The 64,909-nt window shown below is 39.4% G+C and overlaps 3 protein-coding genes and 1 non-coding gene across 4 annotated transcripts in view; all 4 read left to right on the top strand.

Moving 5' to 3' along the window:
• Nucleotides 1-14,649: 14,649 nt before the first annotated feature.
• Nucleotides 14,650-33,653, top strand: LOC145495830 (protein argonaute-2-like). Its single transcript, XM_081475415.1, has 19 exons — nt 14,650-14,690; nt 14,796-15,082; nt 15,465-15,518; nt 16,972-17,239; nt 17,545-17,682; nt 18,984-19,158; nt 22,029-22,212; nt 23,024-23,146; nt 23,562-23,589; nt 24,081-24,283; nt 25,289-25,376; nt 26,640-26,799; nt 27,163-27,253; nt 28,020-28,088; nt 28,863-28,988; nt 30,740-30,874; nt 31,029-31,130; nt 31,886-32,085; nt 33,539-33,653. The coding sequence occupies exons 1-19, from the start codon at nt 14,672-14,674 to the stop codon at nt 33,651-33,653; spliced, it is 2,565 nt and encodes an 854-aa protein (XP_081331541.1). The 5' UTR covers nt 14,650-14,671.
• A 3,078-nt stretch (nt 33,654-36,731) lies between these two features.
• LOC145494281 (protein argonaute-2-like) lies at nt 36,732-42,100 on the top strand. Its single transcript, XM_081473724.1, has 6 exons — nt 36,732-36,736; nt 37,622-37,688; nt 38,041-38,175; nt 38,330-38,431; nt 39,192-39,391; nt 41,986-42,100. Exons 1-6 carry the CDS (start codon nt 36,732-36,734, stop codon nt 42,098-42,100), a joined length of 624 nt encoding a protein of 207 aa, XP_081329850.1.
• An 8,275-nt stretch (nt 42,101-50,375) lies between these two features.
• Nucleotides 50,376-50,448, top strand: Trnat-ggu (transfer RNA threonine (anticodon GGU)). Its single transcript has one exon. It is a non-coding gene; the product is annotated as a tRNA-Thr (tRNA).
• Nucleotides 50,449-57,407: 6,959 nt separating this feature from the next.
• LOC145495823 (protein argonaute-2-like) overlaps nt 57,408-64,909 on the top strand; it is a 27,465-nt gene continuing 19,963 nt past the window's right edge. The window contains exons 1-3 of the mRNA XM_081475409.1: nt 57,408-57,897; nt 61,446-61,625; nt 63,712-64,001. Of these exons, the coding sequence (XP_081331535.1) occupies nt 57,486-57,897; nt 61,446-61,625; nt 63,712-64,001 (882 nt within the window). The 5' untranslated portion in view covers nt 57,408-57,485. The remainder of the gene's footprint in view (nt 57,898-61,445; nt 61,626-63,711; nt 64,002-64,909) is intronic.

The following is a 64,909-nucleotide window of genomic DNA, read 5'->3' as shown; positions in this document are numbered from 1 at the left end:
TTGTGTCTGACAGGAAACTCAAAAGGGTCCAACGACGTAAGTACCGTGACCTCCAGACCAAACTGTTCGACTTGTGGGACGAATACCAGGCCAGCGAACGGTGACGTCAGCCAAGCGGTTGCTGAAAGCCTGCTCCTACCTTAATGCACCGAGGGACTAGGCGGATAAACCAAACAAACAGAAAAACAAACGGCTCCTTTAGGAGCCACCAAATAAAATAAAAGCAATGATCAACAATGCAATACATAGAATCCAGAAAAAATAAAAATAAAAACGTGACAATTCTTTTGATTTTATTATTATTATTATTATTATTATTATTATTATTATTATTTAAAGTAACACGTCTTAACAAATTACACGTATCACAAATTACAAAAATTACAATAACAAAGTACTCTGGTATGGCTACTCCGATACTACAATGTACATTACTTATTTACATCAGGTGTTACTTACTTACATTAGGAAAACGAATAACATAAAATAATTAATTAATTCTGACAGCACACATTAGCTACAATTAAATTAAACAGGATAAAGCAAGAAATAGAAATAAAAAGAGAAAGAAAAAACAATGAAAGGAAAAGAAAACTTAAAATTACAAAATAAGCAAAAAAGCAAACAAACAACTAGTAGCGCGGGGAAGGGGGAGGAGGAACGATTTCTAATCTTGATTTAATACAATTAAAAGTAACTTAGTCTATAAAGTTTGTGAGGAGCATTGTTACGTTACGAGTACTTTTTCGGTGTTAATTTACAAATTTTCAACTTTGTATTTATAATTGATTCTAGCAATGAATTCGGGTAGTACAAGTGAACTGTTGTTTAGTTTACTTACATATACATAGAAATTCATAAAAAGGAGGGTGTAATTGAATTTTCTCACTAGCTCCATGTATGTTGGGTGTTTAAAGGTGGCGAAATGCGTTTCTTTTGTATCTGGTTTAAAGTTTGAACCATTCTGAGTGTTAAACCAGTTGATGACTTTGCATGTGAAGGTTTTTGTAAATTCGCAGTCGATAAAGGTGTGATTTATGGAGTCTGGCTCACCACAGTAGATGCAGTCACTGTCTGTATTTATCCCATATCTGAAGAGTTCTTTCTTTGTAATGACAATACTATGGATAAGTTTGAATTGAAATTCTTTCAACTTATTTTCTTTGCATGTTCTTGAAGCCATTTTAAAAACATCTGTCCAATTCTCTGTGTCTATTGAAATATCTCTTTTCCATCTTTCCGGGCCAGTATGAGGTGATTGGTATTTCTTAACAAGAAGTAGGCGGTAATAGTCTCTTGCCTTATACGTTTCAAAATTGATTTGATTAGTTTCGTTCAGCAAAAAAGATTTACAGCTTTCTCTATAATTAAAGATCGAGTTTTGCCCTAGGACTCGCACTCTGTTCTTCAAGCTCACAGGAATTGCACTCAAGATTTGATAGAACTGGAGAAAATTTGTGTTACAATGATATTTAGCATGAAATTCTTGAAAAGTTAGGTACTGACCGTTTTCATTAAAAAGCTGTTGGATCGTGTGGATACCCTTGATAAACCATTCCCTTATAAATAGCGGTTTTCCATCAACTAAGATTTCTTTGTTATTAAAGAGAATGGTTTCGGTTCCTTGATCATAATTGTACAGAGTCTTGATTTCATCAAATGCAATAGTATGTCTCTGTAGAATGTTGGAATGTGCCTTAAATATTTGACATCGTAGTTACATCGAAGCAGGAAATTGAGACCTCCGTGTTTGTTAAAAAAATAGTCCGGTACTACTTTCCAATTGCAGTTATCTCTAAAGAGAAGTCTTTTGATCCATGCAAGTCTGAGCGATTTTATCGTAAGTTCGATGTCAACCATCCGTAAGCCTCCCGAGGAAAGGTCTTGGTACATACTAGTCCGTTTTATTTTGTCCTTCTTATTTTTCCAAAGGAAACGAAACATTTTATCTTTACCATTGGCACTATTTCTTTAGGGACGTTAACATTTGAAATTGAGTATATTAAGTTAGATAACCCCAAAGATTTAATTATCAGTACTTTTCCATAGAGTGTTAATCCTCTCGATTTCCAAATGTCTAAATTTGTCTGCAGTTTTTGTACTTTCAAATTAAAGTTCATCTGGTTATTACCTTTTTCGTCACAGGACATATAGATTCCTAGTAATTTTAATTTGTGGGCGTATTCATCCATTTCATCCCTAGTGGTTTGGTTCTATTATTCAACCATTTCCCTAACCAGAATGCTTTTGTTTTCTCTAAGTTGAGCACTAATCCAGAGAAATTCCCAAAAGCACTCATAGTTTTCAGGGCTTGTTCAGCAGAAGCCACATCAGCACAAAATAAGTTGGTATCATCTGCAAATTGGCTTAGTTTGATCTCTGAGCCAAAAATTCTGATTCCTTTTATGGTTGAGTTTTGTCTTATTTTGTTTGATAGTATTTCTGCTGTCAGGATAAACAGATATGGCGAGAGTGGGCATCCTTGTCTAACTCCTCTAGAGGGTTTAAACCAGTCCGTTGCAAAACCGTTGTTCAAAGCTGCGCTTTCTATGTCCATGTAGAAGATCTCGATCCATTTTCTTAAGCTATCACCAAAATTGAATTTTTTGAGAGCACTTTGAATACAAGACCATTCCAGTGAGTCAAAAGCTTTTTTAAAATCAACTGATATTAATATACCTGGAGTGTTGTTCACCTGAGTTTGCTCCATAATATCACTTATTAATCTTACATTTTCTCCAATATATCTTCCTTTTATGAAGCCCGTTTGGTCAGGATGTACGAGTTTTGAGAGCATTGGCTCAATTCGCCTTGCGATGGCTTTTGATGCAATTTTATAATCCACATTAAGCAAAGTGATTGGTCGCCAATTCTGTAAAAGCAATAATTCAGCGTCGTCTTTCGGTAAAAGCGTAATTATGCCTCTACGCTGAGAGACCGATAACCTCCCATGTTCGTATGCTCCATTCAGGCTTGCTAATAGATCTGCTCCTACAAGATCAAAGAAATGCTTATAAAATTCTACGGTAAAACCATCCTCGCCTGGTGATTTTCCGTTTTCAAAAGTCTCCAATGATTTTTTACATTCTACGTAAGTCAAAGGACCGTCTAAAGCATCTCTTTCTGCATCGTCTAGTTTAGGAATTTCCATGCTTTCGGTAAACATTTCAAAGCTATCCTGTGCATCTGTTGTTTGAGAATTATACAAATTACTATAATATATTCGGATCATTGATAGAATTTGTGTTTCATCAGTAGTTGTTTCAGCATTTTCCAATTTAATTTCGTTGATAGTTTTTCTATTATAGTTCCTTTTTTCTAAATTAAAAAAGTATTTTGTGGCTTTTTCGCCCTCTTCTACCCAGCGGCATTTAGATCTGAAGATTGCAGCTTTACCTTTATTATTATATTGATGTTGGAGTTCTTTTTTGAGGTCATCATATTGTTTAAGAATTCCGTCAATGTTATTAAGGTTCTGGCTATTGCAGATTATTTTATCCAGCTCATCAAGTTGTTGTTTGATCTCCACTTCATGCTTACGAATCGCCTGTGCTTTTCCTTTAGAGAACGAAATGGTTGTGCTTCCTATTTCCATTTTAATCAGTTCCCAAAACAGCTGTTGGTCATTTACATAATTATATTTTTCGCGAAGCTGAGGATATAATTCTAGAATTTTGGTTGTGTATTCCTTGTCCTCTAATAGAGAATTATTGAATTTCCAAAAACCCGGTCCTAATCATAGAAAAGGCCGAATAATTTATGCAAACATATCTTTATTCAAAGTCGTTATCTTTTCCAAAAGCTCCCTTTTCTAAAACTATTGTTTAAAGTAAAAGAACAAGAACAAAGCAAAAGATTAGCAGTGCTTCACACAGGCGGCCTAAGCTCTCAATGCGAGGATTTATTATTATTTTTAAATCTTTATGCGAACGTTTAGCGCGGGAAACGTGACACAGTTACTGCCGACATCTGCCATTACATAACGACCGAGTTTGGTTACGCGAAACGTGACCTTCGCCTTGCAGCATACGGTGGTGTTATGTTACAACGGTTTGAATTTATAAAGGTTTGTCAGCCATCTTGGAAGTTTCAGGTAAGCTAAATTTATTGATGAACTTGAATCGGTCCCATTGATAGTTCTGGGCTTTTTTAATTCTAATTTTCCCATTGAATTTACAGGGAGTCAGTAGGGGGGTCAGTAGGGGGGTCAGTAGGGGGGTCAGTAGGGGGGTCAGTAGGGGGTCAGTGTTTTGTCGAAACCCAGAGAGAGTCTTTCTTAGTAGAGGAAAACCAAAAAGCGATAACTCGCTTAAAATGCTTCGGATCGAGCTGAGAAGTGAGATAACAATAGAAAAGACAACAAGGCATTGAGGTAAGTCATTTTTATTGCAAAAATATCAAAATTTCAGCTATAATGTCGATTACAGTTTTTCCCCATACAAACCTTTACAAATTCAAACCGTTGTAACGTAACACCACCATATGCTGCAAGGCGAAGGTCACGTTTCGCGTAACCAAACTTGGTCGTTATGTAATAGTAGATGTCGGCGGTAACTGTGTCACGTTTCGCGCGCTGAACGTTCGCATAAAGATTTAAAAAAATAATAATAAATCCTCGCATTGAGAGCTTGGGCCGCCTGTGTGCTTCATCGCTGTAAAGCCCTGAAATTTGAAGCGTGCGTGATTGCTGCGTTGTCATGGCAAGTTTTCAACCAATTACGCGCGGTAAAAATGAGACGACATTTAGAGAATGTCGTTTCTCTCGAGTAAGCAAAACTACGAGGCCGATAACGATAAGAATTAACAAGAACAGTTCAAGTTCCCGTGCATTAACGGGGTTTTGAGGGATTACAACGGATAAGAATTCGTGTTGAGGAAAGTAATCGAACGAAGTGATAGTTTATTTATTTATTTATTTATTTATTTATTTATTTATTTATGGATTCGTACAAGTACAGGTGCTTAACAATAGGACATAAGTCCCCTACTTGGTTAATACACCCACACCCATTCCCCTAAAAAATATCCCGAAAAAACCCTTCCCTGACCCGACTAAACTACAAATCAAATAATCTAAATAACACAAATACAATCTAAAATATACTAATCAACTTAACAAGTACAGACAAAGAAAATATTAACACGGCGACACTTAGGACAAATTAATTTAAAAGAACGAAAATTGTCACCATCAAAAACATTTAAAAGTCTAGTAAAATAAAATGACTTAAGTTTAAGTTAGTTAGTTAGTGTATTTTGAGGGATTACAACGTATAAGAATTCGTGATGAGGAAAGTGATCGAACGAAATGATATTTGTGTTACCAAGCATATTTAAGCGGACGCGACTGGAAGCTGCAATAGTTAATAATCTCAACTGACATAGTCTTAAGTTCAAAATCAGTCCAACTCCAACATCAAAACGAAAAGTTCACGACGAATTTCACTAATTTCTTACATGGAGCGAAGTAACTTCTGTATGGGGCGAAGTGACTTTTGTATGGGGCGAAGTGACTTTTGTATGGGGCGAAGTGACTTCGATAATGAGGCGAAATGACTTTTGGTTGGGGCGAAGTGACTGGGGCCGAAATGAACATGGGGCGAAATGGCCGTAACTTCGATGGTTTGAAGACGACGAGCGCCGGTCCAAATTTCGCTTCCGCAAACTCAACTTCCCCCTTCTCGCTGAGTTGTACAATGAAGTAAATGAACTTATTATCAGCAGATGTTTAATCAGACTGGCGCGACAAATCAGTGTGCCGGCTGATAAAGATCTAAGTAAACCACTGATCTTACGACTGAAAACGGAAACAGCCACGCAAGTTTTAATGGTGTCTACCCTTTTAAATTTGTTAGAATTTCACCATAATCAGCCATTTGACATTTGAGTACTTCTTGAAAGGAAAAATTTGGATTGAAATTCGTGTAACTTGTCTTTATTCAGATAAGATTTCAAAAAGATATTTCACGGTACTCACATGTTCGCCGACCGGCAGGTCTTTTTCGCAGGGTGCAGGGTGCAGGGTGCAAGTTGCAGGTTGAAATTTAATTATAACTGGAAAACCGCTGGCACTTCAGGTTACAGTATACCTTCAGGGGTGTCTCGCGCGCAAGCGATGTAGCGCGTGCAGTTTAAGCTGTAGATACCTAAACCCCTATATCAAATTAAAGCTTATGGGGCTGGCTATCAAACTATACCAAGAATTTTGAAAGAAAATGAATTGTCGAATTTTTCACGATCACTAAATGCGAGCACCCGAATCACCTTTCGAAAGCTACAAGTCAAAGCGAATTTCGTTTTTCGCCAATTTAATTTTTTCCTCGGTTTCAGGGCCCAAAGCGCTTAAAAAACGTGTCTGCGTTTTGGCATATTCAATTGCAGTAAAAAGTTACAGAACATTTTCGAAATAGGATTAAAAAAATGTGGAGTGATCGTACAAAAATCGCTCTCGAAGAAAAAGTATTTCGAAATTAACAATTCCCACACGCTTTTGTAGTTTATATGTTAAACTAGCCACTGTCCAAATTTAAGAGCAATTGAACAAATTCCCTTTGAGTTATAACTCTTTAAAGTGTCTGCTTCAGGTGAAAAAATTTATTCGAGAAAACAGCGCTAAGAAAAATTTTCTGCTTCCCAAACAAACTCCGCCCACAAACGCCTTCAACTGGGTTCTCAGGTAACTAAGCCAATCAGTGCAGGGAAAGTTTACTACCGTTAACCTCCTGGTGAAATTTACGCGCGAATCTCTAAAAAACTCTTGTGTTTCGCAATGCGCTCAAGGAACCGAAGGCAGAGAGATAATTTTTCTGTAGCTCGGTTTTTCTTGAAGCTGGTCTGGCAAAATGGAGAAGACTAAAAAGGATACGAACGCTAGAGTGGCTGAGCGAAGGAAACAAACAAAAGAAAGCGCGGAGAGCAACTGTGTGTGTGGGCAACTGTGCATGGATGATATTTCAAATGGTCGCAATGAGTCCGACGATTCGTCGATATCGGACTCATCAGAAGAGTTTCTGTCAGCATCCCTGTTATTGCTGTCAAGTTCCGAAATTTTTACAGAACCTTTCTTTTCTCTTACCACGAATGTTTGCCCGCCTTATACGATAACTATAGCTTTATCCGCGTGGCGAACTTTCGCTTCTTCACTCATTGATGTATTTTCATTCGTTCTTCGCTGTTTTCGCTTTTTCGAACTGGTCCATGGTTTAAACGTGGTCTATGTTTACTTATAACTTAATAGAGACACGCCTAATACCAAAGATGCTGGGTAGTCAGAACAACAATGCTGATCAACTGAGTAGTCAATTCGTGACATCCAGACGACGATCGAATAGTATCCCATGATGCAATTTTCTACGTACGTGACGCAACATCGAAGTTATCACGGATTTCAGCGTGAAATAACGTGGTTTTCTCCGCGGTCTATTTCTTATATTTATTGGAGTAAAAGGTTAGAAAAGTACATTATTTAAATCTTTGACGCGATTATAATGATTTGTAAGTGATTTAGAGCGCGGCCTTATTATAGTATTCTTGTCTTTGATTGTGTTATATGACTATTCGCATCACAAAGTGTTCGTTGACCCGTAACAAGGTCATGAATATTCGCTTTTCTTTGCACAGTATGTTGATGTCTTCGATTTTTGGGCATCACGCCACAAAATATAGACATAATAATGATTTTAGCAAAGAAGTACTGAGAAGTACCCACATTTTTATGACCTTTTAAGCGATCGAAGTGGACTGAAATTTCGTAACATACCAGTGTTGCGTGTGTGAATGTCTGCTTCAAGTCTCAGTTCGTTTGGCGCTTTATTCCCGAGCTTGGTCATCTTTTAGAGTCAAAATGATTATTTTCGAAGGTGTTTTGGTTACTATTCTTTCCGAAACTGCAAAATGCTCAGCAGTGGTAACTAGCCTTAGTAATGGAGTGTTTAACTTCGTAAATTTCAATAGTTCAATGGAGCCGTAATCAAGAGATGTCATGCGGCAAACGGCACAACACGGAACAAGCCTGCTAAGAAGCGGACAAGAGATGTCAAAAGAAAAATCAGAAAACCCCTTTACTTCTCTTCGGAGAATATACCTGTTGTAACTTATTCGTATCAGCACAGGGCTTCTTACCCCAGCGAATAATTCGTCCGTAGGCGAATTCACAACAACCACAGGGACGAAAGCTCTTCTTAGTTCGTCCATGCTTTCCACATAGGTTATATGTATTTCTCGACAGACCAACGAAACACAAGTAAAACCCTTCACTGTAACGGCAAAATTCTCCTTTGAAACGCAGTGAATATAAACTAACTCGGTACTCTTAAAAGCAGAAGCCACGGAATCCAGACAAGTGTGAAAGCACGCCATGGCTTCATCGCGAGAGCGTGGAATAAACGATGACGTCACGCACGCAGTGATAATATAAGCCTAAACCAGGTGCATCATGGGATACTATTCGATCGTCGTCTGAGGTTGAACAATAGAATTATTTCGGTGTATTTTTCCTTGAAAAAAAAACCATTCAAACAGAGGAAAACATAGTGCGATTCGTGAATAAATCGCACCATTGAGAGCCAGATTGCAAGGATAACCAGTGATTTCAAAATGGATTTAATAAATAATGCTAATTGAACTGAGTGGAGTGCAATTTGGTCTGAAATCACAAGTATGATTTAAGACCAAAATTGCACGACACGAAGTTCAATTGCCACTTTATTAGATCCATTTTGAAATCGCACAATTTTATCGTCTTAAATTTGAGATTTTTGGTGTATTGTTCCAGTAGCCGGTTTGTTAAAAAAGCGGAACCGGAAACGCCTTTACGTCTAATTTAGTATGCAAAACGATGTCATGTGACGAAAACTCATTCGAGCATGACAAAGAAACAAGCAATTCTGATCTGAGGTCGAAAATTAAATAGTCTACTTCAGGTATAAAAGTGCAATTTTCGTCGCCTGAATCAATTATGGAAGGCCTACCTTTCTTCTGTGGTTGAGGCTGCGACTCTTCATTGTCTTTGGAGAAGAAATTTGAAGGTGCATATCGTGTGTAATTCTGTGATCGATTTCTTTGGAGTGTTGAAACTCCCTCGAGTGTACGATGCCAAGTGTATAGTACGTTTTTTTTCTTTTAAATGCCGTTCAATGGTATGATTTTAAGGGGTCCAGTTCGTTATCATCTCCGTTTCTTTTTGTAACCTCGGCGTAGGACTCAATACTCAGGACCTTGTCATGTTCTGGCAGCGCCATTTGTTTTAAGATATTTCCAAGATGGCGGGACTGGCACCGGCTTCGTAAGACGTTCGTTCATTCACTATTTTGTGCAGTGTGAATATGAATTATTTCATATAAACTTCACAGTGTGGCGTATGTTGACTATGTTCATTCACAGCAACAGAGTTGAGCAGTTTTGCTGCTTCGTTTGAAACTACCGGAAACCTGGAAACATCTACCTTCTTGAGATGACTCTGAATTTGTTGTTGTGTGGTTTTCGTTTGTTTATGTTTTACTGGACTCAGTATCATACGGATCTTGAACAGATGTTGAAGAAAAATCGCCAAAATATTCGTCAAAATGGACACTGAAAGCTGGGAACTTCCATTAAAGTAGGTCTTCAGCCTAAAGGAGCTCATAATCGTCATTCAGAAACTAATTAATTAAATTTGTCAATTTTTTTGGAAAAAATAGCTACAACAACAACAAAGTTTTGGCAATAGTATTTGCAAAATTCTCCACACAGTGGCTTTTTGCCTTTCATTTTCCTGAAAATTTATTGAGTACTTTAAACTAATCTTGAAATCTGATGGGTTGTTATGTTTTACTGGCCCATTCTCATTGGCTGAGAAAAAGATGCGATTTAGAGCAAAAAATAGTGCGATTCGTGAATAAATCGCATCATTGAGAGCCAAACAGATTGCAAGGATAACCAGTGATTTCAAAATGGATTTAATAAAAAATAGTAATTTGTTATATCAAATCATAAATACATGATTTCATATCACAAAACTTTATTTAGTAAATAACGAAAACAAATGATAAAATTAAGCTAAATAATTTTTTACAAACGGCGTCCCATATCGAACTGGTCTGTTTTATTTAGCTGTGGCTACGAGCTGCTGTGTTTCTGAACGTCACGAGAAGTGATATAAATTTTCCACCGTTCGCCTCTTAAGCTTAGGGAAAGTGATGGATCAATGCAATTCGTTGAGACGAAGGAAAGGAGTTCATGATCGCCGCAGGAACTAAAGTTTGTTCGCTACATTTTACATTAGAAGATCGTAGAAAAATCGTATAAATGACGAGCTCATGTGGTGTTTGGTGGTGTTCCAACACGATTTACATGGCCAGTACCTTCCCCAAAGTAAAGAAAAGCTCCTCTTGAAAAACATCCTCTGTCTCAAAGGAAGAAGTTGACTTCGCGTCCACTCGCACGGGATTGGACGAAACAAATACTACGGTGTAATGACCAAGCGAATGAACTTCAACTGCCCCCATCGTTGTATCCAGTGAATGCTTTGAGCCAAATAAGAACGACTTGGAGCTAAATGCGGTCGCTTACACATATTCTAAGATCTGAGATCCAGCCTGAACGAACAAACTTTAACAGTTCCCTTGGCGATCGTGAACTACTTTCCTTCGTCTGTTTTCCCTGAGAGGCGACCGCGGAAACGGAAAAAAAACAGTCTCTCTGCTGTGGAAGATTTCAATTCCTTCTGGTGGTATTCAGGAACACAACAACTTATAGGGAGGGCGAAACAAAAACAGGCCAGATCGACGGCGAAGGAAGACCTCTCTGTCAAAACAAAACATCAATGCCTGACTAGCCTCGCTTGCATGCGACTCGTCCCGGGCGACAACTGAGCGATCCGCCATATTTGCATTCGGTGTATAAGATTTTAACCGACGGAATATACTAGCACAAGCTCAGTGTGCTTTCATTTTGGTACTCACAGGGAAGAAACCAAATGCAGCAGATATTTCAGATGATATTTCAGATGTTTCTTCAAAAACAATAATTCATTGCAGGCTTAAAATCATAGGAATATACTCTCTTCCCATCGCTTCGGCGGCTTTGGCACTTAGTGGAAGCCACCTTTCTGAGCGATTGTAAACAGGGTCATGTAACAGTCACGGTAAGTCTACCACCTGTACGTTTCTTTCAAGGTTACAGTCATTCTCGTCCCCAATGCTACTCGTCTTAAATGTCGTTGACGAGTAGCCCTGTACGCACCAAAAAATTCGAATTTTTCATTGGCTGACAAAAAATGAATGCGCAGCAGAAATGAAAATTGCAAAGCTCTACGCATTCCATTTTACTTCCGGCCCGGATTGAGGCACCTCATTCTCGTCCCCAGAGCGTCCGTTTCTTTTGGTCACGTGGTCGGAGAAACGGAGCTCTGGTAGCAGCCATCACCGGATGTCCGTAAATCACGGACATCCGGTAACGCATGCGTAATTTTGGCCTGTATATCTGCTCATGCTCAGAAACTAATCGGGAGGGAGGGGAGAGAGGAATAGAGAGTATTCTTCAGATGTAAACAGATCGGAACGCTGACATGTGTTTTCACTTCGCTGAAGTTAGGTGATTTAGAGTTAAAAAGAGAGTAGAAAGCGGCCTTAAATGCCGTCGCCACTTCAAACACGATTGCCAGCTTGTGTAATATTTTACCAACGGGTTTCGCGGTGCATTTTGTGGTGGACCGTCCAGAAAAATTCAGGAATCGATAGCTGTGTTCTTGTTGTTTCTTCTCTTCATATTCGATAAAAAGGAGAAGTTTAAAGAGCGAGGTGCAGTTGTGAAAGCTTTCAAGCAAAGTAATCAGGATACGGCATGTATTACGTCTATCGATGACACGGTAAAATTTGTTTATGGACACACGGAGGCGTTTGTGGAAACCAGCCGTGGAAATTGCATCACTGACCAGAGGATTTAAATGTAAGCCGTGCTGATAGCTGAAGGGAAAATTTTTTAATGGTAAGAACTATTTACTTCCTGGTTATTTACATAGGTTTGTAAGCTGCAGCAGAATAAAAATCTGTTGAACTCAGGAAAGTTTTGTTGTATTGGAGTTTTGCTCATGTTTCCTTGCAAGGAATGTAATAAAGGTGCTCACTTTCATATGATCTTTCATGTCCTCATTTTTTCAAGTAACCCCATTCTGTTCTATTTTTTTTTACAAAAAAGGGTCTTACACAATCAACAGATCATTAAACTGTCAAATTAAATCAATCGATCAACTTTTATTGTGCATTATTTACAGAATTAATTTACATCAGTATTATAATTAAATAAATATGAGAAGAGAAATCTATTTTGCATATGGCGATGGAAAGAATAAAAAAATATGTGTGTGGTAACCAGGGTATAGGGTAGCAATTGGCCTTTTGAAGTGGTTACAACCATGTTAAGAAAAACACCAAGAAAAAAATAAAAGTCCTCTGCCAGTTGTTATTGAGTGGTTATATATGTGTGCTGGGGGCTTCCATAATGGCTCTGCAGCAATTTTAATTAGCTTATCTGGAACATCTAATGATGGTTTTTGTAAATTCAGGCTTGAGAAAAGCCTGTAGACATTACAAAACTAGATATAGGGCTATTCCACCATTTTGTCCCCCATCCCCCACTGCTTTTGTCAATGTAATTGTTTTTGTTCATTTTATACCTTTCAACCAGCTTATCTAAAGCTTCATCTTTTGGGTGCTTTCAACAACAACACCACCAATTTATTTCAGTATTCCTATATGAGTACATGGTGTTACCAAAAATATAATACAGCTAAAATGATGTAACTATAACGATAGTATCTGGCATTGGTATACATGTAGAGGTTCCTGATGTGAAGAGAGTGATTCATATTGGTGTGCCTCAATGTACATTAAGGAAGATTTTTTTTAAGGAAACTGCATGAACAAAATGAATGGGAAACAATGCAATGACATTGCTCTTTTACAATTCATGTTACTTCATGGTAATAAGGCTCTTCAGCCTGTTATGCAACCATGTACAACAACAAATCTCAATGTATACTTTCTACGTCTTGTGGTTGATCAGAACATCAGCCACATAGCTTTACTATCAACAATGGTTCTTTCTCCATCTCCTTTTTTTTCAGTATTATTTATTGAACTGCAAGAGCAACATTCCTATTTGAATTATCCATAAATGGTCATCCTTCAAGGAATTTATGTAGCACTATTATGGTCTGAAAATTAACAAAGAATAGTAAATAATGGCAGGAAATAAATTATCTTTCAAAGGCTAACAAAAAGGTTATGATATTTTTCTTATGGGGATATTAATGTAACTCTGTACATCTTTAATGTTTGATTTGTTTTTAGTAGAGATAATTCCCACATTACATTTGGAAACCCACTAGTCCTGATGATTCGTTATCAGTTGTACATGTATAAATAATTGTCTCTTATGTTTGTTCACAGTTATTTGCATGGATGATAAATTATTGTTATTTACTGATTAATGTTATTGTGACGGAATAAAGTTTTGCTAGTTGCAGTTGCTTCCTAACTAAAGTGGGGAGAGAGGAAAGGGCCTCAAATTTCAGCTATGGTTATCTATGGTTATTTACCTTTACACATCATTTCCACAAGTAAATTATGAAAAAAAAAAAAAAAAAATTGGGTGAAGGCTCTAAAGCAAACTAAACTCTTGCCTGACCACAAAAGGTTTGTTCGTGTTTTTTGGGGGAAGACTATAGGGGAGGTCTCAATAATAAAGAGAGGGGAGCTAAAAAACAGACATTATATATATCTATAACAGCAGAAGCTTCTTAACAGATAGTAAAAGATACATACATAACAATATGTGGAAGAAACAAACCAAACTTCATGTTCAGACCATTTGCTACAGCATCCAGGTACGTAGCAGAGTATTATAACACGGACCTTTGACTCATTTTGGCAATTTAATATCAATACATTTTGGACTGCTAGAATCTGATCTCCTTGATCTTTCAGAGAGAGAAAAACACACTCACCTTCGCATTTCCAGTGCCACATTTGCTTAGCAAGAGTGATATTTCTTCGTCTTTTCACCCGGCTCTAAGTTTCCTTTTGAGCTTTTCATAAAGGAAGACAAGCGTTTCTTAAAACCCACTGCCGATTCGAACTTAATTTTACGATTTCTTGGGGTATGGCCAGCGACAAAGTAATTGTTGTATTAGCTGGTTGATTCTCCGAGTTCTAAACGTTTCTTCCCACCTTCTCCGCTGCTACAACAAAAGACGATGATTACGATCGTGAATGATATCGTTGCAGGCGACGTACTCCTTTGGTTACGTGGAAACTTTAACGATTCCTTCGGATCGATCGGGAAAGGTGCAACTTCAGAATACCCGGCCACTTTACTTACATGTGTCGGTGGGCTTTGAAGAACGAGCTATATAACAATAGTTGCTATTGTTATTCAATATTTTATCGAGAAAACGTTACAATGTTTTTAAAACGAACACCATACCATGGCAATATAACAGTTAACAGTCACATCAGAAACAACTACAACGCGGACGGCGACGGGAACGCCATAAGCTCACGGAAAAGCCAAAAGGTCCACTGCGCATGACTGGCGGGAAACAAGTTGACGTTCTGCGTAAGTTTTCGCTTTCGTTTCCTCTGCTGTGTATTCTGAAGTTGCCCCTATCAGGCAATCTTTTGCGAGGACATTGATGGCGTCCAACAATCCAGGTTCCTTTTGGTTAATTTTGTGTTTTATTTAACTTATCTTTTTTTCTCAGATCTGAGATAGTAAAAGCTTTTGGTAATTTTACCATCGTTATTCTATCTTAACAGCAAATCGCGTCGGTGGAGACTTCGCTCCTCCTAAAAGACCCAATTTTGGATCTGTGGGAAAGACGATCGCTCTAAGAACAAACTTTTTTAAAGTTCGACTTCCCAATGGAGACATTCACCATTATGATCTTAGCATATCGCCCGACAAATGCCCGAGACGGGTGAACCGCGATGTCGTGGAAGCTATGGTTAGCACTCATCACAAAGTTTTCGGAGGACAAAGACCTGTGTTTGATGGAAGGAAGAATCTTTACAGCAGTAAAGCACTACCGATCGGTCGAAAACCAGTAAGTTGTAAGCTTGTTTCCATCTGGAATGAGCTTTATTAATAGGAATTTTTAAAATTTATGACTTATAGAACAATTGCAAGTCTTAGCGTTTGAGGAAGTTTTCGGTGTTATTTTGGATCGAGATGTATTATTGTGTTTATAGCGCGTGTACGAATACAGTATGCTTTCTTTATACATGTCTACTTAATGTATACGTATCTAGTTTTTCCTCGAGCACAATGCAGCTTTAGCGACACATGGAGGGTGGTCTTAGCAAAAAAATCAAGTCTTTTTGTTCCCCTACAACACCCACAGGCTATAGAGAACTTGGGTAAGACTGTACATTGTACAATTGTGCTTAATATTTTCATAACTGGAATGTTTGGGTGTTATGTTTTAGATTGATTTTGAGATGACTCTTCCAACTGAAAACAGCAAAGACAAGACATTCAAAGTAAGTAAGAGTCATTGTTTAAAGGCATAATAGAAGGTAGACTGTAGCTAAAAACTGAAGCTATAAAAAATATTTTATGACGGCTCATCAGATAGGTTAAATTTCATATACAGTGTATGCCTCCCCCCCTCCCCTGCCAACCCTGATACTTGCTAAGTCCTCTTCAAGTTCCTTTGTTGTGTAGCCTCCCATACAGATGGTCTTTGGGTTTGTCATGCCATCTTCCCCATGAACATTTGCTCAATGACAGCGCACTTCCTGATCAAGGCAGTGAACTTTGGGGCCAGAGAAATCATGCATTTAAAGTTATTTACATACATACTTACATACTTTATTGGCTCGTCCCCACAGGGCTTTTCAGAGTCACTGTTACATTACAAAATTTAAAAACGCAGAAAACCAAACACATAACAATGATAACTTAAAAAGAAAACAAATGTTGAATAAAAATTATATCCAGTTGATGATGATAATGATAATGACAGTGACAGTGACAGTGACAGTGACAGTGACAGTGACAGTGACAGTGACAGTGACAGTGACAGTGACAGTGACAGTGATAGTGATAGAGACAGTGAAAGTGGTAATGATAATAATAATAATAATCAAATCTATAACAAAATTCCCGATCGTGATTGGTTCTCCATGTGCCTATTTGTCGCATAATCAGCACACGATCATGTGGATATCCAATAAAAGGTATCCCATTTGAACTTTTTCAAATGAGAAACCTGTAATTGGATACCCAAGTGATTCACACACCAGTAACGTGCGCCTTAATGGCTTCCTTCACAGTGTTTCTTATGGTTTTCAAAACTTCTATAAAGCGCTACTGACATTTTTGCTCCAAAGAAGGTCTCAAAAGAGATTTTGAATTCCAAAATTTGTTATAGATGCAATTAATTAGTAATTGGACCTCCTGTCATACAATTCATGGAGTAATCTTGCTCGCAATTTCAAACTGGCCCCACGCTTTCCACTCAACTAAATTTGAAATTACTCGCGCGATTACTCCCTGAATTGTACTCCACTCGGTCCAACTACTATTACTAATAATAATAATGATAATAATAATAATAATAATAAGAATTATTATTATTATTTCAGGGAGATCCTCAGTAATTTAACTATAAAACATTGTGATAAGACAAAAGTTAAAACCATCACAGTTAAAAAACTCTAAAAGCTGTAAAAAACTCTAAAAATGCGACAACATTTCGACGTTTACTCAATGTCATTTTCAAGTCAAAATGAATAAGAAAATGTTATTTGAATATAAATGTACAAAACAAATCCTTAGAGACTTAAATAAAACACTATTAAATGCGAGAAATATTTGCATGCAGTGTCACATAAACAGTTTAGCATGAATGGAGTCCTTCTGAGTATTTAGCCCAGGTTTTAGTTCCTTAATAAACAACATTTAATAAACAACATAATTATTTTTTTTAAGGTGACAGTCAAATGGGTTGCACAAGTAAGCTTGTTTGCACTGGAACAAGCATTAGAAGGAAAACACAATCAGATTCCGTTCAAGACCATCCAGGCTCTGGATGTTGTGTTGCGCCACTTGCCATCCATGAAGTATACCCCTGTGGGGAGATCTTTCTTTTCTCCTCCAGATGGCTATTACCACCCACGAGAGAGCGGGCGTGAGGTTTGGTTTGGCTTTCATCAGGGTGTGCGACCGTCACAGTGGAAGATGATGCTGAACATTGATGGTTAGTGAAGAACTTGTGAAGCATGGGGTGGGGGGTGTTTGGGTTGGTGGCTTCAAAGAAAAATTATGAATTAAGTCTTCTCTTGTAGCGCTAACAAAAATCAAGAGAAAGTCTGTATTCGAAGCTAGTGGAGCAACCTAACAGTAGCCTGTTTTCAGTACTTTAGCATGAAGCAGCTATGACTATTTTTCTCCCACGGCTACTAAGCAAACAGGAACAAGGTTCCTAGCCTGTGAGTGCCTGGATAATACAGGTTTCACTGTTTTTTTGAATTGGCTTTTTTTTCTTGTTTCATTTGATTATAGTGTCAGCAACAGCATTTTATAAGTGTCAGCCTGTAGTTGAGTTCATGTGCGAGGTTCTTCGTAAACAGCAACAGGAACTTCACCAGCATAGGCCGCTATCTGATGTAGAAAGACTGAAGTTTACCAGGGAGATCAAAGGTACTGGCATTATGTGTTAATTGCTAGCTGGAAAGAGTTGGAAGGAAGTGCCAGTAATGAAATTATTGTAATACATGTATATTCCCATTGAGTGACTTACGTGTATAAAATCAGGAGATTTTTCTCACATTCGAGAAAACCCCATGCATGACCTTGAACAGTATTGTCGATAGCATTGACGCACAGCTGGGCTTGACACTAATGGTAGCCAACTAGCCACATACTTGTAGTAACTTTGTTTTGGCCACTGGGTTTTTGATTTTCACTTTACGCTTTGGCTAGAGAGTAAACAAAATGAAATTGACCAAACTAGTTTCTGTCTTCCTCAAGGATACAAGCGACACTTTTCTCAGAAAGAAGGTCATAATTTCATTGTAGACATACACATGTCATGTTACCAGACACATGCTGTTCAGCAGCTGCATGTATGCAAATTTAGGTTTGTTTACTTTTCACTGTGTGGTATGTAAACAGGTAACTGAACATGTTATTATGTTGAAAGAACTATCTGACAAACAGGAGTTGAGCATTTTCTGAACGCACATATTGATGTTTTTTTTTTTGTTACAAAATTTGTAGAATAAAACTTGACTGCTTCCTAATAAAATTATGGACGAAATCTTGTGGAAAGGGATAACATTTGATTTAGCGTAACAACACATGCCTGGGTGATTTGTTGTTGTATGCATACTGACAAGACCTGCCACTCAAGATCGAGTACATGTAATTAGATGACAAAGATTAATCCTTAGACATTTAAATCAGCCGTTTTTGGCTGTTGAATTTCGCTAATGACAGTTTGCAGTATTGTTCAGATAAATGTGTTGCTTTTGAAACATTTCTATGGGGCCTGTTTGTGAAGAAGTTTGGACAGTTTTTGTAATGATGTCTTGTGGTCTCAATATTTTTCCTAGGAAGTATCAAAGAAAAACAGAGTCCTGAAAGTCTTTTTGGGAACCCTGGAACTTTATTGGAACTGGTTTAAGTAAAATCTCATTACCAACATTATGCATTAAAGAGAGTCACTTGCATTTTGTTTTCAAGCTAAATGCTAGTAATTCTGCTGTTATTGGACCTAGCCAACATCAGCACTTGGCTAGTGAAAAAACAAAAAGCTTCGGATGCTTCGGCATCTAAGTTGTCACTAGCCACTAGGCTAGTAAGTTGAAAATTTAGTGTAAAGCCCTGACAGACTACAGTACCTTCACTTCTAAAGTGATTGCTTCTGAAATACTTACATGTATGTACATGTACAGTGTATGTGTAAGAATTATTAATAATTGTATTATTTCTTTTACTAGGTTTGAAGGTCGAGATCACACACTGTGGTACTATGAAGAGGAAGTATCGGGTAACCAATGTCACAAAACTACCAGCACAAACTCTGAAGTTTCCTCTCAAGCAGTCAGAAGCAGGGCAGTCCCAGGAGATCACAGTGGCAAAGTATTTTCAGGAAAAACACATGAAACAACTGCAGTAAGTTTTAAACATTTCTAAACTCTAAACATCAAACAATTACATGTACATAATTTTGTTGGGTGGGTTAAATTATTGACCAGGCATGTTAATGCCTGCTCTCAAGGTGGCTGAATATTTGTTTGAGTTGTTTGTTTTACTAATAACAACAATACAAAAGTTTAAATGGGGCCTGAAACCACTATTAAAATTGACGGGTATAGTTTCAGGCCTCATTTCAACTTTTGTATACATTAGATATTTTTAAAATGCTGCCAAAGGAAAATATCCAAAGATTATTTTTTAACAATGTTTATGGATGGAGATGCATAGGAGGTGCATAATCACACAAAGACAAAAACTTTGTTCATATCCAGCTTTCTACTGCAAGACAGTAATGCATGCAGATGTCAAAGCATAACTGTAGTCAATGAAGGAGCTGTAGTTAATATGGCATAAAAGCCGTGGCAATCCTGAGTGGACAAGACAAGTGTAACCCAGTGTACTTCTTGCCCCTTCTTAGGCGGGCCTTTTCATAGGGTTCAATAGAAAAACAGAAATTAGGGGAAATTTTCTGGGGCAGATTATGGGATAAGAACAGACTATTTTGTGCTAAATTATAATGAGCAAAGTATGTGATTTTTTTCTTGAGCTTTTTAAAGGTTGTTTTACTAGTTTTCTGAAGAAGAAACCTACTTTTGGGCAGCTCCAAAGACAATTTGAACTCAAAGAAACAACAATTAAACATCTATATGCGTACAGCCATGACTTTTATAAGTGTACATGTATTTTTAAAATTTATTTTTATTAATGACTGAATGTAACGTTTATTCCTCTTCCAATGATAGTCCCTCATTTCCCACTGATAACTGATAACAGCATATGACTAAGTATATATTAAATAGAGGAATGGACATCAGTTTCTTGATATACATGTAAAGTTGCGAGGTACTCTCAAGCTGACTGCTGACCTCTACTCAAGCAATACACCCATACAGGCATCAACTTCACGAGGCAGTCATCTGAAGAATTAACATGCCTTTAAGTTAATAGAAGACAACCAAAGTATTTCAACTTAAGTGGAAGACCCTTCCCCAATTTTCTTCGTCCTTAAACTGACTGGACCTTTTTTCCAGACATAACTAATCGATGACATCAATGACATCAATGAAATCAATAAGTAATCAATAGGTAATCGAGAGGTAATCAGTTGATTTTTAGTCATTGATTATTGCCGATGATCAATGAGTAATCGATGACTAATTGATTGATGGGCCACAAAATTTTTGGTCATCGATTAGTCATTGATTGCATTGATTATTCATTGATTTCATCCATTACTCATTGATATCATCTTGTGGCTGCAAACTTATTTGACGAAGAAAAACAAAATTTAAACAACTTAAATGTAAACAGATGTTTTCAGGTTTATTCTTTTCAGCTTAAGTAGTACATGGAAATTAAGCTTCAGAAGGTTCTCCAGTATCTCTTTGCCATTTGTTGTTGAACCATACCTTGACAGTTGCCCCGCCAAGGTTGTTCAGTTTTGCAAATTCTTCAATAACTCCGTGCGATGGATACTTGCTGTCTTTGTACAAGGCCTCAAGGGCCATTTTCTGCAAATGCGAAAATTTAGTCCTCCTATTTGTGGTTGATGAAGCACAAGAGTTGGGTAAAGTGAAATATTGCACAATTGAGAATCATCTGTATTTGAGATTAGCACATTGCGTCTCGACATCGTCAACAGGAACTTCACATGCAAGGAAAAATGCATCTAACACAGATAAAAGAATCACAAACAATAGAAAAATGGTACAAGAAAGCAAGAAAACTGTCTTTTGTGCGCAGTATAATAGTCGATGAGTAATCGATGGGTCATCGATGAGTAATCAATTACATCAATGAGTAATCGATGTCATCGATGAGTAATCGATAGGCCACAAAATTTTTGGGCTTTGATTACTCATTGATTACTCATTGATCATCGCCAATAATCAATGACTAATCAACTGATTACTCATTGATTACTCATTGATTACCAATTGATGTCATTGATCATCGATTAGTTATGTCTGGTTTTTGCATGTGCTGAAGCACTTCCTCTGAAAGATAGTTGGAAAGTAATTGCATATTCTTATCACCAAGCCAAGGATGCAAGATGAGCTCACTGAAGAAATTTCAAGATTCCTGCAGGGGGAAATTGATTTTGTAAAGTGTACCAAATCACTGGCTTGGGTATACACGTACTTGCAGAAAGTGCTCTTGTCGTAGCATGACATGGAAAAGCTCCCAGGCACTAAACAGCTAATAGCAAATGGCTCCTTTAGGAGCCACCAATACTGTAAAAGTCAATGGCCCAACAGTACTAGTGTTGCACTGTACTCTGTCCACTTAGTTGTTTGTATACAACAAAAAATACAGAAATAAAAATGAGCTACATGTACAACCTCCTTCATACTCTAAAATCAAAAAAAAAATCATTCAATTTTATTTGCAGCATATTTTGGGGTCCTTAATGAAGCTAGTGTTTACTAGGAAGCAAATGTGGCAAAATAGCAATTGAAATAATTATAGTCACAATCAGTACATGTACATTAAAACTAATCTTTGATTTTTGTAAGAATACTGATCTTGAGATACATAATCATCGTTTCACTCCCCCTTTCCTTCCTTATGTATTTTTGAGTCTGTACTTATTGAATTTAGAATTCTTTCTCTTTTGGCATCTTCACTATTTAGGGGTGCATAGGGCGTCGACCATGACTCTCCACCGAACTATATTTAGCATGGTTCTTCTGGCCTCTTAAGCCAATTAGACAGGTTATTTGTTTCCAGTTCTTCCAAATGTGATTGCATTTAGCTCACAGTGCTTTATTATTGTATGTGTGTAGGTTCCCCCACCTGCCTTGTCTTCAGGTTGGACAGGAACAGAAACACACCTACCTACCCTTAGAAGTGTGTAACCTTGTTGCTGGACAGCGCTGCATCAAAAAGCTGTCTGACATGCAGACGTCCAAGATGATCAGAGCCACTGCAAAGAAAGCTCCTGATAGAGAACAGGAAATTGTTAATCAGGTGAGCAGTGGTACACAACTGGTGTTATTTTAAAGCATTATTTTTAGACTCATGAAAAAAAAAAAAATAATAATAATAAAAATAAGAACTAGCAAAACATAACAGCAAGACGAAAGAAAAACCCAAAGGCTTAAGCAAAATGGAACCTTACCAGGAGCAACAGGAGCTATTGGGACTCTCCCCCCCCCCCCAAAAAAAAAAAAATAAAATAAATAAATAAATAAATAAATAAACAATATTGATAATAATGGTCATAATGATAATAATAATAAATAAATAAGTAACATTCTCTGGAAAATCTGAAATGGGATACCAGGCAAGGGTTTAAAGATAAGAAGGGTTTGTGAAGAGATTGCCCATACTGTCATTTGCATTGTTTCTTTCATGAGAATAAACACTTCTTGTGTCCCTCGGTGTACATGTATGAGGAAATATCAGCAGCCCTTAGTCTACCTAGTTGAGATTCATTTGTACAGATGCATATTTAAAGAGAAACTCTTTAATAATTATTTATTGGCAGCCATTACGCACAGACACCTGATCTGTCACTCAGTCTTACATGTTTTTAATCATCACTACAACTATACATGTCACAATTTTCTGTCAGTTTGGACTTGTTTGTTACACACAGTTACACACCATGCGTGATACTAACAGTTTCTGATCCTCAAGACTTTTGGAAAGCATTCAGTGGTTACAGTACTGTTATTATTTTTAAGTTTGTTTACCATCATGTCCCAATGAAGAAATTAAGTCTGACTATTGAGACTATGGTCTTTGTACATAAACGTTAATTTTTTAATGATTCCAGGTCAGGAAAGCAGATTTTAACAATGACCAATATGTTCAGGATTTTGGAATCTCAATAAACGACAGAATGGTTGAACTCGAAGGTCGTGTTCTTCAGGCTCCTAAACTGCAATATGGAGGAAAGGTTAGGAAACCTACCTTTTGTTACTTAAAGTGTTGTAAGTGATGCCTTCATTGTTTCTGTGCAAAGTTAACTAAAACATCCTTATTCTGTTATTGTAATGCTGTGATCAATAATTGATTAGCTGACATGCCAGTAAACATTATCTTGATGAGTCATTCTAGCCTGCTCCAGGGTCCAATGAGTTGGGGAGCAGCTTAAAAAAAAGTGGGAGGTGTGGGGGAGAGGTGGGGAGGCAAATTTATTTAGTGAGAGACTGTGCTCTTCAGTTATTTTTCTTTTGCCATTTTTTTGCACTGATCCTCAATTGACTGAATGCCTGGTGTAGTCGCACTAATACTCTTAATGATACATAAAAGGATTGTACAGGCATGTGATATTTAATCATTGGCCTTTGTTATATCTTGTTAATCATCAGGACAAAATAAAGATTTCTCCAAGACAAGGTATGGTTAAATATTAATTGATTATTGCATGGGAACTTGGTACACATGACTGTACATTAACTGTGATCATAGTATTATCAATGATCTGTAATAAGTTCTTCTCATGAACAGGTCACACTGTACAAAACCTACAGTACTGGATACTAACAAGCTAACACAAATTGTGTCATTAACAGTTGACTTGTTGAAGCTGCTTTGCTTTGGAAGCTGTCGCATTCTTTTGTACCATGTGACGAGTTCATGCAATGGACTACTTCAATGGTTCCGTTATTTCTGTTTTCCACTTTTTGACAATTAAGCGGTTTCCAATTGAGTGTTGTAAAACCAAAACCAAACCAATTACCTTCCAATTAGACTACTCACGACAGCCAATCTCAACCCGTAGTGAAACCAAAACAAAAACCAAAGTAAATGCCTGATTGCTTTGGTCACTCAATTGAAAACCGCTCTAGACCTTACTATTCTCCTTTATGCTGTTTTGTAAATTTAAGGTGCCTGGGACATGCGAGGAAAACAGCTGTTCCACGGCATCGAGATAAAGGTCTGGGCGATTGCTTGCTTTGTAAGTCCTCAAGATTGCAACGACAGAGCTTTGAAGAGTTTCGCGTATCAGTTGATGAAGATAAGTGGCGAAACTGGAATGCCCATCAGATCTGAGCCTTGTTTCTGTAAATATGCCAAGAAACCTACAGATGTAAGTAGATGAATTTTTGAATTCTTCTTACTGTCCTTATTTTCTGTGGTTCGCTTTGGGGTAATTTAGGTGTTAATGAAGACTCTCTCCCGAGATAATGAGATCCTTCTTTCTCATTGCGTGTTTCCTCGTATTTGCAACCAGATAATTTAGAGAATTTAGCAGGCAATCACTACTGACGTTTCACCAATCGTAATACGACGTCAAAATCTGTTATTTTCAAAAAAATGTTTTGCCATGGTTTCTCAACCAATCATAAGTGTCGTAAAACTTAAACGAAAATAATCACTTTCTAGCCTAGCCAATCACAAAAGACTGAGACAGTCCAATGAACCAATCAAAACTCGAACTAAATACTTGTACCGATGCGAAGCGCTGGAAAACGTGTGCGAGCGAATCATGATTGGTTTTGGTTTTACTTCTGATTGGATGGAAAAGTGGGACGAACTTTTTAAAGGCTGGTTTCCACTAGTGCGGAGTCGGAGTCGGAGTCGGAGTCGGAGTCGTAAGAGCGCTTATGACCTCGTGAAAATCGAAAATCGGAGTCATAAGCGGAGTCATAAGCTCGACGGAATCGGAGTCGGAAGAATCAGAACGTTTCCATTTCTTCCGATTCCGTTTACGACCCCGTCACTTATGATCCAGTGAAAACCAGATTGTCGGAGTCGGAAGCAAAAGCGAAAGAACCAAACAATCACAAGCCCAGAATTGAGCATTGTGATTGGTTTATTCTGTTTCTTCTTCCGACTCTAACAATGAAGTTTTCACGAGATCATAAGCGACAGAGTCATAAGCGGATTTGGTATTCTGCTTCCGACTCCGTTGGTTTGATTTTCACTAGATCGTATATCAGTTTGCGCTTCTGATTACGACTAAAAAAAGGTCGACGCTAAAGTGAATGGTGCCCCGAAGCGAAAGTATTGAAATTCTGGACTCAATTCTCGATATGTAGGGTACGTTAGTGTATGTTAAAGTTCAACTTTGTTCTTTCTTTTTACTTTTCAGGTTGAACCGATGTTCAAGCACTTGATGGCGACGTTTAGCAATTTACAGCTTATAATCCTCGTGTTACCTGGCAAAACTCCAGTCTATGGTAAGTTCCGTATAACAGTGTTAACGCAAATTTCGTAGGACGGTGAAATGATGACGCAAATGGAGGCATAAGCCAACAAACTGGTCGAACACTGAACATATAGACCTTTCCGAACACGGATAGCAAAGTTGACGGTTTCCGAGCTCAGTTGTCATTACGTCACACCCCTTTCAGTATTCTGATAGGTTAATCGAGCGGAGCTCTCTCCATATTAGAGATGTTTTGTCGGGGTTGTTAAAAATGTCATTTTGGGTACCGAAAAAGGTCTCAGCTATTATTGTCGTTAAGGCAGTAAGACCTATTGTTACATGGTTGTGCCTCACAAGGACTGGGAACTACCGAATTCACGAATTGATTGGTTGAAATCGATATTGAAAGCGGTCTAGATTTTCCCATCTAGACCGGTATCTAGACCGGTTATATTTCGCGGTGAAAAAGTTGCAAACTAAAATAAAAACATGCTCACCCTTTTCTTCCATTTTCTTGTCAATCATTTATTGAAGTTTTCAGAAGTCTGATGAGAAAAAAAAAAAGGAAAGAGGACGAGCAAATTTTGGCAGATTTAAGTTCAGCTCATCTCAGTTCGCAAGCAAAATGTCAGCTAGTACAAACCAGTTACATTAAACGAATTAAATTTTTCTTCTTTGCCATGTAATAAAGATCTTATTAATTGAGCTAAGTCGGTCTGTATGGGCGATTCTTGACCTCGGTCGTGAGTACAGACCTCACTGCGTTCGGTCTGTACTCACGACCTAGGTCAAGATTCTCGCATACAGACCTCCTGCTCGGTTAATAAGAGCGAAAGGTTTTCGGGAAATGGACTAAAAAGCCCCAATAAATTTGACTCAAAGTTCCCTAAGACTGAAGTTCACCTAGAATGACCGAACTGATGAGATTTTGTTATAGTGCGGCCTAAATTAACCTACAGAGCTCCAAAAGCACTCCGAATAATAGCTTAAAAATAGCGTTTTAAAGCGTTTGAGAGAAACCCGTCCTTGTTCGCACATGTTACACTTCGAGTAGTCTCTCTTTTGCTCGAAAGAACGCAAAACAAATGAGCGTGCAAGTGTGGCTGCGTGCGTGACATAAGAGCGGCGACTGACAAAGCCGTGAGTAGCAAGACCGCTCACTAGAGTTGCGTTCTTCCCACGAATTTTCGAGCAAAAGAGAGACTGCTCGTAGCCTACACACCTGTTGGGTGTGAGTTGTTTCTTTGTCTCAGTGAGTTCTCTCATAGTGTTGTGTTTCACGTTTATCCTACAGCTGAAGTCAAACGTGTTGGGGATACAATGTTGGGTATTGCTACACAGTGTGTGCAGTCGAAAAATGTCATGAAATTAAACCCACAAACCATATCCAATCTCTGCCTCAAAATCAATGCTAAGCTTGGTGGAATAAACAGCATCCTCGCTCCTGATGTGCGGTAAGATTGAGCACTTTTCTAAACAGTACCACGTGAAAGTACTGCTCAAAAGCTTTTATTTGAATGGTCAGACACTAGGATTTCATCCACAGACTCGAAAGTTAGTACCACCTTTACAGCATAATAAACAGTAGCACGTGGAAGTACTGCTCAGTAGCTTTCAGTTGAATGGTCGCACACTAGGGTTTCATTAAAGAAGTTAGAACCACCTTGTACAGGATAACAAACAGTACCACATGAAAGTACTGCTCAGTAGCTTTCTTTTGAATGGTCACACACTAGGATTTCATCCACAGACTAAAATAATTAATTTATTAATTTCAACCATCCTAATTAATGTTGATTATTATTCTATCTCGGCAGACTGCCTGTGTTTCGTGAACCTGTGATATTTCTGGGAGCTGACGTCACTCACCCAGCTGCTGGGGACGAAAAACGGCCTTCAATTGCTGCTGTAAGCTGTTTGTGATTTCAGATATACAGGCTTGGAACGTCAGTTTCTTAGTTGCGGGCAATACTTGGTTAACATATGCAGACGTTTATGTGGCTCGTCAGTTCATCTTCCTTCCTTAAAGTGACGAGTCGATAGGTCTTTTATGTTCAAACTATGGATACTTATTCTTGATATTTGGGAACGATATTCGAGTGAAACAAATCTGATCGCAAGTCCGCTTGCTAGCAAAGGAGCTTCGGTTTTCATTCGCATCTCAGGACACCTGAGTCAGCTCTTTTCGCTGAATTAAGACCGCTTTATTACCTCGTTGCTCGAGCTATAAGCTCTTAGCCAAGGCACCGTCCACACTTCACGGGAAAAATTTGAGAACGCAGCTTTATTTCTCCGCGGTCAGGCCTACCGTCCACACTAATCCGTCACGAAAACGGACCTTTTTCGGAAACGCTCTTCAAAACGGAGGAATTTGAAAACACCGGCATTGCGTTTAAGTGTGGACGAAAAACACTTTGAAAACGGCGACGTATTGATAATCATGTGAGTAACCCTGCCATCGGTGGTTGTTGCGTTTTCAAATTTCTCCGGCGTAGTGTGGACGGAAAACATTTGATGCGTTTTCAGAGTGAAAACTCCGTTTTCAAATTTCTGCGGCGTAACTAGTGTGGACGGGGCGTAAGTCTCGAAACCGCTTTATTAGATTTAGTAGCAAAAGTTTATGGTAATTATGAAAAGAGATGGAAAATAATTGTTTCTGCATTATGTGTTGCAGGTTGTCGGAAGTATGGATGCCCATCCTAGCCGATATTGTGCTTCTGTGCGAGTGCAAACTCATCGACAGGTACGAACAAAATAAACTGAATGTGATAGCGGCCCATCGGGCCAATCACAGCAGACGTTAAGATCCTATTAACCAATCAGAACTCTGAGGAGAAGTGTGCAACTCAGGCCAAACGCGCATGAGCAAATGTCATTCACTACAGGCCATTTCCAAGTTGCCTTTTTCCTCTGTGTCAAAACGAGTCATCATGGGAAAACATTCTATGAAAATGTGTTCCGCCGACAGGTTCATTTTCATCCCAATTACACATTTTCGTATGTTAAAAGGTTTTGCGCGAAGACTCGTTTTGAAACAGAGGCACAACGTGGTCTATTGGTTTGGTGTTTGCCCTCATACTGGCGAATATAAGAAAAACTGAAAAATCATCAACTTGTGTGTAATGATTTTCACGAGTTTCCTCTTCGAAAATGTAGCACTTTTAGTTTTAACTCCAATTCAAAGCAAATAACCTAATAACTTTCCATGGAAATATTGGAAAAGAAAATCTATAACAGCAATGTCTCCACTGACGTTTGGCGCCAAAAGAGGAGACGAAGATTATTTTTTTGTAATGCACACCTGTAGCTGATGTCGCTGAAGTTTGTCATCGTTCCATCAACTAACTTCCATTTTGAATTTACATCGAGTTCCTTTATTCCACTTTATTTCATGTAACTATATGAACCTCAAAATACAACTGTCTTTCGCATTATATTAAAGAGAACTGTTCAGCTATACTGGTTAGTTATATATAAGAGCAGTTTCAAATCTATTCCGCTTAATATATGTTTTTAGGAAATTATTGCCGAGTTAGCAGCCATGGTACGGGAGCTGTTGATTCAGTTTTATCGCTCGACGAGACACAAACCAGTGCGGATTATTTTTTATCGAGATGGAGTGGGTGAAGGGCAGTTTAGACAGGTACGAGAGAAGGACAACTCAAAAGATAATTCTCTACAGTGAAAGAGAAAACAGATTCCTCGTAACGTTATTGTTTCTTTCCCTTTTCGAGAGGTGTCCAAACTTTGATCCCCAAAGTTCCAATTTCATACTGAATTACTGATGCTTTAGCGCCTCCCCAGGTTAGACACTTAGTTGTCGACAACTAAATGTTATCGACAACTAATTGTGTCCGATGCGAACATTCCACACATTGAAGTGTTATTTCTCGCTAGCTAAGTCAGTCCAGCGGGAGCTAGGGAACTAACGTTCACTGCGCATGCTCACAACACAAAGCGCATGCTTAAATGTGTGTTATGTTTCAATAGTTGTCAACAACTAAAGCAGTTTCCCTTTTCGAAAAGGGAAACTGCTTAGTAAGCTCTCGACAGCTACAAATTTAGCGTTTAGTTCTCGACAACTCATCTCACAGACTACGTTTTTTAGTTGTCAATAGGGACCTTAAGCACCGACGACGAATAGGACGACGACGACGAGTAAAACTGTTGTAGGACTGGGTCGAGGACGTCATTCACGGCGTGAAAACCAAGTGCGAGTAGATGTAAACAGAGCTGAGTTCTTGTAAACATCGACCTAAAACTATCGAAACATTTTTTCATGTCTTCCTTTCACGAACTCCAAGACCTGTTTCTCTTGAGCTACGAAAACGGTACTTTCGCTGACAAGCAAATTCAACACTGGACAAATCGACTAACCCAAAATAATGTTATTACCAACGATTTCTACACCAAACAGTCGCCGTAAAATCTAGTTACTACAAAGCAAAGAGGTGAAATAAATAACCAACTTTTATTTCAATAGTTTGATATACATTTTGTGCCTGAAACACTGCGTAAATAGATTAATACTTACTCACGTTCGCTCGGGACGGCAAACCTGACGTTTTGACGTCCTAAACTTCACGTGGACGACGAGTCTAGCATGCGCAGTATTACTTCCGGTCGTCGTCCTCTGGGCTCGTAGTCCTCGGTGCTTAAGGTCCCTAATAACAGATAGTCGTTGACAACTAAATGTCTAGTCTGTGGACGCCCTAATTAGTTCACTAACAAGTTTAAGTAACTACGCGGAGGACAACGTCGATTAAGAACTGAATTTCTATTTTATCTTCGAATCGCAAACTGAACATGGAACACAGCGTAAAATGCGAAATATCAATTTCAAAAATTATCTGTCGTGGTTAACGTTCTCCAGAAAACAGAGAATTTGGTCATTTCACGTTGTTGTTTTGCAGAGGACGGCAACGAAATGTACCAAGAATTTAACGCACGTGCACAGCCATTGTATTGCTCATTTAACCTTTTATTTAGCGATGTTGCCGTTGTCGTTGTGGAGTTCTTAAATTCCCTACCGTGTGGGACGCGTGGTGGCCTCATGGTTAGCGCGCTCGTCTCCAGATCTAGTGTTCCGGGTTCAAGCCCTGGCCGAGGTCCTTGCGTTTTTCTTGGGCACGACACTCTACACTCACAGTACCTCTCTCCACCCGGGTGGATAAATGGGTACCGGCGAATTTAATGCTCGGGGGTAAACCTGCGATGGACTAGCATCCCATCCAGGGGGGGAGCAGAAATACTCCTAGTCACTTCATGCTACGAACCGCGACACACTTGACCCGACGGGCGATTATGTTTACTCTAGCGAGTGATGGGTCAAGAAGTAATTTATCTTGCATTGTATTGGAAAGAAAGCTGCCTTGACGTGTTACTCGTTAACAGGTCCTGTGCCACGAACTAAAGGCAATCCGCGAGGCTTGCATCAAGTTGGAGGTTGGGTACCAGCCTGGAATCACGTTCGTTGTGGTGCAAAAACGACATCACACACGATTCTTCTGTCAGGACGAAAAAGACCGGGTATGAATTTTCTCACTGACAAAAATATATTTTGTATTGTAACCGATTGTAAAGATTTGCTGTTTGTTTTTCGATTCTATCTTCGGCGCAGGTTAGCTGGCCTGAATAAGACTTTTTCTATTGTCTCTCAAGTTACATATTTTACTTGTTTTAGTGTGGCAACAGTGGGAATGTCCCTCCAGGTACCACTGTGGATAGCGGCATCACACATCCCACTGAGTTTGACTTCTACCTGTGCAGTCACGCAGGTATTCAGGTAAAGATAAGCCATATACTCTAAGAAGTTAACCAGAAACAGAGTCCCGGTCCACAGTACACTGGAGATATTTGAAAACGCAACAATCACCGGTCGTTTGGATTTGTGTTTGAAGAAAACTGAAGCAGGGAAATCACATGATTCTCGTGACGTCATCATTTTTGAAAAGCTCTGTTTTCAAAATGTTTCCGTCCACTCTAAAACGTAAAGCCGGCGCTTTTAAATTCCTTCGGTTAGAAGGTCTAAGAATAATCTGAGAGAGATGGCCTTTCCCTTCATCTTCTCTTGCTAATCGTCCTTTATTGTCAATGAAATTTTGTCGAAAAAGATCATGTAAATTCCTGTGCATTGTTACGCGTCCGTTCACCTACTGTACAACGAGACTGTCAGACTAACACGTACAAAGGTTTTGTAGTTAATTAACAACGTCACAAAGTCGGAATAATAATGAGAATGGAAATGCACCAATAGCAGCGAACCAAGGTGCTACAAAAAGCGGCACGCAACAATTGACCTCATCGCCTGATGTATAGCAGTCGAAACGTCGTGATCTACATCTTAAAGTGACTCTATCGTAAGACAAACGAGTATAAATTCATCTATCCTTTCTTACACCACGATGAATAATAGACTCATCTTTAATGACGTTAATTTATCTTTTTTGACTGGCTTGGTTAGATCAGCGTCGTGTTTCACTAGCCCTCGACGCAGCACCATAGTTTCTTAAACTAATTGCTTGACCTGTTCACTTGTAGGGAACAAGCCGACCACGTCATTACCACGTGTTGTGGGACGACAACAACTTCAAAGCTGACGAGATTCAGGTCCTGACGTACCAATTATGTCACACCTATGTGAGGTGCACACGAGCCGTGTCTATACCAGCCCCAGCGTATTATGCGCATTTGGTGGCGTTCAGGGCGAGGTTCCACTTGATAGAGAGAGAGAAAGAAAGGTGAGAAACGTTGGAAGGAAATAAAAACATGCCTGCATGTAGATTATAAGGGTTCGTCCCGAGTCTGGAATTTTGCATGTAAGGTAGCACCCTGCAGGGTAGTTTTTCAGGCATGGAAGTGGCACCCCTGGGACCAGAGATGGTGCGCTTAGGAAAGCTATCTGCTTACAGGAGGTTGAAAAAGTAGGGTTTGTTTTTGGCTGGCACAATAACCAAATATCCGCTTACGACGGGAGGTGCCCGCGTCCAAGTCAGGTGTCCGTCATCGTGGGCAATCTCATCCCCAGTCTCCTCGCCTTTTCTGTCCACGGTGACCAAACGCCTGACGCTCTGAACAACATCAAAAACCGGAACCAGAAAATCCTGCTTCCGGTTTCGTTGTAGGCGTGCGTTTAAGTTCAATAGTGGTTTTTGAACATCCGTAGAGAGAGTAACTGCTGTGACTAATGCTGGGTAAGGATCGTGACCTCTAGTAACGAGATTGCGGGAAAGGCAGTTTTTATGGCTATGTGTGTATGCGTAGTGTACCTGTATAAGCCCTGGCGTTTAACCGGAATGTAAAAAAGGAGTTTGAAACGAGCTATAGCTGCACAGTTTGATCGAAATAGGGTTTTAATTACTTTGAATTATCATAATAAAACGAATTCAAAACAAGGATTGTTAGAGGAGGTCTCGTATTCGGGGTGGGAGGGGAGGGGGCTTAATACTGGATGTAAATTTTATTTAAAGGTAAATGGGTCTATAACGGGGGGAAGGGGGCGCTTATAAGCGAGAGGGGGCTTATAAGCGACAGTTTATGGTTACCACTTTGCAGGGTAAACTCAAGGATTCATTTTTTCTACTGCAAAACTTTGTTTCTATTTTGGAGGTTGTTCGGGTTGGCAAGCTTTTTCTGTGGACTTTTTTCAGTCTGCCTGTGTTATGATTTGTGGAAACAAGTTATAGTAACTGGCAGAGTACTTTAGGAAAACCTTTGATTGACTGGTATTTCAGGGTTGCCATAGGTCAGGAAATGGTCAGGGGAAAAAAATTCTTCAAGGTCAGGGAAAAGTCGGAATGTTATTTTGAGTCAGGGAAGATTGACAATTTGAAGAAAGGTCAGGGAAAATTAAAATAGTTTAACACGGCTGATTTAATACCATTCAAGGTTGGAAGAAACATGTGGGGTCACTGTAATCTCAACGATATTTTTACTTCATGAAGAAGGAAAATTTGTCGTAATGAACTAGTGGAAAGGACAGCTGTAAGTTGAGATCAGAAGCCGCTGCTAGATCTGACGTTTTGTATTTATTTGATCAGGAAAACGTTATTTTTGTCGGGAAAAAGTCAGGGGATTTTGAAAAGTGATGTCTTTGGCAACCACGTTTATGGTCCACAGAGAGATCAATACCAAGCATATGACCACTGCGCGTTGCGCCCAAAATCCTGACATGATACTTTTGTTTTATTGTAGTCACGACAATGGTTCATCGTGTAGCGGTGGGCATGGAGATGAACGGAGTCCTCAGATATTGGCCAAAGCTGTTCAAGTTCACTCTGAAATGTTGAAAGGCATGTACTTTGCTTGAGGACACTCTGTGTGATATATACAATATAGATTATCTACTCGCTGTAACAAAGTAGCAAATACTTCATGTATTTACCCTGTGGTGTAGTTTTATCCTCTTTTTACCGGTTTGAGAAACAATCTTACCTCTTGTTTCTTTGTAAAAAATCGGATCAAGAGAAAAAGAAAATCTTGATTGCTGGATTTTTAATCCGCATTATGGCGGTTTGACTATAAAATTTTCACAGAGCGGTATATCAAGGTGGTTCGATACAGTTTTTTCTGGACCATACCTAGCATTTTCAATTGGCGTTTTTCCAACCTTCCCTTATTCTGATCGAGGTGAAAATTACACCAGTTTTTGGAAAAGAATTGAAGTTTGGTTGAATATGTTTTTTTAAGGTAATCGATATTTCCATGCAAACGGTAAACAAAAAAAAAAATGAAAATCGGTAAAGCGCGAATTTGTACGAACAGAATCTGTTATGGAAAATCTGATGCCAATTTCTGAGATTACGGTGTATGGCAAGGGGAATATGCAAGAATAAAAAATTCTGTATGTTTGATTTCGAATGAATCGCGAAAACATTTTAAAACATGCTTTTTGTTTCATGAAATTAAATGGACTCACAGAAGAACACTATTTTAATAAAATTGCTCCAAGAGACGCCAAAACGTGCTTTGCTGTTATGTTTTGAAGCCATGAAAGTTTTGTTGGTTTGTGTTTTCTTGATGTCGAGAACGAAACTTTTTCTCAACATCACTTCCATAATAAATTTAGACCATTTTTCGATTTGAAGCGCTTTTTCGAAAATTCTAAAAACGGCTTGATAGATTTTTTAAAACGTTAACCATGTATGCCTGATAATGTTAACAATTTCATTCCAAAGTTTCATCAGCATAGATACACTGGAACACTTTTAAATTTGACGATGAAGTTGGCGCTCAAGCCCACGAAAAAGTTGTGTTACAAAATCCCGATTTAAAAAAATTATGCTAAATTATTCTGATCTATGTGTGCAACATTCTCCCGTGATCAATATATTTCTCTACATTACCTAAATCCAAATTTACGGAATGTTGATCGGAATAATAATTGGTATATATTTAAGCAATAGACCACAAGTTTCTATGGTTTATAGGCTGATAAACCACGCGGGATGTTGCAAGAACACGAGAAGAATTCGTAAATCACTCGCCTGTGGCTCATGATTTACGAATTCCTCGAGTGTTCTTCCAACATCTTGGGAATATGCAGACCTCCCAAGAGCATTTCACAACAATAGTTTAAGCAAAACGTGGGGGGTAAACAGAGGGAATCATGGACAATTGGAAAATAGAGACTCGTTTTGAAACAGAGGCACAAGGTGGGCTATTGGTTTGGTCTTTGCCCTCATACTGGCGAATATAAGAAAAACTGAAAAATCATCAACTTGTGTGTAGTGATTTTTATGAGTTCCCTCTTCGAAAATGTAGCACTTTTAGTTTTAACTCCAATTCAAAGCAAATAACCAAATAACTTTCCATGGAAATATTGGAAAAGAAGATCTATAACAGGAATGTGTCCACTGACGTTTGGCGCCAAAAGAGGAGACGAAGATTATTAACTACTTAATCACCGAGAGTGAGGTCGTTACGGGAAAATCTCAAACTGAGGTCTTGCCGTATTGACCGAGCGATAGCGAGGTCAATACGGTAAGCCGAGGTTTGAGATTTTCCCGTAACGACCGAACGGTCGAGGTTATTAAGTTGTTTATTATATGGCTCACGAATTAAAGGAAAAAAAATTATTCGAGCGGAAGTTGTCAATTTACATCCGGCGATGCGCGCGTTTACCGATTCATCCATCGTCTCAAACCCAGGGCAAAACTACACAGTCAATGAACTTTACCACTGTATTTCTTTACGGGAAAAATGATTGTCACAGCCCTCAAAAAGACATTTAAGTATCGTGGTGCCACAACTTGATGAGGGAGTTTTTCCAACTTTTGTGGCGAAACGTCAACGTATATAGAACTGAGACAGAAAGTGCTTCAAAATAGTCCAAACCAGCGGTCTTTCGGTGAAAGAAAATACGAACGCTTCAGAATGCACTGCTCAGAATAACTCGATCTTCGCATTCGCTTTCGACAACATATCTTGGCCTTCTTCATTCTGGGACTTATGAATGAACTTTTCAAGCCTTTTGAGCGTCTAAAACTTCCTGCAGGTATCAGAAACACTGCTACCGACAGAAACCGCTCGATTGTTTACATCTGATGATCCTGGAAGCTGATTTACACTTGCTTGTGTTAAAGCGAGGGAATCTATTTGATGAGAACTGAAACGGAGTTCAATATTTCGGTAATGTTGTGATTAAGATGATAACTTATAAGTTTCTTCGTGGTGTTCTGCTCAGGATACGTGACACATCTGCCGATGGTGTTTTTCACTTGGCGATTTTAGCTTTACTCAACACTCGGCAAACCTTGATTGTTTTTCACTAGTGCCCGCCAAGGCTACCGGTAAGTCAAAAACGACTTCTATACAAATTTTATTGAGGGAAAATCCCTAAACTTTTAGCTACTCGGAATTAAATTTACTTTTCTTACTGTTTTTAATCGGCTTTCATCGTTTCAATGCGCTTGAATTCTCCGAGCCGGGCTCTTCCTAATTTGCATAATCCGTAATCGGCCCGTGGGCATTACGGCTGCATAATGACCGCTCAGATCTCGCTCTTAGCCAATCAGAGCGCGCGTTATATCGGCCACAAGCCAAAGCCATATAATAATTTTTTGTAATGCACACCTGTAGCTGATGTCGCTGAAGTTTGTCATCGTTTCCCCAACTAACTTCCATTTGGAATTTACATCGAGTTCCTTTATTCCACTTTATTTCATGTAACTATATGAACCTCAAAATTCAACTGTCTTTCGCATTATATTAAAGAGAACTGTTCAGCTATACTGGTTAGTTATATATAGGAGCAGTTTCAAATCTATTCCGCTTAATATGTATTTTTAGGAAATCATTGCCGATTTAGCAGCCATGGTACGGGAGCTGTTGATTCAGTTTTATCGCTCGACGAGACACAAACCCGTGGGGATTACTTTTTATCGAGATGGAGTGAGTGAAGGGCAGTTTAGACAGGTACGAGAGAAGGGCAGCTCAAAAGATAATACTTTACAGTGAAAGAGAAAACAGATTTCTCGTAACGTTATTGTTTCTTTCCCTTTTCGAGAGGTGTCCAAACTTTGATCGCCAAAGTTCCAATTATATACTGACTAACTGATGCTTTAGGGCCTCCCCAGGCTAGACACTTAGTTGTCTACAACTAAATGTTATCGACAACTAATTGTGTCCGATGCGAACATTCCACACATTGAAGTGTTAGTTGTTGCTAGCTAACTCAGTCTAGCGAGAGCTTGGGAACTAACGTTCACTGCGCATGCTCACAACACAAAGCGCATGCTCAAATGTGTGTTATGTTTTAATAGTTGTCGACAACTAAACCAATGATTCCCACACAGGGGAAAAACGGTCGAAACATAGTTGTCGACAGCTTGTGTTTGTCAACAACTAAAGCAGTTTCCCTTTTCGAAAAGGGAAAGTGCTTAGTAAGCTCTCGACAACCACAAATTTAGCGTTTAGTTGTCGTCAGCTCATCTCACAGACTACGTTTTTTAGTTGTCGATAACAGATAGTCGTTGACAACTAAATGGCTAGTCTGTGGAGGCCCTTATTAGCTGACTAGGAAGTCTAGTAACTACGCGGAGGACAACGTCGATTAAAAACTGAAGTTCTATTTTATCTTCGAATCGCAAACTGAATATGGAACACGTAAAATGCGAAATATCAATTTCAAAAATTATCTGTCGTGGTTAACGTTCTCCAGAAAACTCAGAATTTGTTTATTTCACGTTATTGTTTTGCAGAGGACGGCAACGAAATGTACCAGGAATTAACGCACGTGCACAGCCATTGTATTGCTCATTTAACTTTTTTTTTTAGCGATGTTGCCGTTGTCGTTGTGGAGTTCTTAAATTCCCTACCGTGTGGGACGCGCGGTGGCCTCATGGTTAGCGCGCTCGTCTCCGGATCTAGTGTTCCGGGTTCAAACCCTGGCCGAGGTCCTTGCGCTCTTCTTGGGCACGACACTTTACACTCACAGTACCTCTCTCCACCCAGGTGGATAAATGAGTACCGGCGAATTTAATGCTCGGGGGTAAACCTGCGATGGACTAGCATCCCATCCAGGGGGGGAGCAGAAATACTCCTAGTCGCTTCATGCTACGAACCGAGATAGGTTTGGCCCGATGGGCGACCCAGACTTAAAATTACGTTTACTCTAGCGGACTGATGAGTTAAGAAGTAATTTATTTTGCATTGTATTGGAAATAAAGTTGCCTTGACGTGTTATTCGTTGCCAGGGCCTGTGCCACGAACTGAAGGCAATCCGCGAGGCTTGCATCAAGCTGGAGGTTGGGTACCAGCCTGGAATCACGTTCGTTGTGGTGCAAAAACGACATCACACACGATTCTTCTGTCAGGACGAAAAAGACCGGGTATGAATTTGCTCACTAACAAAAATATATTTTGTATTTTAACCGATTGTAAAGACTTGCTGTTTGTTTTTCGATTCTATCTTCGGCACAGGTTAGCCGGCCTGAATAAGGCTTTTTGTATTGTCTCTCAAGTTTCATATTTTACTTGTTTTAGTGTGGCAACAGTGGGAATATCCCGCCAGGTACCACTGTGGATAGCGGCATCACACATCCCACTGAGTTTGACTTCTATCTGTGCAGTCACGCTGGTATTCAGGTAACGATAAGCTATGTACTCTATGAAGTTAACCAGAGACAGAGGCCTGGTCCACAGTACACTGGAGATATTTGAAAACGTAACAATCACCGGTCGTTTTGGATTTGTGTTTGAGGAAAACTGAAGCAGGGAAATCACATGATTCTCGTGACGTCATCTTTTTTGAAAAGCTCCGTTTTCAAAATGTTTCCGTCCACTCTAAGACGAAAAGCCGGCGCTTTCAAATTTCTTCGGTTAGAAGGTCTAAAAATAACCTGAGAGAGATGACCTTTCCATTCATCTTCTCTCTCTAATGGTCCTTTATTGTCAATGAAATTTTGTTTGTCGAAAAAGATCATGTAAATTCCTGTGCATTGTTACGCGTCCGTTCACCTACTGTACAACGAGACTGTCAGACTAACACGTACAAAGGTTTTGTAGTTAATTAACAACGTCACAAAGTCGGAATAATAATGAGAATGGAAATGCACCAATAGCAGCGAACCAAGGTGCTACAAAAAGCGGCACGCAACAATTGACCTCATCGCCTGATGTATAGCAGTCGAAACGTCGCGATATACATCTTACAGTGACTCTATCGTAAGACAAACGAGTAAAAATTCATCTATCCTTTCTTACACCACGATGAATAATAGACTCATCTTTAATGACATTAATTTACCTTCTTAGACTAGCTTGGTTAGATCAGCGTCGTGTTTCACTAGCCCTCGACGCAGCACCATAGTTTCTTAAACTAATTGCTTGACCTGTTCACTTGTAGGGAACAAGCCGACCGTCTCATTACCGCGTGTTGTGGGACGACGACAACTTCAAAGCTGGCGAGATTCAGGCCCTGACTTACCAATTATGTCACACCTATGTGAGGTGCACACGAGCCGTGTCTATACCAGCCCCAGCGTATTATGCGCATTTGGTGGCGTTCAGGGCGAGGTTCCACTTGATAGAGAGAGAGAAAGAAAGGTGAGAAACGTTGGAAGGAAATAAAAACATGCCTGCATGTAGATTATAAGGGTTCGTCTCAAGTCTGGAATTTTGCATGTAAGGTAGCACTCTGCAAGGTAGTTTTTCAAGCATGGAAGTGGCACCCCTGGGACCAGAGATGGTTCACTTAAGAAAGTTATCTGCTTACAGGAGGTTGAAAAAGTAGGGTTTGTTTTTGGCTGGCTCAATAACCAAATATCCGCTTACGACGGGAGGTGCCCGCGTCCAAGTCAGGTGTCCGTCATCGTTGACAATCTCATCCCCAGTCTCCTGGCCTTCTGTCCACGGTGACCAAACGCCCGACGTTCTGAATAACATCAAAAGCCGGAACCAGAAAATCCTGCTTCCGGTTTCATTGTAGGCGTGCGTTTAAGTTCAATAGTGGTTTTTGAACATCCGTAGAGAGAGTAACTGCTGTGACTAATGCTGGGTAAGGATCGTGACCTCTAGTAACGAGATTGCGGGAAAGGCAGTTTTTATGGCTATGTGTGTATGCGTGGTGTACCTGTATAAGCCCTGGCGTTTAACCGGAATATAAAAAAACGAGTTTGAAACGAGCTATAGCTGTACAGTTTGATCGAAATAGGGTTTTAATTACTTTGAATTATCATAATAAAACGAATTCAAAACAAGGATTGTTAGAGGAGGTCTCGTATTCGGGGTGGGGGGTGGAGGGGGGGCTTAATACTGGATGTAAATTTTATTTAAAGGTAAATGGGTCTATAACGGGGGGAAGGGGTGCTTATAAGCGGGAGGGGGCTTATTGCCGGTTTTCATGTGACGTCATCAATTTCCAAAATGAGAAATTACCAATCCTTGTGAAGTTTTAGTTTCATCAGATGTAAGACCCTCTAATAACTTGACGTTTTGCAACGTTTAAGCCCGACAGGGTTCCTCATTATGTGATGGAGCACGTCGGAATTTCCAAGTTTATGCGTTACGTGACATTAAAATGGCGGCTCGATGAGGCTGTCGAGTAAGTCAAAAGATGAGTTATTGCTCAAGTTTGTACTAACTAAACAGTTCTTGCTCTAGACAAAGTATTAATTTCAATGTATCGGAGCTCTAGAGTGATAACGTTTCGTTTCAATGGCAAAACTCAATGACAGATGTTTCTGTTACTTTACGGCCGCCATGTTTGTGTCCCTCCGAGGGGCACAAACATGGCGACACCACACAAAGCTCTATAAATTTGAGTGAAACACTTTTCCGAATAACGCGCGGATGGAAAACCGTACAGACTTAAAACTTGGCGAGGTTATTTATATATCAATCATCTTTCATATCTCAGCTTCTTGACTTAATTTATTGAATGGTTACGATTTTTATTTTTGATGGCGTGACACTGTAAACCAGCCATAAGCGGGAGGGGGCTTATAAGCGACAGTTTATGGTTACCACTTTGCAGGATAAACTCTAAGGATTCATTTTTTCTACTGCAAAACTTTGTTTCTGTTTTGGAAGTTGTTCGGGTTGGCAAGCTTTTTCTGTGGACTTTTTCACTCATGTCCAATACTGTCGAGTAGATTCCATCGGAAAAGAGAACTTTCTATTCGTTGTCGATCAGAAAATTACATCTCACTAGCTATTAGCTGGATATATAGCCTGTCGGATCGATCGATTCGATCGATTCGTCGAATGGACACGACCCGAAACCTGGATGTTGTCGATCGGAAAATCGCATCTCATCTCAGTAACAACAGACCCGGCGGTCCAACGTTGTCGATTCGTTGACAGGCTATTATAACGAAAGCACTGTGAAAGAGGACATAAACACATGTTGTCGGATCGTCAATAAAATTATCCATTCGACGAATCCAACGAATCGATCGAATCGACAAAGTTACACTGGGGCCCTGCCACAAAAATATGTAAGTCCCGCTAAGGAGATGCAATTTTCCGATCGACAACTGAACCTGTTGGATCGTCAATAACATTCTCCATTTGTCGAGTCGAACGATTCGTCAGATCCCTTTTTCCGATGGAATCTACTCGACAGTATTGGACAACCCTCGGCCTTTTTGAGTCTGCCTGTGTTATGATTTCTGGAAACAAGTTACAGTAAGTGAAAGAGTACTTTAGGAAAACCTTTGACTGACTGGTATATCAGGGTTGCCACAGGTCAGGAAATGGTCACTGAGGGGAAAAAAAATTCTTCAAGGTCAGGGAAAAGTCGGAATTTTATTTTGAGTCAGGGAAAATTGACAATTTGAAGAAAGGTCAGGGAAAATTGAAATAGTTTAACACGGCTGATTTAATACCATTCAAGGTTGGAAGAAACGTGGGGTCACTGTGATCTCAACGATATTTTTACTTCATGAAGAAGGAAAATTTGTCGTAATGAACGAGTGGAAAGGACACCTGTAAGTTGAGATCAGAAGCCGCTGCTAGATCTGACGTTTTGTATTTATTTGATCAGGAAAATGTTATTTTTGTCGGGAAAAAGTCAGGGGATTTCGAAAAGTGATGTCTTTGGCAACCATGTTTATGGTCCACAGGGAGATCAATACCAAGCATATGACCACTGCACGTGGCGCACAAAATCCTGACATGATACTTTTGTTTTATTGTAGTCACGACAATGGTTCATCGTGTAGCGGTGGGCATGGAGATGAACGGAGTCCTCAGATATTGGCCAAAGCTGTTCAAGTTCACTCTGAAATGTTGAAAGGGATGTACTTTGCTTGAGGACACTCTGTGTGATATACACAACACTTGCAACAGCTTCAAAGCTGACGAGATTCAGGCCCTGACGTACCAGTTATGTCACACCTATGTGAGGTGCACACGAGCCGTCTCTATACAAGCCCCAGCGTATTATGCGCATTTGGTGGCGTTCAGAGCGAGGTTCCACTTGATAGAGAGAGAGAAAGAAAGGTGAGAAACTTTGGAAGGAAATAAAAACATGCCTACATGTAGATTATAAGGGTTCGTCTCAAGTCTGGAATTCTGCATGTAAGGTAGCACCCTGCAGGGTAGTTTTTCAAGCATGGAAGTGGCACCCCTGGGACCAGAGATGGTGCGCTTAGAAAAGCTATCTGCTTGCAGGAGGTTGAAAATGTAGGGTTTGTTTTTGGCTGGCTCAATAACCAAATGTCCGCTTATGACGGAAGGTGCCCGCGTCTAAGTCAGGTGTCTGTCAGCGTTGGCCATCTCGTCCCCAGTCCCCTCGCCTTTTCTGTCCACGGTGACCAAACGCCTGACGTTCAGAGCAATATCAAAAACCGGAACCAGAAAATCCTGCTTCCGGTTTCATTGTACGCTTGCGTGTAAGTTCAATGGTGGTTTTTGCACATGCGTAGAGAGAGTAAGGGCCCTGACTAATACTGGCTGCGATTTCGCGGAGAGGTCTCGATTCTTTGTGCTGATCAAAAGAATCGTGACCTCTGGGAACGACATTGCGCTTGTTTGCGCATGCGTAGCGTACCGTAAACCACTGCTTATACGCCTTGGGCTTATACAACTTCGTAAGGTCTTCTAGATGCGCTTATAAATGGAAAGGCTTATATCCGAGGGGGCTTATGACTGGAACAAAAAGACCGTTTTGAAACGAGCTATAGCTCCACATGTTGATCGAAATAGGTTTTTCATTTCCTGGTAATTAAGCTTTAAAACATAATATAACGAATTCAAAACAAGGGTATTGCTTGAGGACATTCTCGTCCCCAGAGGCCGCGCTCCTTCCACCAAGAATCGCGACCGCTTGGCTGGTCCAACACCGGAATTCCGCGATTCATGGACTTTCCGTCAAATCTGATTGGCTGATAATACGAAACGAAAACTCTGCGCATACTCAGAAAATCGGGGTCGTGATTCGTGCTGCTGACCGAAAAGAGCGGGGCCTCTGGGGACGAGAATGGCTTGAGGCGGGGGGGGGGGGCTCATATTTGCGGTGGGGGGGGGGGGAAACTTAAAACCGGATGTGTTTTTTTCATTTAAAGGTAGATGGGCATATAAAGGGGAAGGGGGGAGCTTATAAGCAGGGGTCTTAAGCGTAAGTTTATGATTGCTACTTTATAGGGTAGACTATAAGGATTTGTTTTTTCTGCTGCAAAAGTTCGTTTCTGTTTTGGGAGATGTTCGAGTTGGCAAGCTTTTTTTCCGAGTTTGTCTGGGTGTTGATTTGAGGGAACAAGTTACAGTAAGTGATAGAGTACGTTAGGGAAACCTTTCATCGACCAGGTTGCCACAGGTCAGGAAATGGTCAGGGAAAAGTCTGGGAATTTTACTTTGAGTCAGGGACAATTTGAAGAAAGGTCAGGGATAATTGCAATAATTTAACCACGCCGATTTAATACCATTGAATGCTGGAAGAAACATTCAGGGTCACTGTGATCTCAACGATAGTTTTACTTCAGGAAGAAGGAAAATTTGTTGAAAACTTATCAGTCTTAATGAACGAGTGTAAAGGACAGCTGTAACCTGAGGCCAGAAGGCGCTACGAGATCTGAGATTTTGAATCTATTTGGTCAGAGAAATGTTATTTTTATCAGGGAAAAGTCAGCGAGTGTCTGTGGCAACCGCATATATGGTCCACAAGGGAACCAGGACGTAGCATATGACTACTGCGCATTGCGCACAAAATCCTGACATGATGCTTTTGTTTTATTGTAGTCATGACAACGGTTCATCGTGTAGCGGTGGGCATGGAGATGAACGAAGTCCGCAGATATTGGCCAAAGCTGTTCAAGTTCACTCTGAAATGTTGAAAGGCATGTACTTTGCCTGAGGACAATCTGTGTGATATACACAACACTTACAACCGCAACTTTTTTAGACTATTAATTCTCTTTGACAATGTGGCAAATACTTCATGTATCTACCCTGTGGTGTAGTTTTATCTCTTTTACTATAAAATGTTCGCCGTATTTTTGGCTTTAAGACACCTATTTGAAAAACAAGCGAACATCTTGTTTCTTTGAAAGAAATCAGATGAGGAAAGTAGAATTCTTGAAGACTGGGTTTGCTTAGATGCGCTTCTCCATTTCTTTTCCGCGCGCGCTTCTTGTGATGAAGTGTGATGTGCAAATTAGCTATGAAATGGTATCTAATGCGCATGTGCACCAGCTGACTGTGTCCCTTTAAGAAACACTTGGATTGAAAATCACTGATTATATCGGCTCGACTATAAAATTTTTATAGAGCATATAAGTTAGTCTAATGTATTTTTAAAACTTACGTTACAATGAATTCTGTAACAGTGATATAATGACCAGAAAATTTTTAGAGTAGGTTGTATCGTGCTGTGCACATCATACTTAGAATCTAGCTGAGTACTCTATCCAATCGTCATTTTAAGATTACAAGTAGCACAATGCCTAAGAGGTGATTTATGAAATATATGTCAAAGCAACAAAACAAATGGAAATAAATAACGTATAACTTAAACCTAAGTTGTGTGAGAGGAAGCGGAAAGTACTTTTCCAAAACTACCGGCATTCTAACAATAAAAAGTACCAAGCACCGTGCAGTCGATTGCGTTTTTTTGGACCGTTTTATTGGAGGGCGGGTGGGTGGGGAATTAAGTGAGCCTCTTTTCAGGGGGGTAGGGAGTAAAGGGAACCTTTTTTGTGGGGGTGACGTGGGAAACAAAGTAGGTAAGGACAAGATAAGATAATTTTTTAAACGTCAAATGCACAGGGAGTGGTTTCCCAGTCTTTCGAGCCAGACGCTTATGATAAGGTGTTTCAGTGAGAGTCATTTGGTTAGGGTGTAGGCCTGAAGTCCAAAGAACTGTTGCTTTTCGTTTTGTTAGCCTGCGTCGTAGACGCTACCTACCACATGTTAGGAAATTTAAGTCTGCGAGGCTACGTTTGGCGATCGAGGTAGAAGAATCTCTGTGTACAACACCTGCTTCATTAGCATAAGCGAAGGAGTTACAACAATTTAAACATCCACCATGGGCTGATAAACTGTTTTTTGAGCCCGATGTATGAATTATTGTTTGTGCGACGAGGGTTGAAAAGCTAAACATTTCATCCAAAAAATGTATGAGCTTATTAACACTTTTGGTACCCAAGAATTTTGCAGTTCTTGAAAGTGACTGATAGTCGATATCTTCCCAGTTACACCCAAAAGACCTTTTCGAAAGATACCACTTGCTAAGTTGCACAAGCCCTTAAATGGTTGGAGTGAGTTCTTCTAATTCTCCATTTTCCATAATTCACTCTGTTTGCCCCCAAATTTTGCATAAACTATTGTTGTGAAATGCTCCAGGGAATATGCAGACCTCCCAAGAACATTTCACAACGATGGTTTATGCAAAATGTGGGGGGCAAACAGAGTGAATTGTGGACAATTGGAAAACAGAGAATAGCCCAATTTCGACATACTAAAATTCAGCCTAACACAATAGACCTCAGCACGAAGCTCTGGGGAATAAACCCCACAAACTCTGTAGTTATTCCCCAGAGCCTCTTACTGAGGTCTATTGTGTTGAATTTTAATATGTAGAAATTGGTCTATTCCGCCCATTTCTCCGAACATGAGGCCGCGTGGAGAATAAGCACGAGGAAACGTCGAGAGAGGCTGGGTGGTCTGTTTCCCTAATCTTAACACCAGTCTGCTTACCAATATATGGATTCCGTCAAGAATTTCGATTTTAAACAGGTTTTAAAATCTGGTTAATTAAACGTTAAAAAGTCGCGCTTTCTTAACAAGAGTATGACAAAGAAAAAATAATTCACTGAGGAACGTCTCGCAGAAAAAAAAAAAAAGCTTACAGACAAACCACAACGGCAACGAGAACGTCACCAAACAAAAGATCTAATGAGCAGAACAATGGCTGTGCACGTGCGTTATAAATCTTACATTTCTTTGAACGCAGGCATTACATTTAGCAAATTGACGTCAGCTTTTTATGCGTCTGTCCTGTTATTGATAATGAATTTCGTCATAACATTGTCAGACTAGCTGTGGTTCCGCAGACTACTTTGACAATGTTATGACGGAATTTATTGTCAATAACAGGACAGACGCATGAAAAATTGACTTCAATTTGTTTTTTTGCGATGACAAATTGCCAAGTTATCTGCACATCGCATAAATTGTAAATGCATGCATCTGTGTGCTTATTGATAATGAAAACTAGCCAATGAGCTCTCGAGAATTTCTGCAGTTGTCGTAAAAATTTAGCTCGAGAAAGTTCTGAGACCAGTAGGCGTCCTGAAGCGATGTAGACAATTGCAAATTCGAAGGTAAACTATAAATTCATTCTTATTATCACGCGTTATCCTCGGAGTCGCCCTCGTCAAATGAAATAAAATGGACATAGCAAATTGGGATATTAATTTGAGGGTCGTACGACTATTTCCGATCACTTTCGTCTAAAAGGAAGCGAGATGGAGATACAGCAATCTCTTTTATAAACGTGGGAAGAATTCTGTTCCGTAAAACGTGTGGTCCCAGCGATTGATGTTTGTACGTGGGAGAGTGGTGCTCGCGAAAGGTCGGTTCAAATAAAAGTTTGAATTAGCCGTTAGCGATTTTTTTTAAGTAATGGCTTTCAGAACGTGTACTTTTTATTTGTTTCCCAGTACTAACTAAAAGAGACGAAGAGTGTTACCGGACCGAATAATATTTCAGTTTGGTAAATTTCCATCACGTTTTCAGTTCACTTTGCAATAATTTGTGGTTCTGTTTCCAGTAATTGTACAAATTGCTGTGATAACGTAATATCAGGACTTATGGCACATTTCAAGCAAGTCTGACAAATAGCCCCAGATGCTATTTATATCAATAACTGTTGTTTTAAACCAGTTATATGACCTCGTTTCCCTTGACCCGTTCAACACGCCACCCATCTCGAAGATTTAATGCAAATATGCATCTTCGTGTACTCTATTATAAAGTTACATTATTCCATGTTGTAACATCCTGTATTCGTGACTCGTAAATTAATTTTATCGACTGTTCGTCTTTTCGACGCAGTGTTACAACCCTTGTTCGAGTCGGTCAATATGAAGTGATCGTTAATGACGTAATTGTTTACATTTTTCGACGACTTTTTATGCTAGGCACAATTTGACTCCGAACATTCAGACAGCTTGTGACTGCTAAGTAATCGGTGCAATGTTTGGTCGCTTGGGTGTAACACTCAAGTAAAAATTGGTTTTCAAAAACTGCAAAGTTTCTGGGTGGCAAACGCGCTTATGACCACATACGTTCTTTGAAAAATTTGTGTTTTTAAACCCGCGAAGTACAAAAGCTATTCAACATATCGGGATCAAATTCCTTGGGACAGTTTGTTAATCGAGCTATGCCCTTGTAGGGTATAGCTCTTGTATGTAGGAACTGATATTTTGCTAGCACAATCGCTTATGCTAATATGTAACAAATATTATCATTAATTAAACAATTGGTCTGTTGCCTCGCTAACAGCGTTTGCATGTCGAGAAAAACGTCTTGCTAATCCAGTAAGGAGTGTTTGTTTTCTTATGGACTTTCCATGCATGGCTTACGCACAGACAATGTATTGTCCAAAAACGGATTTGAAAAGGAGCAGAGCCGCTTTGAAATTTTTTCAATGCTAATATCACCAGTACTCCGCCAGTACTCTTGTATACTCCGATTTTCATCCTTCTAAACAAGGCAAACGAAACAATTAAAAGTATGTACATGTTTTCGTAGGGCACAAAATCTCGATGGTAACCGGGTGCATATTATTTTATGGTGTAAAACACCGAAAACCTAAATTTTGAATCAATGTTTTTAATATAAATAGCATGATCGATTTCTCGGACGGCTCAAAAGAAAGAGGTTTCCCTTCCTTAGGTCCAATATAATAATTTTATCCTTGATTTCTCGACCTTTCTGTTTTTTCAAATCAATTCTCGTTTCCCTTGGAGGTTTGAAAAATCAGGATTCCGCAGTAATTACAATTTTTCTTTAGAGAGAAAGCGTTAAATATTTTCTCATTCCTCATTTCATGTTCTCTATCGGTAAAATATTCAAAAGAGAGACATTATAATGTTATTGTTTAGAAAAAAGCCTTGATAAAGTGTGTATTATCAACGTAAATACGACCTAGAAATGTTATAAAATACGAATTTATATATGTCTGTATATCTTTCAATCGCAAGGTGAAGATTGTCTCTACTGGTACTTAAGTAAATTGGCAGCTTTCGCCGCGAGCAAGGCAGCGAGCCATGAGTTTCTCACATCCTCTGAGGGGCAGCGAAGCAAACGCGAGATTCCACCGGCGTGGCAAATCCTTAAGCAGTCAGTGCTATGTAGAGTTAGAGATGTGATGTCAGACACCATTAAAATCCCTGATAAAGTTAGCACGCCTTGTTCGTTCTCGTAACAGTACAGTTTATCCTCCAGCAACACAAAGCGCTTTTTGTTCCAGCTTGGTCTTCTAAACGGGGCGCACTCTCTTAGCCACAAATCTCCTTCACAATTTGATACTAAACCACTGAGGTTGTTGTTCTTTAGACGTAGAGAGAGAGGCGAAACTTGAGGCAGAAGCGATTTGCTTTTCAGAGCAGCTGGTAGAATTTTTTTCCATACACATTGCTTTTTTAGCGGTGGCTTTTTCCATGAAGCGTTGTTTACCCGCGCAAGGCATGCCTCACTACGGGACTTGTAAAGTTTCTCCATGTAAGAATAACGACTTGTTTTGCCACTGATTACGTTGTCTGACGAAATGAGCAGACGGAACAACACAAGTGTTATTTATAACGTTGTTTTTTGAAATTCTCGCAGTAGCAGCTGATTAGCGGAAACTTCCGGCACGTAGAAACCGCGACGGAGTGACAGTCACGCGCGTTACGTGTCCCTGCGTGGTTCTAGAAGACTCGATCGTTGGCTCATTCGTCGTGGGGGTTGACAATCGTTTGAATATTTTCATTCCGGGGTCACTGTCACTGATCAATGTGCAAACGAAATGTCGCCTTGTGTTATAGAAAACCTGTCCACATTATGCAAAGAGAATTTCTATAAATAATATTCAGATCTCAATTCAACACTTTCCTTTTCTTCTCAAAGAGAAAACAGAAAATCTTTCGACGCGATCTTCTGATCGATGGTAGCGTTTCCGGAAATACCTACTAACATATATTGAACGCAGTACAATTAAATGCAGGTCAACCGATTATATACGCTTAGTGCTTGGCTGCGTGACTCAAAGTAAACAATGTTCTTTCACATTTTCTCATGCTTTTTCTTTAAACAAAATTGAACTTTCTCGAATTTCCTTGGTGTCACGCGACTTAAAGCTTGCATCGGTAGAAAACCCATTTTGAAGGTTTTAAAATAATTTTGTCAAATGAATCACACGTGCCTATATCATGTGCTTAAGGCAAGCTCCTAGAATTAAGTGACTGCATGCGTCACGTGGTTACCAAATATGCATGGCGTCCTCGAGTGGAGACAATCTCAAGCAGGCCACTTTCACGTCGAAAGGAAATACATTCTGTGTCCGAGTATGAAAGAAAGTGACTGCACTGTGAAACTCATTTTAGTAGCTAGCTTAGCTTTGGTTGGGCATATCTGTGTGGAATTAACTTCGTGTGCCGACGGCAAATCAACATGTGGCGGTCGAAAGGGCGACGGCGTAGGAAAAGAGGAACATAGGGCCCCTTGAGCGAGCTATAGCAGTGGTGTCCAAGAGTGTGGGATGCAAGAACGACAAGCCAAGAAAATTGCTTACAGTATACATAGGTGAAAGTGAAGAATGATCATCGCAGTAAATTTTCCAATTTAAGCAATTGGAAAGAAGAAGCCTGGTAGAGCATCGCACCGGTATCGCGGAGGTCACGGGTTCGAATCCCGTTGAAGCCTTATTTTTTTTTTCAGGCTTCTTCTTTCCAATTGCTTAAATTGGAAAATTTACTGCGATGATCATTCTTCACTTTCATCTACAACCGCAGTTCATATATGGATTATTTCATATAAACGTCACATCATTTCACTCCTCACGGGAAGATATGAACTCAATTAAGTGGCCTCGCTCCCAATGTGTGGCTTCATAGCTCAGTTGGTAGAGCATCGCACCGGTATCGCGGAGGTCACGGGTTCGAATCCCGTTGAAGCCTGATTTTTTTCAGGCTTCTTCTTTCCAATTGCTTAAATTGGAAAATTTACTGCGATGATCATTCTTCACTTTCATCTACAACCGCAGTTCAAATATGAATTATTTCATATAAACGTCACATCAGTATACATAGGGTTTAGAATATACAGTGGTAAATTTCGTAAGGTTTTCTGTTTTTATTTTTATTTTTATTTATTTATTTATTTTTTTATCTGGCTGTCGTACATGTGATGGGCCAGAGTGTGCACAGAGTAATTTCCCAGAGTACGTCCATTGCAGCTAGTTCAACAGAACATTTCCTGTTGGGAGGTGAAGTGGAATAACGTTAACGAATATTGGTTCAATAACTCAGAGGAATTATCTCCAACATCAGTTTTTGCTGTATCAGTAGGAATGCCAGTATTTGACTCAGAAAGAGCTTTTAAGCCCATGTTATTCCCGTTTGAGTGGTTTGAGATATTGGAATACCGCACGGTATGTGCGGGGCGAGTGGGGAGGGGAAGGTTGATAAAGAGAGGGGGTGTTATTTTAGAATAACATCAGAGAAGCACAAATACAAACAAAGAGAAGAAAAATGGACTTGTTTAATAAACATTTCACAGCGGCTTAGGTAGGTGTTTTCTCAAAATAGTAGCACTGTGTCTATCATTCCTTATAGCTAACAGAAGTAATACATTCAGATATCGCTTACAAGTACAAACGTTTATGTGTAAATCGGTCTCGTATAAGATGATCATCAGCACGTGTATAGGATGGTCGGTGGGTTTGACAATTCATTTAAATGGGTGACTGGATCGACTCCGTTTCTAAATGGCTGCACAGAATACGTTTTTCATCAGTACATTACATTTTCTTTAAAGCACAGATTTCTTGTTTGGAGAAATAACTTGTCAGCAATTAGGATACTGCGCTAGACAAACACAAATTTCAGCGAGAGGGATTTCCTTGAATGAATTCATTCTTTAATACTGTAATGCACCATCTGATGGTGTAATCAGTACCAATCCACTTTCGTTCTCAGATGTCTTTTGTAAGCTATATATATAAATCTCCAAACGATTATTTCACGCACGGCGACCTCGCGATATGGAATTGAAAGATAAACTGCGGCGATGTTTTGGAAAAAGATATACCCAACGACAGTTCATTCTTGGCAAAAATAAAGTAATAACAATAACAATAATGACAATAATAATAATAATAATAATAATAATAATAATAATAGTAATAATGATAATAAGAATTATAATAATAATAATTATAATAATAATAATAATAATAATAATAATAATAATAAGGAGACATGATAACGTGGCTAGAGCAATCCATTGGGACCTGTCAGGAAAATGTGGGTTTGAACGAAAGGAGAGATGGTATGACCATGTTCCAGACAGTGTGCTTGAAAATGAGGATTACAAACTTCTATGGGACTTCAGTGTGCGAACAGACCATGAAATAGGGGCTAGGAGACCGGATTTGGTGATCATTGACAAGAGAGACAAGAGCTGTCAGATTATAGATGTGGCAATTCCAGAGGATAATTGGGTGAGAGAGAAGGAAGATGAAAAAGTTGAAAAGTATCAAGATCTAGCAAGAGAAGTTCGAAAAATGTGGGGTGTGAGGACAAAGGTTATTCCAGTGGTAGTGGGAGTATTGGGATCAATACCACTAAGATTGAAGGACAATCTGAGAGCCATTGAGGTGGGCATTCCTGTTGGACTGATCCAGAGATGTGCATTGTTGGGGTCGACAAGAATTCTTAGAAAGGTGCTGGAGATGTAGAAAGAAGAGAAAAAGCAAACAAACTATCTGTTGCCGTTACCCTACCTCCAAGGGTTGTCCAGCCAACGAGAAATAGATCGAACAAATATTTTAAGGAACATAGCCATTGCATGGTTCTGGTAAATCTTCTTGTTGAGGGCCGTCGTCACGACACCAAGCACCAGAACGAGTGGGGCAATATGGCGGACAACTTTCACTACTCAAAAATATATTTTGAGTTTCTCTTGAACTGTAGGACAGGTTCAGCATAATGTCGGTGGCAATATCTTTTGCCGCGGCGGATCTTCTCTTTGCGTTGGCGGAGTAGGTAGGTGATATAAAAGAAAGGGGGGGGGGGGGGGCAAGATAAGACAAATTCTGCATTGTGATTGGCTACCCGATGAGGACAATCTTGTCTGCTCAAAATTACCCAACGGTTCTCTTATTCATATAGTGTTCTTTATGCCATAAAGTAAACCGTAAAACTACAAGAAAACATTCGTGCGGGATCGCATGGGATTACTCGACAGTTCCGGGTCCCAATACCGGGAAATATTAAACAGGTAAGAGAACAGTCTGATTGGTTTATTTTAGTTAATTGCCCACTGACCTAATAAGTAAAGTAATAATCGTTTGCTTATACGTTCTCCACGTGCACATGCTGGAACCTGATTTGGGCTTTCCTTTACTTGACCAATTGTGACCCTTCACCATACGAGGAAGCCGGGAGGTGCAACAGCACTGGACTAACTGTTGTGTAGAATGAAAGCTTTTCGAAGAGACAGCTTAAGATCAGTGTTTTAAGATGGATTGAAAAATGTTTGGAGGAAGAGTTACTAAGACTGGAGGCAACAAACCTGCCATGCCTTAGTTAACAAAACACTTGGTAGTCATCATGCATAAGACATTCTCAAAGTGTACTCGCTTATTTTGAACTTGCCTTATGCAGACTATCATTTTAAAGTATTAATGTTCTGCTTGCTACTTTATTGTATAGTATTACCAACAAATAGCAAAGGTTCCCTTAATAGCAAAATTGACTTTCAGTGGAGCTTGAGCCAATATTGTTCTCATTATCTGGGTAGTGAGGGGACGCTTTCACCCTGCTTGTTCTTACAAATAATCTTAATGACGTCATTTTCTCGAATTCTCAACCAAGTCTTGGAACAAGGAAATTTAATGGCGGCCGTAAATTCTCGGAAATAAAGGTCCAAAAAACATGAGTTCTAATGTTCGTAATAGATTGAAATTTGCCAAGATGTCTAGGAAAGACCTATTGTGTACGAAAATGTAAAAAATTGGGTATCGATAATTTAATCATAATGGCACTTTAACTAGACTGCAGTTGCTACAATGATTCGATTCAGCGCCCGGGCGCTAAATTACTTTTGGTAGCTCAAGAGGGAGTATTTTTTTAAGAGGGGCGCTTATTAGTGGCAGGGTGTTAATTTCCTTTTGGACGTGTATACATCGGAATATGATACAACACTTTTGTATAAGAAGAAAAAAAAAACAATATATGTAGCCATAGGGGCTCTGATATGGCTAACTCTGTGAGCGGGCGGGCAGGATAAACCAAATCCTGCGCTGTGATTGGCTACCCGAGCGGGGAAGATGGAGCTATCCTGCCCGCTTGGGATAACGCGTTGTTTTCTGCAAGAAAAACATATTCCCCCTACGCCGAGGCAGGTTAATCAAAGTCCATATAATTGCTCTTTTATTGACCAAGCTTGTTCGGTCAAGATGGCTCCGTTGAGGTCCATAAACACGCAAAAAAGAACGAGACCAATATCCAGCCATCTTCACTTCACACTTGGTCAATAACCCATATCCTTGCATACGGCCGGCGCGCCTGAAATTTGAATTAATCAATCAGGATTCTGCAAGCGGAAAAAACTTTACTGTCCTGACGTCAAATGCATGTCGATTGAAGTCGGGGGTTTTTTCTCACTGAAGACGGCAATAAATATTCACGAAAATAATTGTTTGTCTCCAAATGCTATATCAGATTGTAAAGATGTAAAATATATGAAACATTTTATGCCTCCAACCTTTTAATTTGGCGCCAAAAGTGAGTCGCTCGGCCGCGCTCGGCAACCTGCTCTTCGATGGCTGTCGCCAGGTAGGATAATGGTTGTGTCATTTTGGAAATTTTGAACACAATATGCTGTTCCTCGTCAAGCTAAACCCAGAATTCTTAAGTTGAGTATTAGAAGAAGCCAAAGCAAATTAGAATTGTCTTTGTTTTTGTTAGCTGTAAAAACTATTATCGTGTCGTTTTGGAAGAACAGCTAAGTTTTGACTGCCTCTGGTACTGCGGGCGCAGCCACCGTATGCAAGGATTTATTTATTTATTTATTTATTTATTTAAAATTACGTTCAGATGAGAAAGCAGACATTTCAAAATTTATCACGCGATAGAAATCTCGAGCTCATAATCTAACCGTTTAATAGATCACAGTGGTAAGAACAAAAAAGTGTCATATGAGGTGGTAGCCAAGTGTGTCACTAATGTTCTTACCATATTAATTTTGACATCTTCTGTGATCTATTGAGGCAACATGGAATCTATTTGGTTTATTTTCTTAGTATAAATCTACTACCGTTCTATCACGAATGCCGTCCTCTGATTGGCTACGCGACTCACAATCCATTCTGTTGTAGATAGTGAACTGTAGCTCAACAGTGTGCGGTTGTTAACAAAATGACGAACGCTTTTTTGCGCTTTTGAAGTGTCTGCGAAGAGAATTCAGATGAAACTTTGAACGACTAGTAGATTTATATGACATTATGATATTAACATGAAAAGATGCTCCTTCTTTTCGCTTGATCGCGTACTCCCCTTACGATGAGTGTAACGACTTTGCATAATACATTTTGCATTGTAATGTATTTATATAGTTTGGAAAAACAGACACACAAAAAATAAAAATACAACAAACGCTAGTTCCACTAGATATTAAAACTAACGAAAAATTAAAGAGATTAAGCTTTTCCCTACGCCTTCTTAGTCCACCTTAAGACTTCCCACATTTATTACATAGTTCCAGAACTGGTGGCAGCCTACCAGCAATCTATATTAACCTGAGGATTATTTAAATCATCCTCTGTATTAATTGGGATCGACATACCCTCAGGTAAAGCCTTGACAGTCCACACTCCTTTAAGTAACCCGTCTTCCTTCATTCCGATGGCAATCCGCACCAGGTTTCGCCTATGAGTAGTCAAATTTTCGTTAATGAATATGCGGTTTGAAGAGGCCTTCGCCGCTGCGGATGCGCCCGGGAATCGAAGAACTGCAAGAAACTAACATTCTTTAGTTGAACTAGTTGCTTGTAGAGTTTCCTCTTAACCTTGTGGCCAGTAAATCTTGCTATGATAAGAGCCAGTAACCAGTGGCGGATCTAGGGAAGGGGCCCAGGGACCTGGCCCACACCCCTTATTTTGGTTAAAAAAAGAAAAATCCACAGAAGAAAGGAAAGCCGGCAGGGCAAGCAAAACTTAAACCACGCCCCCCCCCCCCCCCCCTCTTAGCTCAAGGTCCGGATCTGCCACTGTTTACGTTGCCGTTCAGGGCTTCTGCGACTTTCAAATCCACATCGTCGTCGTTGCGAACATTTTCAAGAATGCCCTCAATCTCGAGGGAATTCTTTCTTTTATACTGTTTGAGCGTGGCCATATTTTCGTAAACCTCGTTGATTTCTTCTTCCTGTTCTTTTACACTTCTTTCAAGCTGTTGCTAAGCTCTTTCGTCTGATTCTGAAGAGTTTTGAGGGAAGACGCCTTCCTTCGTAAGAAAACGTGACCTCGTAGGCCAGCCCGCGCATGCTCTCTCAGTCTTCTTCTCCTCTCAGTTTTGAAAGCGGATGATGACCGGCCAAGCAGGGCGGAAAAAGTTAAAAAAGGACATTCATTGCCTTGCATACGGCTGGCGCGCCGGAAATTTGAATTGACCAATCAGGATTCAGCAGGCGGGAAAAACTTTGCTGTCCTGACGTCAACGTAAGTTAACAGGAAAGGCATTGAAATCAGGCAACTTTCCTCACTGGAGATTAGTAACAATCTTTTATTAGGAAGCTCCATCACTAAAAGTGGTTTACATAGAGGTCCTAATACTAGATATATACTATATAATGATACAATTAAAATCTAAATTAGAGCTAAAACCGAAATAAATAAATATTTACAACATATTTTGCAATTTAATGCAATAGATTGCAAAATGGATAGATTGCATTAAATATTCACGAAAAGGGATTTACAATTCTCAAAACCATATCAGATTGCAAAAAGTGAAAAATATTTAACCGTTTTGTGTCTCCAAGCTTCTAATTTAGCGCCAAAAATGGGTCACCAGCGTCCGGCATGGGAACTCACATTTGTAGACGGACTGCAGACTGCAGACTACATTTAGGAACATTTAGGCCTGAATATAACAGCGCTCTGGTTAGCCTGAACATCGGTCAGGTTAGCCTGAATAGCACTCAGGTTAGCCTGTTTACGTTTAGCTATCGGTAATAGAAATGGGAATGCGATATTTTGTTTAAAAAAAAAAGTCTACAGTCTGCTGTCTGCAAATGTATTACATCGCTCGGATCGACACTCGTAGTTCGTCGAGTGTCGTCAGGTAGGAAAATGGATAGTTGCGCTATTTTGAACAAAATATACTGTTCCTCGTCAAAATAGACCCGGAATTCTCAAGTTAACTATTACAAGAGGCTAAAGCAACTTTAGCATCGTCTTTATTTTTTTTAGCTGCGAAGAAAAAGGCTAGTATCGTTCAATATCGTGTCGTTTCGGTGGGATAGCTCAGTTTTGACTGCCGCTCATACTGCGGGCGCAGCCGCCTGTACCAGAACCCTGCCGAACCCCAGTCCCCCTCGTGCCAGGACGCCGCCGATTTTAAAAGAGGGACAGACGAGCCTGGTGATGAATCGGACAAAGATGGCGGACGGAAGTACGGCCATCCACGACATGATAACGAAAAACCATTCACAGAGTCTCCTAAGCCAGAACACCCCTCTTTACCTTTGTACAGGTATGTATGTCAAGATGTATGTTAAATTATTTATCCACACGAAAAGGAAATTTCCCTCTAAAAGAGTTTGTTTCCCTAGAATCGAGCTGTTCATTTCCGAGAAATGTGTATTCATCGTTGATTGGTTCCCCATTACATCATGATTATTTCCCCAGAAGAAAAAGCTTAGGTAAGCAGTTAATGTTTACGCAGCAGATGTATCGAAATTGCTAGAGTACAGTTAGTGTTGAAGATGAAAAATGTCTTCCCCAGGACCGGGGAAGGGGAAAAAGAAGCGAAAAAATAAGGGACGAGGCGGTGCTGGCAGAGGACGTGGCAGAGGACAAGATTTGCCCACTCCTGGAAGACACGTCGATGATGACGAAGTTGAAGTTGAAAGCGAAGAGAAGCCTGCTACGGGAGCAAGGTCAGTTCCTGAGCCTTCAAGTTCTACAACAGCTGAATATGACGAACTGCCAGAGACAGGACGAGAGAGACCGAGAGACAACGAGACTACGACTAATGAGAAAGTACATGTAGGGGAAGACGGCAAGACGCCCTCTAGTTCTACAGCAGTCCTTCAGCTACAAGAGAAATCAAAAGGAAAACGACAAGTTCCTGGTGCGAGCAAGTTGTCTACGTCATCTCCTTCCTCTGGTACCAAGGTTAAGGGTAAGCTTTACTGAAATGAAGATGAATCTGTTCACAGTGGGTTTAAATTTGCAGTTCGTAGACTGATGAGCATATTTGCATTGTTCTGGCAGTAAGATATCATACATACCTCTTGAACCAAGTGAGGATTTCTTGGTCTGACATCATGGGCAGAAACTTGATTCCGATTACATGGGCTTTCAGTCTATTCTCAAACCAGGCTGGGCTGAAACTTTCAGCCCGGACTGAAGCTAGGCCTGGGCTGAAATCTTCTTCATGTAATTCCCAATTTCATTTCAAGAGGATTTGTTTCAGAAGCTGGGCTGATTAATCGCAGCTCAAAAGTTGTAAATAGTAATAAGTTAAACGCAGTGCCAAATTAAAAATGATGGTTATAGCAGACATATTGAGCCTAGCCCTTAGGTTGAGTTTTGTTAAACGCAACCCCCACTTAACCTGTTGTAATTTCAGCCAGGCCGATATTTGTCATGTAATCACCCCCTTAGGCATGGGTTCCATGTTTGGAGGTCAAAAACGTCTGTCTCACAGCTACTCATAACCTTCTACACAAAAGCTCTTTAGGGTTTTCATGCAGTCTTCCTCCCCAGTAAATGTCTGCTGAAACAGACAGCACGTTTTTTTCCCCTTGTTCAGAAAGATCAGCTGGAGATCACTCTGAAATTTACTTTAGAGCCAATTTGCACTGGGTAATGGTGTAATAAAAAACCAATCATAAAATGAACAGGCTCCTTTGGTACGATATACAGTAACTACTACCTGTACTGTTGCTTTTTGGAATTCTGAGGGCAAGGAGGCTCTTTGAACTAGAAATCCAAAGGCCTGGGGGTGCTTACGATAAGAATTCTGAGTGCTTGAGGGGGCTGCTAGAGGAGACAGACAAGAGTGTGAAAGCACAAACGAACTGACAACACTACTAACTACTGCGGAAAGCAAGAAACAAGACAAACATTGGTCAATCACATATATGTTCACGTTCATTAACAGAAGAAAAGCAATAAAATCTGGGTTGCACATTGGGCTCCAGAGGCCTTAAAGTTGATGGATTTCTTGTTAACCATGTGGCCATGGGCTGAGCGTGGTTCATGTTCTACCCGTGGTTTATTATTATTATTTTTTTTTTGTTGGTGACCAGACGCAAACTCCCTTGCAGCCAAATTTTGAGTCATGCAACATGTGATGTTTATTTGCCAAAAGCTGTTAAAACATTAATACACGGACAATTTTACGGATATTGTTTTCTTTGTTGTGGGTAAAATATATTTTCTTTTGGTTTTATCGAAGTGTTGGATTGAAAGGGAATATTAAATATGCTAAAAAAAAGGTATTACGTCAGCCATGGAATGCATTGAAGTTGCAGCTTTCACTTTCGCTATGTGACAAATAAGATTGTGTTTACTTTGCAAGTTTATTTCACCAGAAGTGACGGTCATTAATTTATGTGCAATTTTGCGAGTATTTCTTGTGGTTTTGGGCAAATGAAGGAAATTCTTTGGCTGTTTCATCGTAGTGAGTTCATATATTGGAAGGAAAATTAAATATTTGCAAGCCAAGCAAAGAACATGTCAGAACGTGCAAGGATTACGTCATTGGTAGGAAAATAACCACCATACTAAAGATAGCCGTGGATAACGCAATTCTTGAATTATGTGACTCGTGTGACTTCTTTGCTAGCCCTTTACTCAAGGGAAAAAACAATTAAATTTAATTGTGACTTTTAAGAAAGAAAGCTGCTGTTAATAGTGTTCGTATCTTCATGCCCATACATATCCTGAAGAAAGTTCCAGATTAAGATATTACGTCATCGGAGATTTTGCAACGGCTACGACTGATGGTGCAATAATACAATTTGTGTTGATCAAGTGACGTGGTGTCTACAGTAATCAATGAATCATGAAGGATTGCTTTGGAATGTGCAATGCATTGCGACTGTAGTGCTAAGAAAACAGTTAAATTTTAGAAGTGCAGTTATAAGATCTAACAGATCTTCTTGTTAGAAAATTGTTTGTGATGAATGCTGACCTGTCATGTTTGTTTACTATGCGGCAGTGAAAATATTTGTAATAGTAATTGGATGGAGTGGAGTACATTTCAGGGAGTAATTGCATGAGTAATATCAAAATCTGTCTGAACAAGTGAATATTTTGCATAATATTGAAGGTACATTAGGTAGAATTTGCCCACCCATGTTCTAAGTTCCATTGTAATTAACACACAAAACAATTTAAATTTTTATTCCTTCACTAGTTTAGTCTAGAACTAGTTGCAAAATTGCAGCTGAAGAGGAGGAAGTTTTACTTGCTGAACATTTAGTCACAAAGGTATCCGATTGTATTGGTTACATTTTCAAGCCCTGCATATAGACTGAGTTGGTAAGCTTCTGGAAAGATGTAAAAGCATAAAATTCCTTTCGTTAGAGGTTGTAGTGAGTCAAACTACATAGAGTTCCAGATGGTTGAAGTAAAAAACAGAAATCTAGAAAGGTGGGGGGTGTTAACAGTTTTGGAATTCGGAGGGCATCAGGGGGGGAGAGGGTAAGAGCATTTTTGAATTTCCGAAGGCAAGGAGGGGGGGTTAAAATGTTCATGCTGCCTGTGGTAGGGTATGGATATTTTCTGGAATCACCCATTGAACGGTAAATTATGCTTTTAGGTATAAGTATGTCTAAAATGTGCAGTCTTTCAAATCCAGTCCAAGTTCACCGATTTACAAAGTAACACTTGTATCCTTTTCTTCACAAAATACCAATAGTTTCACAAAGGGGGATTTAAACATAATATTTTAAGTGTCTCAGACACTCTCTGGAAGGCCATGCTATATAGTATTTTGGTGTCATCTAAAGTTTTAAGAAGACTTCCCGCAGGCCTAACCAAACAAATGTCTTGTACTAACAAGTCCATCTCTTTCTTCATGAAATACATTGTACTCTCTAACAGCTTCTTGCTGATAAGGATTTGAATCAATAAGTAATTTTAAAAAATAAATTTAATGTTCAAGCCCATCGAAAGACCATGCTTGTATCCGTTGAAGTCTCTTGCAAAATTTATCTGGGTGCAGAGTACCTTGCCTTGATTGGGATGTGTGCTGTGATTGGGCCACATGCATAGCCCGGTGTTTCAGCAGACATTCAAGGGTGAGGAAGACTGCACTTGTGTAATAGGTGTAACTACTCAAGCCAATGGATCAACTTTTTCATGCCTATCTGTAATTTTTCGTCTGCTACATCCTGACAAGTAACGATTGCTTGCAACAAATAAAACATATTTGGATGTTGTACAGTATCTCTCTAAGTTTCATTAACATAATTCCTTAAACACATATTCCTTAAGTTAAGGAAGGTAGTGTGAAAAAGAAAAGTTCTGACGTGTTTAAATATGGTTTAACTTGATATTTTACTGAGATTTTACAGGGAAGAATTATGTACATTGTACAAGAACATGCATATGACTACCATGTTTACTAAATAAACCATAAACAGGAATTGTACACTGAAATGCAACAGGATGTACACACTTTGAATCTATCAATCAATAATTTTTAATCCTCTGCAGAACCTCAAAATGTGGCAGCTACCAACACCACTGCTCCTACCGTGCCGTCCACTGTGACTACTGCTGCTACTACTTGTTCTGCAGCTGTTAAGACAGCTGGTGTCTCAAAAACCACTGCCGATGATAAACAAGATGTAGAAAAATTAACAACAAAGCCTGCTTCCAGCTTGACTACAAAAGGTAAATTTAATTGTTTGATTCTGAAGATTGACTGTCAACATATGTAAAAGTTGTAAAGTTGTATTTTTCACAGATAGCAGCTACAGTACCGGTCAAAGGGACTGCAGCATTACACACACGTAAAGCGCGTGTACTACATGCACATTACACGCACATTACACGCAGTGTCCTGGTAGTGTCCACACAGTGCCCACGCAGTGTCCACGCACCTTACACGCAAATGCATGAAAATGCGTGTCATTGCACGCATGTAATTTCACACAGTAGACGTGATATTGCGTGTAAAATTACACGCAATCGTTGAACTGGAACTCATTAAGTGCATGTAATGACAACAAAATATTAAAAATGCATGGAATGAAAACAAAACATTTACTGTGTAACATTTTCCATACTGGACTGCACTGCGATACGGTTTAGTCTTTCGCATTCTTACTTCTGGTCATCAAACGTTTCCAATAGAATAGACCAGTTTCCTTTAACCGGCTTACCGCTTTACAGTAAAAGTATTTTTTGCGTTGTACATGTAGTTTCAACAAGCGGCGCCAGCGACTGACAGGCGAGCTAGGATTCACTGAGATAACAGAACATAAACACATAATTTCGCTTTCAATTTTAAATTACAGCATTCAGTGTACTTTAAAACAAGTTGAAGACTCATTAAAACTATTTCGTACTCCGAAGTGTTCGAAGTTTACCAGTGTTCAAAAGTTTTTCCCTTCGTGTTTTTTCTTTTTGTGAGAAGCAACAAGGGCACCAGCAACTGACGAACTGAGGCTTGACGAACTGAGGCTTGACGAACTGAGGCTTGGCGGACATGAAATAACAGCAATACACATTATTTTGCTTGAGATTTTCAATTAATTTTTAAACATCGGTTATTTTCTTTAAGTTTAAAAAGCCTTTGAAGATTCGTACTCAGAAGCGAATGTTGTCTACGTGAAAGCATATTGTTTTGATCTGATCGAAATGAAATTTGATCTGTTTCTTGAACATTGTTGCCTAGCATGTGACCAAAATCTTCCCAAATCTACCATCTGTCAACGCAACTCAACCCAGAGATGAAAATCTGATGAATTGAAAATTAACAAGCGCTTAGACTTCGTTAAAAAAGTTTCGATTCTTCGCTGTTTAAGCAGCAGTTATCAAAGGAACAGAGGTTGAAATGACATTTCGTGCGTGGGTAAACATTACGTTGCGACGTACATCGTAAAAGAAAACTCATAGATCTTTAAGAATTAAGTTTAGATGTTAAGCAGAAGTGTGGACTGCTACAGACTAAAAAATAGTATTTGTTTGATAGGTGCTCGAGCTAGTCCACTAATTTAGCAAGGCTTGTCGGCTTTTAAAATAATGTACTTTTTGTTGTGAACATTGAGAGCCGCGGGTTTTGAATACAAGTTAGTAGTGGCTTTTTGTTATGCAAAATACATGTAACTGCGTGTATGAATAACAAAGGTTTCTTCCTCCGATTAAAATACACGCATTTGTGTAAAATTACACACAAATACGTGTAACTAACAGATCAGTAAATTTTACACGCACCATCCACGCACTGTCCATGCACTGTCCACGCACTGTCCACGCAGACTACATGCATTTTACGTGTGTGTAGGTGCTGCAATCCCTTTGACCAGTACTATAAAATGTACATTGTAGCCTTGGAAAGACAATCAGACAAAGGAATGAAACTATTTGTATACATGTGCACTTTGTTATTACCTGTAGCCATCATTAACACACAAAGCAAGAGTGCACCTTCCATGAAGCTTTGTTACTGTATATGCACCAAGTTTGTTATACACTGGCTCTGTACAGCATTAAGCCTGTAGTGTTTGTGTGCATCCCAAAGTGATGCTGCAGTTGAGGAGTGTTTCTGGGCTTTCTTGTGATGTTCTGACTGCATCAATGTGGTTGACGTAATTATGGTTGCAAGTCAGATTGATGTAAATTACTTCAAGACCATGGTACATTTAAAAGACATCACCAAATCTGATTAGCAGTTATGGAACTTGAAAGTAACTTTTCTCCAGTTATTTGTAATTAATTTGTTAATGTATAAAGTTCTTTCCTCTCCAATACATAGCTCATCAAACACAAGGAAACGGTGGACTACATCCCCCTAAAAGACCAGGCTATGGTACTGTAGGCCGCTCTATAAACTTGAGGGCAAACTTCTTCCCACTCAAGATTTCATCAGACCTATCAGATCTCTACCACTATGATGTGGAGATTAACCCAAACAAGTGTCCCCGATCAGTGAAAAGAGATGTTGTGAATCAAATTATAAGGAAGTACAAAGATACAACATTCCAAGGTCACCACCCTGCTTTTGATGGCAAGAAGAATTTATATAGCAGGATCAAACTTTCTCCAGTGAGTGTATATTTAGCTGAATAGTCTTACTGCTGTGTGAAACTCCTGAACTGTAAAGGGAGAGATCCCATGTGTATTACGGACTGAGACAACTCCTATTGTAACCAACTCCTATAAAGGGTTATCTTTCATAAAGTCAGGGTTCAGAGATGAAATTCAAAAACTCTGCTTGCCCTTTAGGCAAGCTGTAATTTCATCTTACTAGCCCAAATCCCTGAGGAGCTAGCCCAAAATTATTTTATTTTTAAGGATAATTAAATCAATTTAATATGCAAAAATAATGTTAATTAATAATGCTCTTTGAGTTTCCTTTTCAATTAAACCTTATATAGAGTAGAACATTTTGGAACACTCAATATATGGTATGGGAAAATATCCATACCCCCGCGGAGGGCTTTTTTTCCCAGTTTGACCCCCCCCCCCCCCCCCAGGATTTTCCATTCCACTGGGCTTCACGGTACACCCCCCTCAATCCTCTGGAATTTCCAGGATTTTTTTTTACTTGGGGCCCCTTACCCCTTGGAATTTCCATATCCATAAATGACAAGACTTAAGTCATTTATTTTAATCTCCTAGGTACTGCTATAAAAGACGCAAGGCGGCAGATTTTTTCACAAACAATTATAAACCTTAATTTGGTCACTTGATGTTCGCTATTTTATCATACATTATTTTTGGGAATATTTACTGGGACAAGATCAAAGCTGCTGGGTAATGAAAGATTAAGGCTCCAAGATTTAATTTTCCAAAAAACGACCATGGAAAATTCTAGATGTAAATTAATGCCATGTCATGTTAAAAATAAGTTTGAACAAGCAACTGACTTAGAAGCGCTTCACTCCCAAATGGCATAGTAGCTGACTTTTTTTTTCATTTAAAGAAGTTTGCATAAGAGACTCTAAGAAAGT

The sequence above is a fragment of the Orbicella franksi genome, chromosome 8 (genome assembly GCF_964199315.1).
Source record: "Orbicella franksi chromosome 8, jaOrbFran1.1, whole genome shotgun sequence".
Lineage (NCBI taxonomy): Eukaryota > Metazoa > Cnidaria > Anthozoa > Scleractinia > Merulinidae > Orbicella > Orbicella franksi.
This window is presented reverse-complemented; position numbering and strand designations above follow the sequence as displayed.

What these genes read in the sequence shown, in the direction of transcription:
- LOC145495830 (XM_081475415.1), top strand. An exon ending in TACCGATCGGTCGAAAACCA is followed by an intron (nt 15,083 to 15,464) that starts GTAAGTTGTAAG and finishes GTTATGTTTTAG; the next exon opens with ATTGATTTTGAGATGACTCT. An exon ending in GCAGTCACGCAGGTATTCAG is followed by an intron (nt 31,131 to 31,885) that starts GTAAAGATAAGC and finishes GTTCACTTGTAG; the next exon opens with GGAACAAGCCGACCACGTCA.
- LOC145494281 (XM_081473724.1), top strand. An exon ending in GTCAGGACGAAAAAGACCGG is followed by an intron (nt 38,176 to 38,329) that starts GTATGAATTTGC and finishes TACTTGTTTTAG; the next exon opens with TGTGGCAACAGTGGGAATAT. An exon ending in GCAGTCACGCTGGTATTCAG is followed by an intron (nt 38,432 to 39,191) that starts GTAACGATAAGC and finishes GTTCACTTGTAG; the next exon opens with GGAACAAGCCGACCGTCTCA.